Consider the following 56976-nt stretch of genomic DNA (forward strand, 5'->3'; position numbering starts at 1 on the left):
AACGGAGTGCTGGCAGAATTTGTTTCAGGATGGAGGCTCCACCAGAACCAACAATCCCAGGACCCGGGAGGAGGAGGAGTGGGAACCCGTGATTGCGGACTGTCGCCGGATCCAGATCGCACTGACTCAACAGGGCAAGGTTGATACTGCCCGCACTGCATGTCGTTATGCAGTGACCATCCCGGACTGTAGCGAAGCATTGATCTGGGCCAGGTTGCCAGCCCGTGCGTATGGACCAGAGGGCTGGGTGGTCATAGAACCGCACAGTGAGAACTCAACCCTCCAAGTGGCCCGCTCTCTTGCAACAGTACGCCGGGGCCGCGTTCCCGTGCGACTGCGGAACGCTCAACCCTACCCTGTGGCCATCCACTGGCACCAAGGCCTTGCACGAGTTACGCCCGTGTGCCCCCAACAGGTGAGAGAAGGAAAGGACATCTGCTGTACCCAAGTGAGTCTGGGAGTTGTGGAGGTTGGGGTGGTTGAGGTTGGCCAGGGAGGAGATGCACCTGCGGTAGACTTACCTGAATATCTGTCCTGTGAATCGCTGCAGGGGGAGGGCTTAGATGCAGAACAACAGCAACAACTGCGGGTGTTTTTGAGCCGGTGGCAACATGTCTTTTCTGCTCACGAGGAGGACTACGGGTGTACGGACGTAGTCAAACACCAGATCCCGACCGGTGACGCAGCCCCTCTTAGGGAACGTTACCGGCCCGTGCCCCGGAGATCCGCACTCTACTCCAGGGCATGCTAGAGGGTGGCATTATCCGTAAAAGCAGCAGCCCATGGGCCGCCCCTGTTGTGCTTGTCCAGAAGAAATCAGGAGCCTGGAGATTCTGTGTGGACTATAGGAGACTGAACAGCATTACCAGGAAGGATGCTTTCCCACTGCCAAGAATCGAGGACTCTTTGACAAGCTTAACACAAGCCGCTTGGTACTCCACCTTAGACTTAGCCAGCGGCTATTGGCAGGTGCAAGTGGAAGAGAGTGACAGAGAGAGACTGCGTTTACCACCCCTTTCGGTCTCTATGAGTGGGACCGAATGCCTTATGGCTTGTGCAACGCGCCAGCTACCTTCCAGAGGCTGATGCAGCGGTGTCTGGGAGGTCAGCTGGCGGAGTCTACACTGGTTTACCTTGATGATGTCATCTCTCTCTCAACAGACTTCCCTACCCATTTGAGCCACCTAGAAGAGATTTTCTGGGCCATGGAGAGGTATGGCCTCAAACTACGCCCCAAAAAGTGCCAGCTCTTCCGGAGGGAGGTGCAGTTCCTGGGCCACAGAGTCAGCCATCGTGGGGTAGCCCCGGACCCCGAGAAAGTCGCCGCTGTCCAAGACTGGCAGCCGCCCACCACGGTCAGGCAAGTGCGGTCTTTCTTGGGGTTCGTGGGATACTACATTCGCTTCATTAAAGACTTTTCGAAGATTGCCAAACCACTGAATGAGCTATTGGTAGGCACTGGGCGTTCTAGAGGCCGGCGTTCACCCCCAATAGCGTGGAATGCAGAGTGTGCAGCCGCTTTCAACGTCTGAAGCATGAACTAGTACAGGCACCCATTCTGGCATATGCAGATTTTAACAAACTTTTTATTGTGTATACTGATGCTAGCAACTGTGGGCTAGGAGCAGTGTTAGCGCAGCAACAGGGTGGGGTAGAACGAGTGATAGCATATGCTAGCGGAGTCTCCACCCGGCTGAGCGGAATGATGCAAACTACAGCTCCTTCAAATTAGAGTTCTTGGCAATGAAGTGGGCGCTGGCAGAAAAGTTTAAAGACTTCCTATGGGGTGCAAAAGTGACAGTCATAACCGATAACAACCCCCTGGTCCACCTCTGTACCGCAAAGCTTGGGGCGGTTGAACAACGATGGGCGGCACAGCTAGCCAACTTTGACTACCAAATCCAATATCGACCAGGCAAAGAACATACCAATGCCGACGTACTCTCCAGGCTTCCCACTACAGACGCAGTACCTTCTAGTGAGGGACCACCGACACCGCCAGAAGACGGCCTCCTTGTTGGGGTGTAGAGGCCCCAGAAGCACCCGAAGGCTCGATCCCTGCCACTTGGGGCTGGAACCCGAGCCACTGGCAGGAGAGGCAAAGGGAAGACCTAGACCTGGTGGCCACCTCCCGGTACCTAGACCAGGGGGCGATGCCCGCAGCCCCAGAAACGCTCGATCCCAGAGGGTGAGACAGTTGTTGAGCCAGTGGAAGAGGTTGAGTCTAAAAGATGGTGTGCTGTGCCGGGCAGTCCAGGACCCTCTTACCCATGCTGTCTTAACCCAAATTGTGGTGCCGTAGACACAAATCCAGGCGCTATTAGAAGCCTATCACCAGATGGGTCACCAAGGCTGAGAGAGGACCCTCTCCCTCCTGCAACGCCATTTTTACTGGCCACAAATAGAAGCTACAGTTGCAGCATTTATCCAACGCTGCCCCCACTGTATCCTGCGGAAGACGAGGCCAGACAGCCGGGCCCCCCTAGTGCCTATTGTGCCAAAAGCCCACCTTCACATATTGGCTATTGACTTCCTGACTCTGGTAAACTCTACCGAGCGACATCACAATGTGCTAGTCATTACGGACTTGTTTACAGCTGGGCAGTCCCTACAGCTGATCAGACAGCTTTGACCACGGCGCGAGTACTCTGGCGCCACGTGTTCCAGTCATTCGGGTGCCCAGAAGTGCTGCATTCCGATCAAGGACCCAACTTCGAGTCTGCCGTGATCAAAGAATTGTACCAGATGTATGGATGCAAAAAGACCCACACCACCCCCAGGGGAATGGGGGGTGTGAGCGCTTCAATCAAACCCTGCTTGGTCTCCTGGGGACGTTGGAAGCTGAACAACAAGAAAGGTGGGTTGAGTATCTCCCCTCTGTACTGCAGGCATACAATAACAGTGTACATAGTTCCACAGGGTACGCACCCACCTATCTGATGTTCGGGCATCATGTGCGCCTTCCTGTTGACCTGGTCCTTGGCACCACCAAATCGGAAGGAGTCCAGAGCACTGCAGACTGGGTGAGTGAACATCACGCACGGTTGGAGTATGCCTATAATAAAGTTTCTGACCATCTAGGAGCAGCGGCCGAGCGCTATAAGCGGCAGTACGACCTGACGTCCCGTGATGCACCTCTCTTGCCTGGCGAGCGGGTGTTGGTCCTGGACAACCGTCGGAAAAGCAAGCTCAGCAGCCGCTGGGAAACCACACCATATGTGGTGGTGCAACGCTCTGGGCCAGACATGCCAGTTTACCGAGTACGACCAGAGGGAAGATCAGGGCCGGACCGCACATTGCACCGCAACCAGCTACACCCCTGCCCAAACTACCCAAGACCATCCCAAGAGGCACAGCAGCAGGAGCCCCTTCCACCGAGGCCACTGATGGTATGGGCCTGGGCCCCTGGACGAGTGGAGCAGACAGAGGTGGAACAACACAATGAGCCAGGACCTAGCCGGCCACAGAGAGCCAACCAAGGGAAGCCCCCGGAGAGGTATGGCACCTGGGCCTCTTGACTATGTCCTCGGGACGAGTACATATAAGTGGGGGAGGATGTCACCGAGTGACGGACAGTAAGTGGAACTAATCATTAAGCCACTGCCTCCCACCCGGACGAGTTAAGGGGCAGTCTGTCATAGTTCGCAGTAAAGCCTGAAGTAATTAAGCAACAATAGCGTACAGGTGCACGCTTTTAATGATGTTAACTTTGAGTCTCAGCAGAGAAAGCAGGAGGACGAGTCGCTGGCAAGCACCGGGAGAAACAAAGGCAGAGCCGCGCCAAGGATATCCACTGAGCCGCACCGAAGGCATTTACACTGGCCGCCGGACTGTAACGAAGCAAGAAAGGAAACCATACACGGGTTCTGGCGTGTTAGGCGAAACAGACGAGGGACTGAAGACGCCACGGACTCTCCCAGCTGGGAAGCTAAGTAGCCATTCTTTCCCTGCATGATCGATTGGTTTAACTGGATGAACTAGCCGTCTTAATTGGAAACGAGAAGCTAGCCACAACAATGTGCTATTACTCAGCTTGAGTGAATTGTACGTGTGACACCCGCCTGCTTAGTTGAACTATCCCTCTGGATTTAAGCCAACGCAATCCCCTTGGAGGCGCTGGCCTGTCCATCTGCACTGGTGCGTGTTCTAGCTAACTAGCTGTCGTATGGCTAATGTTTGTTTACCTCACTAAGTTTCCCCTACCTGGATTTAAGCCAACACTATCTCCCTGGAAGCGCCGGCCTGTCCATCCCTATTGGTGCGTGCTCTAGCCAGCTAGCTTGTATAGCTAATATCTGCTTACCCCATTGAATTGCCTTACCTGGGTTTAAGCTAACGCTATCTCCCTGGAAGCGCTGGCCTGTCCATTCCCATTGGTGCGGGCTCTAGCCAGCTAGCTTGTATAGCTAATATCTGCCTACCCCATTGAATTGCCCCTACCTGAATTTAAGCTATCGCTGTCCCCCTGGAAGCGTCGGCCTGTCCATCCTCATTGGTGTCCATCCTCATTGGTGTCTGCTCTAGTCAGCTAGCTGTTCTATGACTAATATCTGTCTGCCCCATTGAATCGCCCTACCGGATTTAAGCTAACGCTGTCCCCTTGGAGTGCTGGCCTGTCCATCCCTATTGGGGTTTGCCCTAACCTGCCAATTGACTTTTGAAGAGTATCTGCTTGCTTTATTGAACTGTCTCTACCAGGATTTAAGCCAACACTGTCCCCTTGGAGTGCTGGCCTGTCCTCCCTCATCACCACCGAACCCCAGGGTGCTGTTAGTCCCAGGGCCACCACCTGGGAGACCGAAGTCCACAGCCTGCCGTAAACCAGACACGATTGAGAACCACAGTGTGCTGTGACGGAACACAGAGTGACCCCCCTTCCCCCTTCACATTTGCCGAGTGTGACCAGAGTGTGTGTGTGCAGTGACGTCCCACAACAGGGTGAATCCCTCCTACGGTTGCAGTGAGTGACCTCTAACCCGCAGGCTGTGATCAAGGCCCCCTTTGGTGAAGTGGCAGCAAGACGACAACCCCCGCTGCAACTAGAGGTAAGCTGGCCTGGAATATTGAAGGACCGGCTGCCAAGTGGTTGACCCAGCCTGATTTGTCCCTTTGCCTTCACTTCTAGTCGGGGGCGGTGTGGTTGCTGAGTTGGGGAGTGTGCCCAGAGACTCCCAGGACCGAGACAGTGCTTTTGGCCCTCACAAGGGTTCCCGCACCAGCGAGTTTACTTTTAAAAATAAAATTGTATACTTTCCTACTAAACGCTGGCCTCTGCGCGGGTTTTATTGGCGGGTGTGGTTGCTCCTTGGGGTAGATTATAACTGGGGCAAACAGCGCCCCCTAGCGGTCACACTTGTCTACATTATACATTACTCTCTTATTTGTCCATATTATTTATGCTGGTCTCTAGACCTTATTCTTGCACTGTTTAGACTACTGTTGGACTGCTTTTTGCACCTTCACCATGACACTCTCTTGAGCACCTTACCATGCACACAGAACTACAGGCCAGTCCCAGCCCTGTCACTGGAAGCGTCTCATGCTTGATCATCCTCAAGCACACTGGATTTTTTAAAATTTAATTTATATAGTATATTTGGGGCCCGTCCCATTTCTCCCCCCTTAAAACTTCCACTTGGTTTTGATTGCCCTCAACATTAAAGCCCCCTTGACAAGGGAAGTGGAGGTGAAGATCTTTCCCTATGAATTGGGACACCACTATATACAAATTAGCGTAGCAAACGTGCTCACCTACGTCACGCACAGCGCCGACATGTCTACCGGTAGTAGCCTGCTACTATTTTCATTCAGGAACATGCCCGTTCCAGCGGTCATTGTTGTGTGGGCTGTGCTGGTTTATCTACGTCTGGTTAATCAACAAAGATATACGTGTTCATGTGAATGCCAGAACACACACCTTAAATACTGACAAAACTACCCAGATCAGATATATAACGTTATTTGATGGGCAGACTCTCAAAGCACTCAGCAGATATCATGAACATCGTCAGATAGCTTCGTGAGATATTTTCTAACATTAGTGTTCAAAACTCAACAGTCCATCAGATGTGCATCAAACTAACATATTCCAACATATTTCGAAATTTTAATATGCTTATTTGCGAAAATATATGACAAATGTGGCCGGCTCGGTGAGCTCGCACGGTATCCTGGGTAATTTCATCTCCCACTTCGTTTTAAGCCTGCATCGGTCCTGGCTATATTTTGAGGGTTGATTTTAAGTCTATGATTTTAAGAAATGGCACTTCCCCTTGCTCCCTAAAGTAATGGGACACCCTAGCCCTACACGTGCACGCGCCAAAACGAGGGTTAGGGCAAAAATTTAGGGGTAGGGGAGGTATTGGGACGGGCCCTTAGTATTTAGTTTTGTTAGTTTTTCTTATCTTCTGCTTCTTCTGCTCTATTGTACAGTGGAGTTTTGTTATGTGTATATACTTATACTATATTTACCCTTTCTGCTGTAAGTGCATGTTGTGTGTGATGTCTGTTTGCTACTGAGAACTTTAATTTCCCCTTGGGGATCAATAAAGTATCTATCTATCTATCTAACAAAAAGATTTTGTTTCAGAGCTGGATCAGATCTGCCGAACGGACGGACAATGGGTTGGCGTTCTGGAGTTCGCGGACAAATGAGTCAAGTAGAGATTTTGAAAAACGATTGACAAGTGGTGTTTATTGTTATACAGACTGGTCACCTATATCCGTAAACCGGGTGTACTGGCAATGGTCTGGCTGCTCTGATAGGCCAATCATCCCGTACACGGGGACACCATTCATGTTTGTGGGGTCTAAAAGACTTCATCATCATCGACTCTGGCTCCATCTCTGACCGGCCATCCACCGGGCAGCCCACCTGATTGCTGTCCCTGTCCAGCCGTCCACCGGGCCGTCCGCCTGACCCTCCGCCTCTGACCGGCCGTCCGCCTGACCCTCCGCCTCTGTCCGGCCGTCTACCCGGCCGCCAGCCTGACCCTCCTGCCTTGGCCCCCTCCACCCACCCTGTTTGGACTTTTCCTGTTTTTGTTTTGGGTCGTCTGGAATCCTGAATGAAAAAAACATGAATTCTTTAACAATGCAATATGTTTATTGCTCTTAACTCATTGAGTGCCAAAAACGTAATATTAAGTTATTCCTTCCCATGCGTTGAGTGCCAAAAACGTAATATTACGTTTTTAGCTTTTTTTTTTTAATTACGAAACTAGACACTCTAACACACCTTATATGTGATTTTGGGAACTCTGTGATGAATGGAAATGAAATATATGACGATCGAAAACTCATGAAAACTGGACATTTTATCTGGACATTTTATCATAACTCGGTTGCCGCTTTGGGTCGAATCAGTGACGCATTGAAAGGTCAGGTCAAAACCAGGCCATTTTCATGGGTCTATCACTAGGTGGCAGTCTCGCCAGGTCTCGCTGATCACTTCCCGGAAAGTTTACACAAGCAAGTAACAGGCAACACTTCATATTTCATGAAAGACATTTCTAGAAAAAAACAGCGATTTTGATGAGAACTAGCCACTGTTTAGCTTGGAATTTCTCAGGAACAGAGGCATGTAGAAATACACGGTTTGCACCCACCGAGAGCTTAAAGGAAGGCTAAAGTCCTACATTGGCTATGTTTTAGCCTATCCCCAGAATATCAGCAGCAAACGCAGTCTCTGTCTCGCAAAACAGTCTCCAAATAAAACGCACATCGGCCTGTTGCCTAGCCTATTCTGTGTGTCAATATAGCCTATCGTCCAAAATGCTTGAATGTACCACATCAGCATTTTTGTTCAGTGAATCTTTTGTAAATTGCTTTACAATTACCGTCGGGCCTATAAGCCTATTGCCAGGCTTGCCTCAGCTTCGGTCACGTCCTTTTACAATTTTATCATTGTAATAAAAAACGCAATTTGGCACATAATTTCAACATCCTGCTGGCCTACTAATTAATGCCTATTGTACTTTATTTTTTGCAAAAAGAAAGAAATCCTTGATAAAATAACAAGTCATTCACATTTTACTTTACGCACTGGCATGTCAGGGTGACACTATGACAAGCCTGTTCTGAAGACTCCCATTCATTTTGACTGCATGGGAAGAGAGCACGTCTTTTTCAGACAGACAGCGCAATTCATGATGATCGGACAAACTAGTGCCTCGATATTAAAGAAACGCCGACTCCATTCATTCCGAAAGTCCACCGCACAACAGTGCAATGTGCATGTTCACATTATAACCGCCAAACTTGCTTGCTTGCCTTCTAAGTTTTTCGACTTTTTTTCTTAGGACTATATATTTTTTCCGCTGTGGATGTTATTGAGCTTGTAGAAGTCATACGAGTCATATCACTCTCTGTCTCTCTTTTAAATGCCTATTCCCTGAAGGCTACAATTACTATGTGTTTGATATCGAAACAAAATAACCCAGGCAGTCTCATCTAGGATATAGCACAGGTTGAAGTCAACGTTGGTTCTATTTACGGAGGTGAATGTGTGTGTGTAAACATCTTGTAGATGACTCAAAAATTACATCGGAAGAAGGAGTGAATAGTGGCAAGAGGCAAGCTGAAGGCTGCTGACAAGTTGTGGTACATGAAAATTTGGTACATTAAAATTTAGCTAAAAATTGGAGAATGCAATGCAATCAAGCATTTTGGACGACGTGGAGAGACAAGCCGGCAGCAGATTAAATGCTCGAGAGAGAAAAAGATGCTGTTTTAAAAGGACGTGCAGACCGAAGCTGCAGCAAACAGGTGATATTTAGACATTTATTTCACAAAATCCAAGACTAAGAACAGACAGACTATGTAACTGGACACATTGAGGCCAAAAATATTGAGAATTCTACAGGGAATGTTGAAGACGAAGGAGTGAATAGTGGAAAGAGGCAAACCGAAGGCTGCTGACAAGGGCCCGACGCTATTGTAAAGCAATTTACAAAAGATTCAAGGAACAAAAATGCTGATGTGGTACATGAAAATTTAGCTAAAAATGTGGAGAATGCAATCAAGCATTTTGGACGATATACTATATTGGCACACAGAATAGGCAACAGGCCGATGTGCGTTTTATTTGGAGACTGTTTTGCGAGACAGAGACTGAGTTTGCTGCTGATATTCTGGGGATATAGGCTACAACATAGCCAATGTAGGACTTTAGCCTTTTAATATATTTGCTGCATTGGATCAGTCTTTCTAGGAAGAACAGGCAAGAGCTTTCTAGCCTCACGTCAGCAGCGCCGCATCCCATATACATTAAAACACAGCGGATGGCGGGCGGGTGCGGTTTTGAAAAACTTTGCTGATGGATGGACTAAGTTTTGCTATGCAGTTATGGTTGAAATAATAGCCCATCAGCGCATCTCTAGTGTGTGTGCCTCTCTCTCGCTCAGAGGGGAGGGGGAGGCTGAGGTCAAGCATGGATTCTTAACTCTGTGGTGGATAGGATCTACAATTAGGTGTTAATTAATATTACTACCTAGGTCGAAGTACTCCCAAGTGCTATTGCGCCAGACATTGTAGTTCTCCTGTTTATTCGCTTGGAAAATCGTCACGTTTCATGTTGTGTGACCTTACACATTTTTAATCAACTACTTGTGCAACTGTATTTAAAGGAGAATTCCGGTGTGATATTGACCTAAAGTGTATCGAAACATGATACCGAGTGTGAACGTATGTCTCATAGCCCATCTCGGCTTGTCCCCTGCACTCCAAAATCTGGCGCTAGTTAGCCGATGCTACCAACATCTTTTTCAATAGTGGTGCTTCGGCATCGGGCTAGCCATGCAAATAAATCACTGTTTTACACCCATTTACGAGGCTCAATGTATCTCCACACTTCATTGGTAGACTTCCGAGGGCCCTGACATTTAAAACGAGACATTGAGAACTTTGAAAAAGCACTGGTAGTTTACTTACAAGACGATTTATACAGACAGTATCTTCACGAAGTTTAGCGTTTGCAGCCATCTTGAATTTAGTCACGACAAGTCCAGCAACGAGTAAGAATGAACAGCTATGATAAGGGATCAGATTCCAAAAATAATTCAGTGGAAATGCATGGATTCCAGTTGCTTCCAGTAGCAGCAACTGGAATCCATGCATTTCCACTGAATTATTTTTGGAATCTGATCCCTTATCATACCTGTTCATTCTTACTCGTTGCTCGACTTATCGTGACTAAATTCAAGATGGCTGCAAACGTTAAACTTCGTGAAGATACTGTCTGTATAAATCGTCTTGTAAGTAAACTACCAGTGCTTTTTCAAAGTTCTCAATGTCTCGTTTTAAATGTCAGGGCCCTAGGAAGTCTACCAATGAAGTGTGGAGATACATTGAGCCTCGTAAATGGGTGTAAAACAGTGATTTATTTGCATGGCTAGCCCGATGCCGAAGCACCACTACTGAAAAAGTTGTTGGTAGCATCGGCTAACTAGCGCCAGATTTTGGAGTGCAGGGGACAAGTCGAGATGGGCTATGAAACATACGTTCACACTCGGTATCATGTTTCAATACACTTTAGGTCAATATCACACCGGAATTCTCCTTTAAGTAGGGAAAACGTGGATGTGTTTGATTAATGCCATCTTACTCCCTCTACGGCTACGGCAGAGCCCGCTAGCATAGCAACATGCTGACACATCCACGCCGCGCGCCAGAGCGTTTGAGTGCACATACCGACGCAGGAGAGGTATGACTCAACTCGTGAAAGTTAAGGTAATAACATATATTACTACTGATTTTGGGTGGCGTGTTCCTTTAAAGTCTCACCTTTTAATCGAGCCATTGTATGTGTTCATAGCTATAACACAGAATATGCTGTGGCTGTACAAAAATCATCAACAATGGTCTAGATTGCTGGCACTCTAGGACAAAGTTCCCGAAAACAGCTTGGCATTCAATGAGTTAAGATTCCAAAATAAAAGACTATACAAGTGCAAAGTAATGCATTCTTAGTCAGAGGTAGCATTCAATAAAGTTCAGTAGTGTATGTCTAATTGAGTGCCTGTCATTTTAAGACGTTCGTGTGGGAATCCTTGCAATTAACATTAACAGATGTGTGGATGCAATTGATAACATAGTTCAAATAACAGTTCATACTTCTCCTTTGGACAAGCACTTTTGAGTCTTGAAAACACTTTTCCATTTACATCGGGATTTTGCAAACATTCAGAGTCAATAAAATGAGCTCTGCATGAGTAACAAATACAAGCAGCTGCAAGTAAGCATGCTAAACTTGACATCCACACAATATTCTAACGTTAGCTTTGAGATACTGCTTGATTGCATACTGTAACTTAACTTAGTTTAGTCTCCTCAATGTACTATGTTGTGATAAGACCTTAGCAGAGTTTACTTTAATTTTAATGCAGCAGTTTTTAACAAATTTGCGCAGCATGGTCATGATGCTAAGCGGATTTAATAACAATTTAGCCCACGGTGTTCTATGCAGTGCTTCTATGTGGCAACAACAATCCTTCAACAATCGTGAATATTTTGTTAAATGCACAGGCAGAGAAGGAGCAGCGGGCTCGTTACGAGAGAGAGAGCGGGCGGGGCGAGGAAAGGCTGTGTGAGTAAAAAGTGCAGCTCAATGAAATTATTTTCTCTTATCTTTAATTTAAATAGTAGGCCTACAACATAGAACATCAATGTGTGGTAGCCGGTTTTGATTTCGTGGTGCCCAGCCACAGATTAGTCAACGTATGGAAAACACTGAAGGTATAAAATTAAAAATATTTAGCAGCACACGTTATGCTTGACGAATCGACGCTCATATTTTGCGTCAACGTATTTTTTGCGTCGACGTCATCGATTACGTCGACGCGTTGTCCCAGCCCTAGCCATGTGTCTCTGTTCCATGTGCCTGTGTCTCTCTGCCCCTCACCTGATCCTTGTTTAAATGCCCCCCGTGTAAGAAATTCTCCCATCTAGTGGTTAGGAGTTATATTGCAACCAACCTCTCAAGCGCTGCCTCGTTTACAACTACGAGAGCCGTCACACATCAAAACTGACACTAGTTCTGGACTCCTAGCAGGTCGAAGCATAAACTTCTCTCTGAAAGCTAAACTCTCGCCAAAATGCATCCTAGGGTGTTTTTGTGAATGTACACGAGTCAAACTTTCGTTTAAAAGTATAATTACGTCTGAAAAGCGCCACTTTTAAGCTTGTCTGTGTTGTCGTTTTTGGGTCAAATGGAGTTTTGAATGGCAACTATTTTTTGATACATGATGGCGTCAAAATGTATCATGATGGTGCAAAAGTGGCGAGCACATTTAACTGTAGATTTTGCATGCACGCACTAAAGTCATGTGTAACAGTAAAGTTGAAGTTGTACATATTTTTTTTATATCTTGTTAACACAAAATAGGGGCTACGGGTTCACAAATCCTTGTTACAGGTACACAAATCCTATCCTGTGAGTCACAACTTTCAAGAGTCATGCACTTTTGCACCAAATATACCTTCATATACTACTAGCTAGCAAACATAACTAGCGTTAGCCCATTCACTTTCCGTTTACTGTGCTAACGACAGCTAGCTAGCTAGCTCGGTCCAAAAGAGTTTCATTGGCATCACACACAAGCACTGGCCATAAAATAGTACACAACATTTTATTAATATGTTGTTATTGCTTATTCAAGCGTAACTCTCGCCAAAATGCAGGGTGTTTTTGTGAATGTACCCAAGTTCTTTTAGTAAACACTGTGTACACGAACAATGTTCTCAATGCTCGAGTTCCTGTGTAGAGACACTGATGATACTTCGATCAAAGTTTCATGTTGTGTCGAGCCTTCTTAGTGTTTTAAAAATAAAAATTTTGACGCCATCATGTATCAAAAAATAGTTCCCATTCAAAACTCCATTTGACCCAAAAACGACAACACGGACAAGCTTAAAGGACAATTCTGGCGCAAAATGAACCTAGGGGTTAATAACAAATGTGTACCGAGTTCGACCCGGGGTTCGACTGGGATTTATTTTCATGCTAGTCGAATGTGACCAGTTTTATTGCAAATCGCTAATTAGCGTTTAACGCTAGCCTTCGGGGCACATGTACAGTAAAAAGAAATCGCTATTTCTATACCACTAACAAGGCTCAAAATAGCACCACACTTACACAGTAGCACAATGAGGGTCTCTACATGTAAACCGAAGTATTGAGAACTTGTAAGTGTACAGGCAGTTTATTAAAAAGAAACACATTACCGTTCACGTCTGGTTCACATATACAGGCAGGCGATGTGAACTAAAATCAAACGTAATTTGCTCAATATAGGCCTATCAGAAATAACAGCTCCGATGTAACATAACTTGTATAGTGTACTTACTTAGTGGATATCCATCTGGTCCCTCTGGTATGGATCGCCGTCTCCAATTTCTTTTCGGGACATGGAAAAAAGGGGAAATCTTCAGACTCTACAAAACACTGCGTCTCTTGGGGGTCGCGACGCAACAGGTCCCACTCCATGCAACACAGACACTCCTCTTCGGTGGCCATAGCTTCACAATGTCCGCAGGTAGCCTACAGTTTCCAGAAGTGTGAGGCTGTGTGCGGCATAGACTACAGGTAGCTCTCTCTCATAGCCCTTTCACGGAGCTCCCGCAGCTCTTCGTTGGTATAACCCGACGTCCAATAAGGGTTCATCCTCGATGTCTTCAAATTCATTCAAATAACCTGCCATCTCTTATGTGTCCTGTTGCGTTCAGTGCTTCTCTTTTGCACAGTCCTTTCTTTCGGCAACAACGTTTCACGCGAGATTCACTTCACATCCCAGAGTTCTGTTTTCCCAAGGCGCCTGCCTGTATGTGAACCAGACATGAACGGCAATGTGTTTCTTTTTAATAAACTGCCTGTACACTTACAAAGTTCTCAATGCTTCGCTTTACATGTAGAGACCCTCATTGTGCTACTGTGTAAGTGTGTGGTGCTATTCTGAGCCTTGTTAGTGGTATAGAGATAGCGATTTCTTTATACTGTACGTGTGCCCCGAAGGCTAACTTCAACTTTACTGTTACACATTTATGACTTTAGTGTGCGCATGCAAAATCTGCAGTTAAATGTGCTCGCCACTTTTGCACCAAATATACCTTCATAGTAGTAGGGCCTACTGCAGCTAATGACTTTGGTTAAACTTATATACGTAACATATATTGTTGCAAACTAACCTGGAATAACACGTTCAGCAACTGTGGTAGTCTACTAGTCCTACAAAACTATGTTAGGTTAGGTTGTCAACTGTCTCTGGGTCTAGAAACTAGAGATCAAGTGAGCCGGTGACAGATCACGAACAACATTATTTATTTCGTTGGAAAATACAATTTCTATGTCGGATTGTTAGGAAGACATATGACTTGTAGAAATTGGGCTCGTAACTTACATTGCTGAATGTAGGGAAATTCCGCAGATGAATCCAAGCTAATGTTTTTCTATGCATGCAGACGCCAAAGACTGGCCACCGGTATTTTAACAAGGCGCACATACACGGCGAGTCGACACGGCGCTATGTAAATGTAAATGAGGATTTCTAAGCCAATAGGTATGCTTCGAGTTGTTGGTGGTGGTAATTAAACATGAATGGGGCCACATTTATGTATGGGAAATGTTGATTTTGTTAGCAAACAACTGAAAACATTACACAGGGGACCTTTAAGTTTAATAAAGCATCACAGTCCCGCCCACAGCCACTTTAAAGCCACTTTAAATCGGGTCACATTATTGACTGTTTGTGTCCGAGAGTCAGCTTGTGGGTTTTGTAAGGGCCAGCATGATGGACAAGACCTACAAAGTTGTGGTGAGTTAAGCAGGGAGGTTGGTAACGTTAATGCTGCTAGTTAACATTAGCTAGGCTACTGTAGCCTTCATACTGTATGATTCATATCAATCATTAACCTAGGAATACTTCTTCGTGCATTCAATGAACATTTTGTGTAATAATTCACGGCAAATTAATAAACTGAATATGGTAGTCCAAGAGCAGACCATGCACCGGTCCATGCATCAGCCCGACTGAGCAGTGATGACAGCATAGGATGACAGTCAGGTACGAAGCACTGCACCATGTTGCTAACGTTAACGTTAACCACTTTCACACACACACGATATAAAATACACGATGATAAATATAAAATTCAATATCAAAACACTATTATTTACACGATTACTCCTGAAATAACTGCTATTAAGTGCACTTTCACTATATAAAAATCACTGTTTGGAAGGGTTCGCGTGCTGTCGCCGGTTGGAAATGGTTTAAATGGCAAAATAAATCACGCCGATTTTGCCTATATTATTCAGTGAGGCGCGGTGGTTTATGGGATGAGTAGTTCCTTCGCTCGGAAATGAAATTATTAGTGCCGTCAAACGTTTAAAATTTTTAATCACGATTAATCGCTGAATTCCTATAGTTAATCACGATTAATCACATATTTTATCATATGATTAAAATTCTATTATTTTGCATTTCTGAACTTTCCAGGAGTCCATATTAACAATGAAGCAATTGTGTATCTTGATTGGGATTCAAATGAAAGCAAAGCAAGTTACTTTATTAACTTAACTTTAAGACGTAGTAGGTCTATTTGATTATTTCAAATCCAATTTCAAAAGATGTGCAGCAGACCTGAGGCAACACAATATATTCTTCAGAAATATAGCTGATATACACTGAAATAAATGCTACCGCAGAAGTGCATGCACAAAATGTAGGCCTACACACATTATAAAGGCATAACAAACAGAAAATATTATATTCATACTATATTCATTATCTTTGAGTTCAGTTGAAAATAAGGAACTTTTCAACATGAGTGCATTGCCATTTTATAGGCCTACAGTCTATGGTACACTGTCACTTGCCACACACATCAACGCCAAAGTTTTTACAGGCAAACACTGGATGAACAATGGATTTTATGGAGCAGCGTCGACCAAATATAACTGAATCGTGATTTACACGGCGGCAAAGTGCGATGCTGGTGTACGGAGTTGTATTGAAAAGAATGGAATCTAATGTAAATGAATGTCGAAAGCAGAGTGCATCGCAAATAGTAGCAGCCAAAGAGGAATGTTGATAACAGAACAAGTGACGGTGATAAAATGTTTGGCGGCACACAACTAATGCGTCAGCCTAGGCTACTACTCTTTGGCCGGCTCGTAAGCCCAACCAAGTGTGTGCAGCATGCCTTTACGTAGCCTACTAACAGCGCATCATCATAAAGATACATTTAATCTGCATCACGCCCCATTTTAGCGGAAAACATGTTAACATTATATCATTGATCCAATGGGAAAGATAGCTAGTAATCACACGTTGACGTTACATCTAGTTATAAATTCACAGGACATTCAATCATTTTACTAACACGGCAGTTATGAAGAATTATGGTTATGTAACTTGCTCATGTCGAAACGATGTACATTACCAACCTAATTCATTTGCAATACCCCATGCATGTATTTAGCATACACATTTAGCATGTAGCCACACTTACCATAACCAGAGAATGTCTAATAAGGGGAGAACTGCCACTCTCGGAAAACTTCCGGTTTCTGAACTGGTTGCAGTTCCTTCTGTGGTTCCACATGAGGGCGCTCGTCCACGAGTGCAGAATGCATGGGGGTCTATGGAGCTGTACCCCTCGAAATCCACTTTTTTCGGGATATATATTTTTTTCAAGTCATTTGAATATTGTATTCGAAAGGGGAGGCAAAGAAAATACACTTGGTTGAGTATTATATTTTTTAAAGTCACTTAATTGTTGAAGCCTTTCAAACGTGTCAATGACGTCACTCATTAGCACAATGCTAGCGTGTTATGGGCAACAATGACCCAACCTGTAAGAAAACAAAAGGACATAAGTACTCGTTCATTCAACTTTTGACCTATAACCCATGTTGAAGTTATACAAACTACAATCAAATCTGAGATTTGTCAACGACAATCAGGTGAAAGAGACAAATTTAGCCGTCTAGCTCCATTGACTCCCATTCATTCTGCACTCATGGCGATCGCCCCCAGTGGAAATCTGGTGGAACTGCAACCAAAAATCGGTACAATGGGACTTAAAGGAGAATTCCGGTGTGATATTGACCTAAAGTGTATTGAAACATGATACCGAGTGTGAACGTATGTCTCATAGCCCATCTCGGCTTGTCCCCTGCACTCCAAAATCTGGCGCTAGTTAGCCGATTGCTACCAACAGCTTTTTCAATAGTGGTGCTTCAGCATCGGGCTAGCCATGCCAATAAATCACTGTTTTACACCCATTTACGAGGCTCAATGTATCTCCACACTTCATTGGTAGACTTCCGAGGGCCCTGACATTTAAAACGAGACATTGAGAACTTTGAAAAAGCACTGGTAGTTTACTTACAAGACAATTTATACAGACAGTATCTTCACTAAGTTTAGCGTTTGCAGCCATCTTGAATTTAGTCACGATAAGTCGAGCAACGAGTAAGAATGAACAGGTATGATAAGGGATCAGATTCCAAAAATAATTCAGTGGAAATGCATGGATTCCAGTTTCTTCCAGTAGCAGCAACTGGAATCCATGCATTTCCACCGAAAGAACAGCGACTTTGCTAACATTACACCAAGCATCACATCAGCTAACATTTTGATAAAATCCCTTCCCTAGTTTGTAACGTTAAACATTAACGTTAAACGTTAACGTGTGCGCTACATGTAATTATGTAGGACATATATTTTGAGTTTAACGTTAACCCTTTTCCCAGTTTATGAAGTGCGTCTATGAGCAAAGTAGACATATGGTTCTACTTTGCTCATAGACGCACAACTTCATAAACTGATATGTTGCCTTAGACTACGGTAGGCTAATGCAGCTACTGCTAGAGACTAGATAGAAAGATACTTTAGTCATCCACAGACGTGTAACGTGAAGTCGTGCATGGATGTGATGTCTCTGTCCTGCAGGCAGTAGCCAGAGCGCTCTCAACTCCGCTGCCATGTGTGAATAAACAAACGTCCCCCCCATGTCCCCGGTATAACGTTATTGTTGGGTCCTATTGTTGGGAGGTATTTGAAATGACCAAATGCAAATGTCATCCGAGGGACCTGACGGTGACGTCCCCAGAAAGTCCTGCACCGGACGTTGCGCAATAACCAAACGATAACTTGCTCCGGACGTCAATAAGGTCACCGGAACGTCCGCTAGAGAACATGACGTTCGGGACCAATCGGGGACGTTGTGAATGTCGGCATGAGGTCCGGGGGACGTCCCGTGTTTGTCGGGGCCTACCCTATGATAAACGGCTTATGGCCAAATATGTGACTCAGCTAATGTTATAGGCTATACAATTTCCCCTCTTAAAAACAAGCTGGTGTAGCCTAGCCTACTATTAAAATGCACCGACAGTAGCACGTATTGTGAAAAGGGCCTCGCACCTGTTAAGTTCGCACAGGGCCTCGCACCCCCTTGCGATGGCCCTGCAGCTCCTCCTAACACAGCGGGAAAAAAGTTAAAATACGTGATAAACCTGGAAAAAGTTGACAGGTATGTTTCGGTCCCGGTGATTATTTGTGAAATTGTGCAAACGACAGCCTTTTCAAGGCATTTCAAGGAATGAGTGGTAGCATGCAAACTCCAAAATGTACCCAGTACAGAAGGCATCAATAAATTGTTGGGGAGGGTCGTTTTTTCTCAATCACTTTGGAGGGTCATAGAAAAATGTCTTGCTGGCGAAGGGAAGGTCACGTCTTTTTTGACTAATGCTCCCAAAACTCCTCCGGTAGCCCCATAAATAAATAACGAACAGTCCCTAAGTTGGTATAAATAGCTAGCTAGACATTTTCTGTTTGCAATTAAAAGTGATATATGAGCCTGGTAGCCACCTATCTGAGTGGAATGTAAAGGCTTAGTTTAAGGGAAACAAATTATTGAAGACTTCAAGACTCACCAGTCCCATTACTCAAAGGCAAAGACCATTATATTTTTGTCCATTTTCCAAATCATAGTGAGTGCAGCCAAAATGTCAAAATGCCCTGGCTCTCACAGTTGCGGGCCAGTAGGCTAGAGAGAACCGGATAACTGTGCAATCTCCTCCAGCCTTGTCTTTGTTGCTTCATGATTTCCTTAAAAAGTTTAAAAGTCCTTTAAAAGTTTCTTATATTAAAAAGTAACTATCAATTATCAAAAATGACAAGCCAGCCAGAACCTGCCACTCTCTCATGAGTGCTCAGACACGTTCCCAATTAATGAAGTATAACGTTCAAGTTAGATCTTAATGGAGATTGAGAGAGAACCCAAAAGGTATAATTGTTATGTAGCATGCTGTTGGTGTATATTGCCATTGTACCCTATTCTCTAAACAGATTAAAAATCAGTTCACAATAAAGCTATTTGCTACATTTTGGTGCCCCCTCTGTCCCTTGGTGCCCTACACACTGTGCGTGATGCGTGTGGTGGTAGCGGCGGCACTGACAAGCAGCATCAATATTTTGGTCATTAATGACCAAAAGCATAAGCCTCTTTCATTAACCCACGACCCACCTGCAATGAATATTTTAGTCATTTTTCTTTACCCGACCTGCCTAATCCACGGTTTATCCTCAGCTAGTTACAAGTCATCCATGCAATAGTCAAATAGTCCAGTGTAGGAAATTATTTGTCCAGGGGGATTATGAGTTGTCATAGGGCAAGTAGCGGGTCGCTAGGCTGCGCAGGTATGGTCAGTGAATTTCTCAGCGTCTGGTAAGGATAAGGACTTCCTTATCTTTGAAATATTCCTTAAATGGTAAAATTAAGTTTTGGTGATCTGTTTTATGTTATTATTTAGTGATAGGCCTAGGTCCTGGTCAATCATACAGTAACTAGGTTATCTACCTTATCTACCTTACCTTATTTACCGTATCCTTACCAGACGAATACAACTTACCTGATGTGTTTAATCCTCTGATTCATGGTATTTTCATCGGCAAGGAAAGCCCAATTAAGACCTGTTGCTGGTATGCTCGTACAATCTAGTGTGGCTGTGAATGAGCTAACGTCACTAGCGCGACTGATTGGTTTGAAACAAACTGCAAATGTCTTTACATGAAAAATTGTCTTTAAAATTGACAAACATCAATTCAAGGCACAAGTCAACCGGGACCAGAAAATAATTTCTTTTTCTCCATAGACTGGCGTTCAAAATTTTTTGAAAGATAGGTCCCATGGAGGCAAACGTAAGTGGCGTCACTGGGACACTCTATAGACCGGTTTCCCTAACAACCGTAGTCAAGAACGAACTCTGAGGACCAGCACTACATTGTTTACACGGACAGCGCATAGAAAGCAAGCTGGCTGAACTTGATATAAGATGAAGAATAAAAGCATATTGCCTAAATATTTCGATATAGCCAAATCTGGATTGTTTTCATCTTGAGGTGTAGCGGGTTTACCTATGAAAAAGAAACTGATGTTTTAGGGAAGGTAGGCTAAGCATTTGGCCAGTCACTGTGAAAGTTGATTAGGCTTAGGCTAGGGCTTCGACTGCACAAACATTAGTTTAGATTTAGATTCAATTGAGAACATTACCTACTCAAAGGCTACATAATAACAGGGGTGGGCAATCATTTCCCCCAGAGGTCAGAGAATAATTAATTTGATAAAGTAGCCTATGCCGCTGGTCACGCATTGAACAATTGACTGAAATACACTGTATGTAAAATGCATTGTGCTGGAAATTAACTGACAGGAAAGTAGCATATAGATACATGATTAGCTAAGCAAGTCTGCAACCTTATTGCTATAGTATGCAATAATGTTACTTGCAAGCCCATGTCTACTTTCCTAAAACAGTTTACTCAAATGGAGTGTCAATTTTAACTTTAGTCTACCCTGCATCTTGTCATTTGTGTGAAATGTAGGCTAAAGTTAGCCTCCGTAATCATGGATCAAGTCTCTTATATATTATATAAATGATATGCTGAGAAATATGATTAACGTTACTACCCTATTTTACTTAGCCTACATATAATTTCAGTTTTTCCTCTTGAGCATGAAGATAACATTTGTGGCATAACTTCGTAACTTCATAATGCATGCTTCATATACAAATGTCTAGCCTATTAATACTTAGTGCTAGGCCTATTTCAAGACAGAGCAATAGCCTACTTTATTGGCGTTTTAAATATTTTTAGCTTTGAACTGACACATCACAAAAAAAAATAGATGTCTCATGTACTGCACACAGGAAATTGTCTGCTTTTCTCTGCCAAAAGTTAACCATTTTCAAGCACCTTCTGTCTTCTCTGAAGGAGAACACAAGGCGTTAACCAATGGGAATACATTCCACGATCACGTGATTGCACTGAAGTCCTCTTAAAGGTCCTGCTAAGGTTCTGTTGGCGCGAAACGGCTCGGCTATAATAAGCCGCCGCGGCCAACAACAATCACTCTAGCCATTCTGAAGCGACGTAAACACAAGTCACACGCTCCAAGACTAAGCGGATAGAAGGGTTAACGCCCAGGACGGGACGCCGCCACCCCTCTGGTGGAGTGTGCCCTTAGGTCGCCCGGCTGCCCGGCTCTTGCCACCTCATAAGCCGCTGCTATAGCCTGCACGATCCAATGGGAGAGCCTCTGTTCAGAGAGGGGTTTCCCTAGCGGTTGTGCACAAAACAGACAAACAGCTGCTCAGTCTCACGCAGCGTGCTCCTTTCCGTGTAGACTCTCAGAGCACCGGACACAGGCTACAAAGCTACGGCTCTTTCTGCTGGGCCTCTTGGCAAAAAGCAGGCAGCTCGATAACCCTCGAGCTCGCCAAGGAGAACAGAATCTTGGGCTGATAAAAGGGGTTAGGGTGAAGAACGAGCAATAGCGGCGTCTTGTAGGACAGCCATTTCAGCTCAGTCCACACCAATGGCTCAAACGGCGCACCTGCCAGAGCCTTCAGCAGGCCAGGTCCCAAGGTGAAACTGTGACCGAGCGCGGAGGTCTGATGCGCTGTGCACCTCTGAGAAATCGAGACGCAAGGGGGTGAGCCCCAGGCGACATCCCTGCCTAACCCACATGACAAGCCGATATGGCTGCCAAGTAAACTTTTAGCATGGACGGAGCTCGCCCCAGGTCAAAAAGATGCTGCAGAAACATTAGAATCTCCTCGATCGGGCATGTAAAAGCATGGAGCGCTCTCTCTCGACACCAGTCCGCAAACACTTTCCATTTTAGGGAGTATAACGAGCGAGTTGACAAGGCTCTGGCACAGTATGTTTTCCACCACCGAGAGTGGCAACCCCGTGCTGAGTAGCCTCAGCCTCTCAGGGTCCAAGCTGCCAGCTGCCATCTCTCCGGCGCCGGGTGCCTAATTGCCATGTCCGCCTGGGACAACAGATCTTTGCGACCTGGGAGCTTTCATGGTTTGCTGTGCATTAGAGCCATTAGCTCCGGAAACCGTATCTGATCTGGCCAATGAGGGGCTGTCAGGATAGTCTCGTGCCAGCCTCTCCTCACCCTCTCTAAGACCGCCGGTATCAAGGCCTTCGGGGGAAACGCATATAACAGACTTCTCGGCCATTCGTGGGCCAGAGCGTCTACCCCCAGCGGAGCACCGCTATCCGTCAGCGCAAACCACTTCGGGCAGTGCGTCGTCTCGCGTGAAGCAAAAAGATTGACCTGCGCTCTCCCGAAGCGCTGCCACATTGCAGTGTCTGCGGTCCTCGGGCTGATGCTCCCTGGGTGCAAAGGTACGCTGTCAGCGTCTCCTCCACCTCAGGGAGGTGAGCCAGCTCCTGGTCCTCCAGGGCCGAAGCCCTGCACCGGGCCGAATATGGCTTTCCCCAAGACTTCTGAACCTCCACCAGGGAAGGCTGGGAGGGGGTGGGACCTCTTTTCTGGCCGATGCTCATAGAAAGAGCTGTCCATTAAGGAGCCCTGGTGCTCCAGCCACTGAATGCCGGACAACTTTGTGGCATGCTCAAGAACGGCGGCCAGCTCCCGGGAGAAAGGGGGCAGACTCTGGTGGAGCACCATCCCCTGTGTTCTCGACCGGGCCCTGCTGCTCAAGCAAACAGCTCTCTGAGGCGACGAGGGACACTCTGTCATCGTCGTCAGACTCAAGAGAGCTGCCTGCAGAGGTCTCAGCAAAAATGCTGGCGGGGGACCCTGCAGCCATCCCGGGAAAAGTTGCCTCTCCCTGCTCAATCAGCAGCTCCGGGAGCGCAAGCCCATCACCAGGGGCAAGCTGGGAGCTAGGCCGTTGGCTGCCATTTTTTCGGGCACACGCGCCCGGTATATGACAGCTTTCGGCCCCAACCTCTCGCAGTGCGGGCAGGATTTGGGGACCACCAACGCTGCCCGGGTCAATGCCCAGGCAGCTTATGCAGACCGGGTGTGGGTCCAGAGCGGGGATCCACATCCCACAGCTCTGACTACACCTCCGCATCTTGGCGGCCACTGACTTTTTAAAAAACATTTTTAAGAACCTTTATTGAAAAAACAAGACAGAAAAGCGAGAAAATAGAGAGAGGTATAGAAAAAAAAGAGGAGAGTTGGCGGCAGTCGTCTTCCTCCCCGGCAAAGGCTGAAGCCAATGACACCTGTCTCCCCTGTTCCGTCTACTCCTCTCCGATATCTGCGCCTTTCTTCTTGCTCGCAAGACCGATTTTCTTGTGGGAAACTTCTAGCGACGTCGCTGAAGAATGAAAGAGTGATTGTTGTTTGCCGCCGCGGCTTATAATAGCCGAGCCATTTCGCGCCAACAGAACCTTAGCAGGACCTGTAAGAGGACTTCAGTGTGATCACGTGATCGTGGAATGTATTATCATTGATTAACGGCGAGTAGTTTGACTGAAAGAGAACCGGTCTATACATGTGTCAAGTTTGGCTAACGGGGTTAACCCTCTAGGCACCACGGTCGAGTTTTCTCGACAAGATGCAGCACTGAATAAAACGGCCGATTTTGTCAAATAAGGTGTCATATTTCGTATGACCTCCACTCCACTAGATGGCAGACATGTCATACGTCATCCCCGACTCAGAAAACGCCATGCTTCTAAACAAAATCTTTGAGCTAGAGCACGTTGAATCAGTGCGAGCAATAGCGGAGCTAGTGTACGTGTGAGCCATTATCAGGCCTTATCAAAGCGATATTATCAACGTCAGCGAGTATTTGCATTAGATTATCGTCTAATGGCATCAAAATCTGCCTTCAGAAAATGACGGTGATTCGTTTAGTGACCAGGCTTCAGATGCGTCCCTGCCTTGCAATGGTGCAGCTGGACAAAGTGAGAGTTTAGCCCTACACCAAGCACAAACGTTGAATCCTTTGCCCAATGTAGATGATCCTTTGCCCAATGTCAGTGGTGGGAACAATGTTTCACATGGTCGGAGTGTTCATCGTGAAGTTAGAGTTTTTATTTCTTTTAGACCTGTTCTACAAGATCATGCCCCGTGTAGATGTGCTCTATGCACAGCTGCAAAAAAGAGCAATGCAGTGGAGGCACACAGTGTTACAGACGTTACTGTAACACACTCTATGCTGGTCTAACAAAACAGATGTTAAACAAACTTCAACTTATCCAAAATGCAGCTGCTAGAATACTCACTAGAACATCTAAATTTAATCATATCACCCCTATTCTTAAATCACTTAACTGACTCCCAGTAAAACAAAGAATTGAGTTGAAAATACTTCTCGTCTTTAAATGATTAAACGGCCTCGCCCCACCCTATATTTCCGATATGATCTCTTTTTATGATCCAACCTGTTACTTAAGGTCCTCCAGTAAATGTCTCCTCACGACCCCCAGAATAAATACTAATGCACCACATGGTGCCTTTAGTTACTGTTCCCCAATCCTCTGGAATAGCATACCTCTGGAATTAAGGTCATCGCAATCAATGTTCTCTTTTAAAAAGGGACTTAAAACTAAATTATTTTCTTTAGCTTTTAATTCATGACTACAGGTATTTGCTTTTAAAACACTCAATTTTATTATTATTATTTTTATTTATTTATTTTCTTTTTGTTTCCTGTTTTCTTTTGCTAAGTGTGTTTGTTTATTTTAGATAATGTAATGACATCTCTCCACTCAAAGCACATTGTGTTTATGTATACCATATGAAATGTGCTATATAAATAAGCCTGACTTGACTTTAAATAATGGTGGCCACACAATAGATTGACTCTTTGGGCACAATTTGGACATTTTCACTTAGGGGGTGTACTCACTTTTGTTGCCAGCAGTTTAGACATTAATGGCTGTGTGTTGATTTATTTTGAGGGGACAACAAATTTACACTGTTATGCAAGCTGTACACTCACTACTTTACATTGTAGCAAAGTGTTATTTCTTCAGTGCTGTCCCATGAAAATATATAATAAAATATTTACAAAAATGTGAGGGGTGTACTCAGTTTTGTGAGATACTGTATGTTGTCCTCATGAGTTTTACATTTTGTTGCTCACCATCCACCCTCCATGCTGGACTTGCTCTCTCTTTTTCAAACATACACACACACACACACAAAGAAAGGCAGAAAAGAACAGATCTCAGCTTGTCAAGTTTTGCTTGCGTGTAACACACTGGTGCTATAATCACATACCTGACATCATACCTGCTAACCGTTTTTCCCGGGTTTCTCCCGTATTTCAAGGTCATCTCCTGGCATCCTGCTGTTTTGTTATTTCTCTCGGAAAATTCCTGTAATTTGCATGACCATCAAACTTAATTTTAAAATCACTGATTCATTATTTTTTTCTGTTAGTCTGACATTTCCTAGGTTGCCAGATTGTGTATGAAATACACCTTACACATACACAATCACTTACTTTCAATTTAAACCTTTTTGTCATAAAACCTGGCAACCCAAAACTCAAATAAGGAAGCAGGTGCGCACTGCGCAGCCACTGAGACTTGTACGCAAGTGGGCTGTTGTAAAATTGTTAGGTAAAGTGTGTATGTAACATGTTAAATATGCAAACACTGATCCAGTGCTCAGTGGTTGTGAATGTGTTTGTGAGAGAGTCAATGTGCATAGATGAATGTGTGTGTGTGTGTGTGTGTGTGTTGACGGTGAGCAACAAAATGTAAAACTCATGAGGACCACATAACTACTATCAAGCCTGAGAAACTGCCTCCGACTACAGGAGCTGCAGCACAGCACTCTCTGCGGGCATATCTCCAGACCAGAGATTGGCTACTGCTACAAAGTCCATCACTGGATGTCCCTGAGTATGGATAGAAACAAGAAGAACAAGATTATGCACCAGTCCCTCCAACAGATCCCATTGCACCAGACTACCTTCTGAAGTCTGTCAGCTACTGTGCAGGGTACTGTGACACTCTCAAAGCAAATAGTCAAGTGTATTTCTACTTGTGGGAACTGTCATGGTAACTCTTGCCAAAACATCAACCAGCCAGATGATAACAGGGAGATGCAGGGGAGTTGGATGAGGTTTGTTCAATTTTAAACTGATTAATAAATTGGAGTCATTTTTACTCAAAACTATTGGCTGGGATAGATTCAGCACCCCTAAAAAACATAGTTAGACATCCCAAAAGCTAATATTGGTTAAAAAATGATTTTCTCCCAGACCCTCTGGGCACCCCAAACTTGATTGGTTCTCCAGGTGTTTCCCAGAGGATTTGACCATGGATAAAATGGAGGTGGTACTAGACACCTATAGAAACACGTAGTAAAAAAGTTATTGATAAGATTTTTTTTGCAAAACTTTCCCTAACTAACAGTACTTCCTTTTTGAAAATAGCAGTAAATAGCAGTTTGACTCGGTATTAGCATTTCATGTGTTAAACATACTTCCATAACTTATTCCTTATGACTCATGTACTGTATATTAATCTTACATCAGTTAAAGCATTAATGAGTGATGATTCATGCACCAGTTTTGTACAGTAAAGTGTTACACCAAATGTCTTCAAATTCTGCCCATAGGTACAGCTGCCATGTGTCAATATCTCATGAACCATTAAAATCACCCATAAACACATGAAATTTGGTACACCTGCATGATTTCATCACATTTCCTCATTTGTCTTTTGATTCAATCTTCAAAATGGCCGCCAACGGCCAATCAAATATCAGTTGTCATTATATGCCATTGTAAATAGCCACTACTCCAAACCATAAATCTTATGGTTTCTTCATAATAACACAGAGAAGCAGTTCATCAAATATGACACAAAAGGGCGCAATAACATGCACACTTACATTTTAGCTCATATTTAAGGAACTGCAGGATATAGCACAAAAATAGTTTCCTGCTTCATTTCCTATTCTTAACTTCTAAATCTAACACATTTTTTTCCATTGGCATTGCAATTTTGCACATACTGTAGGGGTGGAAAAACTGCCACATGTCAATATCTCATGACCCAATTCACGTAGACATACAGATTGGTGTGCTTATACCTTTTCCCATTTCCTCAGTGACCTTCAGCCTGCTTAAGGGCACTTCTTTCCATTTTAAGTCGCTTTGGACAAAAGCATCTGCTTAATCCAATAACCATAAAATGTGTTGCATCGCACTGCTTCGTGTTGCATGCAGTTAGAGGACATTCTAATTGAAAACAATATAAAGCTCATAGGGTATTAGAAGATAAGACACTTTGAGGTGTACCCCCGCTTCGAGGTGTACCCCCGCTTCGCATTAACTTCTAATATCCAAAAGCCATGTCTTCCATTATCTTTTACATAAATTACCATTTATTAAATTCTTAGTAATTAAGAGAATGTCAGAGGAAGGGTTAACCAATTGTTTTCTTCTTACTAATAGTGTAAAATAGGCCATTTTGTCTTTGTGGAGCTCGGTGCTCTCGATTGGCCTCCTAGTTAGCATTTTGAAATGTAATTGAGGGAGAAGAGATGGTAGAGTGTATGGCATGTGTGCTTCATTTTACATTAACTGGGAAGTATAAATAAAAGCTGTGTGAAATGCTGTCTGCACACAGTTTAATGTGTTTGTTCACTACTTATCATGTTTGTATGTATGCAAGGTTTTCATATGAATTCCACGCAGTGTAAATACGCAAATACAACGCAGCAAGTATTTGTATGTGAAACCAGAAAGGTGGTGGATGGGTAAATGTTTAGTCACTCTACCACAGTCACATGTCAAATGGTTGCTACTTTCTATTCATTTTGTGGATTTGGTGCATAAAAATATGGTTTTCCTTGAAAAAAATGTCTGATCTTATCCACATTTTTAGGTTGTTATCTCCAGTCTTGTCTTTTAGGGTAGGCCTAACAATATTTGTAAATGTGAAGTCATGTTTAGGATTTTAAAGTCATCTTTATTATCCTGACTTTTTGTTCAACTTTCTGAGGTTCTGTTTTAAATATTAATCTAATATTGGCCATGAGGAGGTGTAGTAGGGTACAACATAAAACAGTAAAGTAAGAATCAGCAAGGGGACAGGGAACAGGCAAAAAATCTGTCAAGGAAAATGTATGTAAGGACACTTTACTCGTCGCATGCATCAGAGTGAACATGACTTGATGTGAAATAAAACAGTAGTCATCTTGATTTAACATATATATATATATATATATATATATATATATATATATATATATATATATATATATATAGTGTGTGTGTGTGTGTGTATATATATATATATAGTTGTGTTTGTGTGTATCTTTTGTATACATGAACATGAAGCTCTGCCATCAGTCAGTACAATTTGAACAAAGGGAGTGTGATTAGCATATCACATTGTACACTTTTCATATGAATACAGACACATTGAGAAGACAGCTGTGAGTCATTTATGTGTGCAAGCAATCATTCAAGGAATAACACAAGATGGGACTCTGGTGTGGAAAGGCTGGTGGTATTGCTATGAATCTCTGTAGTTAACTAGTCCTGGGAACCCTGTGAGTCATTCTCCTCAAACTCCCACTGGAAATTCTGCCCTGTCATTTGGTAGAACATCATGTTAAAGGGCTTGTAGAATTTGTGCAGTCTGTGAATGACATCAGGATCTATTCTTGGGTGAATTCTGCCTTTTGACTTTCCAAGACAACGTGGGGCACTGCTGTCTTCTGGCTTCTTCAAGCAAGGAAATCCCTTGGTTTTATTGAAATAGAAGTGTTTGTCTGAAACAATGCGCTTTAGTCCCAAGAAGTCTTGTACTTTTGTCATCTCACCAGCTGGATCAACAATAAGTCTCTCTCCACTAACAAAGTGCATCTGAGAGAGGGGAAAGTACTGCATCCAACTCTCTAAGTGCAATGCATAGATACCAATCCGCAGGGCACTCCATGAGGCATCAACAAGTCCTAGTGTTCGGTTCTTGAAAGCTAAAACCTCAAATGTTGGGATCTCTGGCTTTTTGGACAGGGTCTGGGTGTAGTCTGAAATGGCTCTGGTGACAGGATTACGCACAACAATGATCAATTTGATGTCTTTTGCCATTGAGTATATCCTCTTAGGTGCATTACTTGTTACAAAGTAGCTTGGCGTCTTTTCCATTGTCAGCTGGCCATCCAATGTAGAGGGCATTAAGTCTCTGTAAAACACAAGTAAATAATGTTGAAAACACCATACAACAATGCAACAATGTATAATTGCAAACAATAAATTACTTCTTTCAGCCACTCAATGAGTCAACAGTAAAATTAAAACATTGCATACAATTATGTTTATATTGTGGTAGTGAATAAATTGTGAAAAGACAAAAGATTTTATGATCTTTTGATGATTTTACTAAATGACTTTACTCGCTTCACTGACTTCATTGTGAGGACCATGTATAATTACAAGGCTAATTTTAAGGCACTTTTTGAGTATCAAGTCGGTATAAAATACTTTGGTGTAACTCGAATTGTGTTGATGGCACCGTTCAGCGCCAGGTTTGCACCTGTGACCTTGCCAACCCTGGTGGGCTGTGGCACATAAGGAGGCTAAAACACAGGGGTGCAAACATCTATCGCTAGCTTCTTTCTTAATGTCTTGGGAGGAAGCTTTACTCACTCCACACCTAAAATGATAAAGGGAAGAGACTCCAGGCATTGATGTTGGCCAGACCAAATCAATGTGATTTACTTTAAGGTAGATGAGTAGATGTATAATGATAGATGTATTATAGTATATTATGTTTATGACCCAGTTATCAACCAGAAATCAGTTATCAGTTTATGACCCAGTTATCAATCAGAAAGGTTTCACATATTAGAATATTCTTAATACAGCTACATGACGCCCCACAGACCGTAACAACGCTGTCAACATTTCAACCCTCTAGGTCACTTATTCTACCTTTGAAACACAACTGAGGCCTAGAATCAGGTCTTGTGGAGCTGTAACTAAAAGTAGATCACTGTAGAGTAAAAGACAAATTCTTTACACATTTATTTATGTGGAAATACCCATGTATTTTGGTCATTGGAAAAAATGTTAGGAACAGTAACAGAAATAGAGATTCATTTGAAATAATGCTTATTTGATTCTATGACAGTCACTGCTATACAATCTAGATACAAACGAGAAATTCCAGAGGGTTAGCTATCATTTGACACCAAGGTTATACTTCTACCCAGTGTTATACTTTCTACTTCTACTATACTTCTGATCGTCCAATTGCGTAGGGTGATTTGTAGGATTTGTACGGTAAAATTGTCATTGGAAATGTCTCTTCGTTGGCTACAAGGATATCTGGGTGTCATTTTCCAGGCTTGCTGTAGGATCGAGTTATTGTCAATCAAAGCTAGGATGCCTGATTGACAGCTTGCTTGCCTAATTTGCTGTGAGAGCATCTCAAAAACCATAAGTCGCTCAGACACATGATAGTTAAGTTGATTTTGAAAGATGTCAGGCCGAAACCAAACTTGGTAAATTAGGAGGAGCCTCAATACATCTGGAGATCATTGACCTTGCTGCGTTTAGCAAAATTACATTTTGACTTGGTACTGTTGATCTGTTTGGAATTACTCTGTTAATACTGTGGGAGGTCCTAAAGCCTACACATGCCAACTTGTGAGGTCAACATAATCAATCTGGCCACCATATTTGATTCCATCCAAAACACAAAAAGGTTTTCACAGGTCCCAATTTTTCTTCTTCAGACCAAGCATCACAAATGCATTGCTTTTTGGAGCAATATTCAAAACGGTCACAGCCAATCGAAATCGGTGGCGAAGGCACCAAACAGGAAGTGAACTCATATCTCAGCAAGGCTTTCATGTATCGAAACTAAACTTATTGTCAGACTTTTTTTGCTTAAAGCTTGTTGTGAGCTAGCATAACAGCCTACTGTAATATAGCCTATGCTGCAATGGCTAATTGTTTCATACAATTAATGAGCTTTAACAATGTCACATTTTGACATTCTGGTTGATTATATATCCATGGAGATTGAGCCATAAGTGTTTTGTGTTATAATATGTTACAGGATTCATGACACTTTACATGATGCTGACTGACGCTGGTTATAACTGTAGCCTACTAACATTTAAGAGTCTACTGCATCAAAGCTGTACCAAACCTGTCCCTGTTCAGTTAAATTCTTAACAAACTATAACTTATTGTTTAATTCTGTGTCAACATTCAGAGAGAAGACATGTATGACTCCTTTCTTGCCAAATTTCACAGCTCATACCGATCACCACTCAAAATCAGGGCAATTCTAGCTAAATAACGTTCCTGTGACAAGTTATCAAATACTGAACAATGGGATAATGTTTCATCATTACCTTTGTTGGTACCTAATATGTTGATATTGTTAAAATACAGAGATGTAGCCTACCGAGAGGCAACTGCAGACAACAACATTCATATAGGTACAACGCATCCCTACCTATAGAACCTAATACATCACATGGAAAACCTTAATAGGCGTTTCGATATTCAAAAGCGTTCACTCAGTAAGCCAATCAAATTCAGTGGCAAAGCCGCCAAACAGTAAGTGAGCTCATATCCCAGTCTTTGATGTACGAAATCCAAACTTGCAGTGTTGCACCTGATGTGTGGCGAGCAAAACACCAGAGTGCTGTGCTCCTCTTGAAAGCAACTTCATTCCTAGAATTGATCTGTATTGATTTTTGGACCACAGAGGATGCAAAGAGCAGAACCGTCGACGTCTTAGTGGTGACTGATCACGACACAAAGCTGTCCCACGCATTCTACTGCCCAGACCAGACAGTGAAACAAATCGCTCGGAGCTATGGGATCTTTTTTTTTTCTTCTACGGTATGAGCGCATACTCTCAGATCAGGATGCAAACTTCGACAGTGATCTAATTCCTGCCTTTCTCGGGTGTGAAAATATCCCACACGGCTGCCTATCACCCTATGGGTAATGGCCTCGCTGAGTGGTTCAACCGTACCCTTGGTAATATGATCAGGGTGCTTCCACCCAGAGAGAAAAAGTCTTGGCCTCAGATGCTACACACACTGGTGTTTATGTACAACAGTACTGTCTATGAAACAGCCAGTTTTCCCCCATTCTATCTAATATTTGGCCACATCCCATGGCAATCCGGTGGATGTGTTGTTTAAGTCTGTACTGAGGGAAGATGATGATGCTGTTTACTCTAAGTTTGTGGATTCCCTCTAAAAAGATCTCAGGGAGGCAATGCTTCGTCAAAAAGAATACAATCATAGGGCAGAAACATCAAGCTTAAGTCTACAACCGGCGGGTAAAAGGTGGTCAGATTGTTAGTGGGGACAGGGTGTTGCTCACTAACAAGGGTGAGAGAGGCCAAAAGAAATTGGCAGACAAATGGGAGACTGTCATTTATACCATGACTGAATGTGATTCTAAGACCCACATTTTCAAATTTCTCAATTCAGTCACTGGACAGACTAAAGTTGTTTATCGTAACATGCAAAATATGTCAATTTTCTTCCTGTCATGAGTATCTCTTTGTATTCCTCCTGCGGTGTTGAAGGTGATGGTAAAACCAATGCTTCTTCTAACCAATACTCATAGTGCGTAGACAAAAGCTGTCCACACTAATGACTGGGTTTCTCAGATCCCAGTTGAGGAAGGAGCTTAAACGATTGTATGTACTGTAAGCCCTGATGGTGAAACCTGTTGACATTGCTATGCAGGATCAGGAGACCTGTGCTTCTGATACAAATACTGGACAGGCAGTTTGGGTGACATATGTTTGGGCCAAACCACCACACACACACACTGAGCCCTTACATTCCCTTGATTCCACACAGGCCCAGGCCCGCCTTTCTGACGCTTCTATACACAGGTCCAGGGTAGGTCGTATTATTATACCTGTAAATAGGCTTATTTACAATTGTGTCAGCCCAGAACATTTCACCAGCACATACTTAGGAAATGGGCTAGTTCAGTTCTCAGTGTAAGAACTATTGGTTAGAGTAAACTCTGTTTTTTGTTTGTTTATTTGTTTATTTCCTTATGTTTTGTTTGGATACAGTGGCTTGGTGCTTTTGAGGCACTGATATGGCACATGTAATGTGCATACTGATGAGTTGAATATGTGAAGTGTAAGTAGTACTTTATAGGTCTTCATTGAAGCGCTACACTATCCCCCATGAGTTCTTTGGTGAGCAGCCTATTGGTTGACAGAGGTATGCAAGAGATACCTATTTCAATTCAAAACTGCCCTGTGACAGTCATTTATGATCTATATTAGGTGTCGCCACCTGACGTCAAACTGGGCGGTGGCCATGTTGGGAATATGCAAAAGAGAACTTTTCAAAACTTAGAAACTCATCACATATACACTACATTGCCAAAAGTATTGGGTCGCCTGCCTTGACTCACATATGAACTTAAGTGACATAGGGTTTAATATGACGTCAGTCCACCCTTAAGTGACATACAGTAGGGTTTATTATGACGTCGGTCCACCTATGACGTCGGCCCACCCTTAAGTGACATAGGGTTTAATATGACGTCGGTCCACCCTTTGCAGCTATAGCAGCTTCAACTCTTCTGGGAAGGCTTTCCACAAGATTAAAGAGTGTGTTTATGGGATGCTATGGTAAGCAGATGCATGGAACTACATTCTCATTCAGGCAAAGCACAAAACACAGGAGCTTGTCAGGTGCTGCGTGCAAATCACTCAACCCAAGTAGCAGTGCTTTGCCTCAATGCAAACTTTGTTTAAGGTTATAAAATCACTGTGCATTTTACATTAGTATATGTAAATGTAAATGAGAAAATGTTGGAGTTCTTTTGTGACTGGGTGCTATTGGCTAGTTAGAGCTGCCTACCTCAATGAGCTATGCTAAGATGTGTGGTGTGTGCTTCAGACTGAGTTACTGCATGCACAGAGATGTGAAGGGTATGCATAATCTTATCTAACTGGGGGAGACGGTGAATAAGCTAATTTCCCAAAGTGTTGGTGTGTTCCTGCTATTGGGTCTTTCAGATATGGGCCCACACAAATCAAGCTTATCTTCTCTTGATATCAACGAGATGAAGCCATAAGGCGTGCTGTGCTTAGCAGCATGAGGATGTCATGTCAACAGTATGGTCGCGGTTAGCTACTTCCGGCGTTTGACAATAAGCCCTATATAAATTTGCATTAATTTTGCTCAGTGAAATTAACCTTGGTTTTCGTTCACCCATCAACACAGTTGCCTTGGGTAAAAGCAAGCTGAACCGGTGGTTTGGTTCATAATTACTCTGTGATGTTTATTGGTCAACATCTGGCATAAACAGGCAGCTAAGAGTGCAGTGGTCATGTTTAGAGAGTCTAATCTGTTCCATTAAGGTCTAAGCCTATCCATCATTGCAACCTTTACTAATCCAAATGGTGCTTTTACTTCACTGGCACAGATTACTCAGATCAACTCTGTCTCTGCCCTTGCTGTGTATTGCAGCACTTCATAATAGTTGCTCCACTTACATTTCACTGACAATGATATGCAATGAAAAACAGCAGATTCTTAATAGTGATAAAAGATTGATCATTAGCCATATGATCAAGGGCAAGTGGAATGGGGAATTCCATATAACCACAAAGGCTACATAGGTGAATGGTATGTATGATAGTAGTAAGTGAGCAGAAGACAAGGCCAGAGTCCTGTTAGCAATGGGGTAAAAGCTGTTTAAAGGGAGTTTAGTTCTTTTTAAAAAAATCAGGTTTCTAGGCCAAGTATACTTGCGTATACAAGGAATTTGGTCTCTGCATTTATCCCATCCGTAAATTAGTGAACACACAGAGCACACAGTGAACACACAGTGAGGTGAAGCACACACTAACCCGGAGCAGTAAGCTGCCTGCTACAGCGGCACTCGGGGAGCAGTGAAGGGTTAGGTGCCTTGCTCAGGGGCACTTCAGCCGTACCCACTGGTCGGGGATCGAACCGGCAACCCTTCGGTTCCAAGCCCGAAGCCCTAACCAGAAGGTCACGACTGCCCCAGTCACCAGTGAATCTAGTCACCAGTGGCCTTATGGCACCTCCCTAATGGAAGGAGAGATGATGAGCAGGAAGTGAGGGGTCAGAGGAGATCTTCTTTGCTCGCTTTACAGTCCAGTGAATGTACAGAGATTAGACTGAAGGAAGTGGAACGCCTATAATTTAGGATGACTTGTTGAAAATCCACTGTAACTTTTCCCATTATTGCTGCTGTACTATAATACTGTAATAGAAGATATGATGATGGACTCAATGATCCTCAATAATCGATCCAGTAATTTTTAAGCTGTCTAAGGAAGTGAAATGACTGATAATCTTTTGCAATGATGTTTTCAGTGTTAAAGAACATTAAAAGTGATTACTTGGGTACTCAGAACAGTTACCTGTGCAAAGTGTATTTTGAATTTTAGGAATTCAACAATGTCTCTCCGCAGAGACAAAAAAGGAAGTATAAATACAATATTTCCACATTTCTGCATTTGACCAACTAACCTGAACAGGTCAGATGGAGCTTATTGCACATTGGCCATTTAATAATTTTTAAGTCGTAGTGGTAGTGGTAGAAGATCCAAAGGATCAGTATTTTGTAACTGATAATGAAGGTATTCTTGGCCACACTGCTTTGGCTTGATCTATGTTTGTTGTATCTGTACTCAAATGAAATTGTGTTGAGATACACATCAAGGTATCAAGGTACATATTCCTAGAATCTCAGCACAACTCTTAGAGGCTGTGAGCAAATGAACAGCTTGTTTAAGCACATCCAGTAAATCACATTGCACAATGTTAATCTCCTAAACAGAGCTAGATTGACACCGTGACAGAATCTGACACAAACACACATTGCCAATGTAGGATAATGTTTTACAGATCTAAAGATTAACTCTTGTAATCCTCACTACCAACGGGAAGGCTTAAAAATAACATGTCAACATTCATAGATGAAATAAATCCCAGATATTAAATCTTTATCTCCAGCGGGTTGTCTCTTGCGTTACTATAATCTCAAAGATTGCTCTTTTCTATGAGTTTCTTCCCCATACGGGTGAAAGACCCTATTTCCCAAAAGTACTCAAAATCATTCTAAAATCCAAAGTTTCATTCAAATGCGTTTTCCACACAGCGGGACTAGTTAAAATGTGTATAAGAAAATATTTGTACGTATTTGCTAGTTGATTAATTCATTAGTACAATTCATCTCTTGTAAATTAAGCTGGCAGAAGATTGTCATTGCCCTTGGACAAGGAAAGGATCACTTCTTAACTTCTTAGACTACTGAGTATGCTCTTAAACTTCTTTAGGTTTACATGTGACAAGTTGTACATAGGATGAGGTTTATTGAACAGTTTTCTGTATGTATAGGTTATGACCCTCACTATTTCATTATTGTATGTCCTGAGAGAAGAATCAGAATTTTTAGAGCATTGTCTGTCGATAATAGAACAGTTACTAAAAGGTAAAATGGTAGACATTTATGGAACCAGCTCTGTTCATTTTATGGAGGATTTTGTGTCTCCTTGAAATGCAAACATACGTTTAGGATGAGAGGAAAAACTACAGCCACAATTTATTTTTTAATTTAGTTTACCTGTTATTTACCCTGGTCAGTCCCATTGTAGGTACTGCTGTCACTCTCTTTTTTAAGAGAGTGACAACAGTACAATTTCAGACTCAACATTAAATCACAGCCTGTAGACAATAGTCACTTCAGAGTCCAAAGTGAAAAAATATGACATCATCAATTAGAATATTGCAATGACTTCAGTGACTTTAAATTCACTGAGTGAGACTATGTCTTGTATCTTGACCTTTTTCTGCATGCTAATCCAAACAGATTGTGCAGAAAACATAAATGTCTTCCTGCTCAACTCCGTTTGAGTTTCAGGAAATCATAAGGATAACATCCCGGGACATTAACCTACTGTATGTGCTATGTTTTTGAGTCAGAAAAACAGTTTAGTAATAGCCTTTAACATAAAACTAGTTGTTGACTAGATGAATTGACAAAGGCCAGTTGACTTTGGAACACAATGTACAGTTTTTATTTATTTTTGTATTTGACCTTTTTTTTAACCAGGGAAAAGATTGAGATTGCAATGTCTTTTTCAAGTGGGCCCTAGCTAAGAAGGCAGCACACAATAAGACAAGACAACATTGAGACAGCAGTGACAACAACGACATCAGTAACAACAAAGTGACAACACAGACATACAAAAATAAAACTCAATAATAACAAATTTAAAAACAAGAACAGATAGATTGATAGAACTGATTAAAAAATGCTTTGAAATCCAGCTCATTTTAGCTCCAGTCGCCAATTTTGTTTGGCTGTGACTGGCAAACGCTTTTGAAAATCAAAAATCCTTCTGGTAATTTCTGCTATGACAAATTGGGTGTGATTGTATTGTACTGTTTTACTGGCTTATTTGACAAATAATCTATATGGACCTGGGGCCGTATTCACAAAGCATTTTATCTTACCACTAGGAGTACTCCTAAATCGCAATAAAAGTTTTTAGATGGGAGTTTTCTCTTAAAACCTATTTACAAAGCCGCTCAGACCTACTCTTAGGGCCCGTCCCAATACCTCCTCTTCTCCTAGATTTTTGCCCTAACCCTCGTTTTTGCGCATGCACGTGTAGGGGTAGGGTGTCCCATTACTTTAGGGAACAAGGGGAAGTGCTATTTTCCCCTTAAAATCAACCCTCAAAATATAGCCAGGACCGATGCAGGCTTAAAACAAAGTGGGAGATGAAATTACCCAGGATACCGTGCAAGCTCAGCGAGCCGGACAAATTTTTCAACCAAGATGGCTGACACCGCTGGAAAGGAACAATTACATTGCTCATATATTTTCTCAAATAAGCATATTAAAATTTCGAAATATGTTGGAATATGTTAGTTTGATGCACATCCAATGGATTGTTGAGTTTTGAACACTAATGTTAGAAAATATCTCACAAAGCTATCTGACGATGTTCATGATATCTGCTGAGTGCTTTGAGAGAGTCTGCCCCCTGTAAAATGTTTAAAACGTTATATATCTGATCTGGGTAGTTTCGGCAATATTTAGGATGTGTGTTCCGGCGTTCACATGAACACGAATATCTTTGTTGATTAACCAGACAATAAACCAGCACAGCCCACACAACAGTCAACATGACCGCTGGAACCGGCATGTTCCTGAATGAAAATAGTAGCAGGCTACTACCGGTAGACACTGACGGTACGCGTGACGTAGGTGAGCACGTTCGCTAAGCTAATTTGCATATAGTGGTGTCCCAATTCATAGGGAAAGATCTTCACCCCCACTTCCCTTGTCGAGGGAATTTAATGTTGAGGGTAATCAAAACCAAGTGGAAGTTTTAAGGGGGGAGAAATGGGAGGGGCCCTTAGTATGGAAAAATGACAACTCCTAAGATAAGAACTCGGTTGCTATGGTTGACGTCATTACTCATGCACAAGCTTGATTGAAGTGACCACCTTGATTGGCTGATGATTGATGCCAAAAACCTCCCCTAAGATGATGAGTGACAGGTGACAGGTCTTTTCTGGTGAGAATGTGTGTGCTACTGCGTACTGCAAAGGATGGAGGATGATGAATAAATAGCCTAAATGAATACGTAACACAAAGCAAATAGTCTAGTAGCCTAATGAAATACATGAGGGATTGATTCAGTATCTTACAAATGAATCTGTATGAAGACAAGTTTGCAAAGAGGAGAAACATTTTAATTTGATTTACAATGAAACGTTACATATAGTTTACATGCTGACAATAAATGGTTTTGATTGTTGTTGGTGGCGTTATTGCATCACTTAGCTACAATGCACAATTATTCCCTCGTTATTGGGAGCTCTTGTAGCTACATTCACATTTCAAAACATTGTAATGTGAAATGCCACAAAAGTGGCTTAGGATTGTTTGTGAATAGGTCTTAGTGAGTTAGGAGTCATATTGACTTCTTCTAAGCTGTCCCAGACTTTTAGGGCTAAAATGCTTTGTGAATTACTCTTAGTTAAAAAAAAATCCTATGAGTCCTAAAGTTACGCCCATTATTTTTAGGAGTTTCTCCTAAATTCCCCAGTTAGGAGCTACTTTTAGCCTTAAGATTCTTTGTGAATACGGCCCCTGCTCTATAAGCCTTATGTCTGCTTGGAATTGTTTTGATAGCCTATTGATGCATCTCAGAATAAAGGAATGTCCACCACATCCAGTGTTTTTTTGTGAATATATTTTACTGAAGTCATTAACTGTAGCTGGATACTCATGAACACATGTCTCTTATAGCAACAATAGAAGCAATTTTAGCAACACCGTATTTTGAATAGCCCAGCTCTAGGAGCAGGTAATTTTTGGAGAGAAATTGTTATGACCTCTAAATTTGAGGTTGCAGTTAACGCTGGTCAGATGCATTTTATCTACACATTGAGCTGTCATTTACACAACATTCCCAAGTGATTTTAATCCATTTCAAGGACATGGTTTTAACTTTGTATGTGTAGGCCTACATGAGGATGTATCCTATCTGCATAACATTAAATATAGCCTACTAGAAACTGGAAGACTTTTAATTGTGAACTGTCATAGAAAAAATCAGGGTTTGAGGATTTGACCATTCACAAACACAATGAATCTCAATCTCATAAGGTAAGACAGGATACAGAACCTATACTCTCGCTGTTAAATGGGTAAAGCATTAGGAATAATGTATGATGGGTGTCGATTAGAACACAAACAGTAAATGAAAACCAATCTGGAACTTTACTTGAGGTATTTGGAGGTACACGTAAGGTCACACTATTTTGTATGCAACCTACAGTATTTAGGTATAAATGTGTATACATATGTATGATAACAAATGGATGTGTGTGGTTTGAAATAAGAATAAACAAGAAATAACATTTCCATTAATTTCCCATTAAAAATTACATAATATTTGCACCTTCCTTACAGTAGTACTTATGAAGCTCACATTTCTATAGGCTACCATACAATCTCCTAACGATTTAACCATATTTAAATATGAAATGTAATACAACAGTGCCACCTAGTGTCCACATGCATTAACATTAAAAGTGCTAGGGGAAATATTTTCAACAACGTGACATCTAGGCTAATTATGAACATGCCACGTCTTTGCACATGGTATAAATCGCCAGAATCATGTGTAATAAAGCCAAACAATATTAAGCTTGCCAAACCCACAAGCAGCTCGACTGGGACTTCATTCCTGACACTCCTGTTAGTAAACTTGAAGAGCTAAAAATAGAAACGTAATGGTCGCCTAAATCACACAGATAACTCTCACACCAACCTTATTTTGTGCCTTTTATTTACATTTGCTTAAAGATTTCATCTCATGGACTCATGGAGGGTGTCATTGAGTCTTTTGGACTACTGTCAAGTCAGCAGTCTTTCCTATGATTGGGGTTGTGTGTACTAAACCATATTGAGATATTAAAGGCTCAAAACATTTCTGTGTTATAAATATACTGCTCAAATACACTGGATCGGTACTCTGACACTGTTTGGTTCTGAGCACAAGTAAAATTTTTGAGGCGAGTGTTTTATTTTGCAAGAACTGTCAGACATTCTGTGAATGTAGTTTGAGAATGGAGAAAAGGGTGGAAGGTTTCAAAAATGTGTTTTAACAATTGTGGAAAACTGTTAGTGTTCCCTTAATTTTTTTGAGCAGTATAGCTTATTCTAATATGTTGTAATGCTGGACCTCTGTATGCTTATGTAGACATTACATTAAAATGTAGCCATTTCCTACTAAAATAGTAATTTACATTATTTATAATGTCTACACTGGATTTCTGATAACTTTTTCAACAAAAACAAGGACATTTCTAAGTGACCGCAAAACTTTTGAATGCAAGTCTAGGTTTATCTTTTTAGTAAATTTTGGAAAAAGTTGCCTTTAAGTCATGACTCATCAGTAGGCAAATCAGCTTTATTCATCCTCCTATGTGCTCTAGGGCATTAATTAAGCTGGGCTGACAGTGATGGAAGATTGGACATCTCTTGCCATCTGAAGCTGACTCTGCAAACAGAAAGGTCATACTTGCTGTGTGGATAGATTAACATTCACCCCTGTTTGCTTTTCACATATCTCTGAGATTTTATTCTGTTTCCTTATGGACCAAACACTTGCACAAGCAACAATAACTAGAAACGCATTTCCTGAATGACATACCAGTGCATGCAAAGTGGTTGCTAGAAATTTGCTCAGATGGTTTGCTAGGGCAGTCATTGTTGCTATAGCTATAGCTGGGTTGACCTTATGGTAGTGGTTGCTAGGGTAGACATGGTGGTTGCTATGCTAAATAAATTTGTTGCTATGCTGGTAATCATGTTGGTTTCTAGGGTGCTTAGGATCAATATTCCTAGTTCAAGTAACAAGTTTACATGTTAAACGGTTCTTTTGTAACTGAATACAGAAAAACCCTGGAAGAGAGTGAGGAGAGATGAGTAGAGGGACGTTTTGCCCTTTTCCACTGACAAAACCTTGCCAACTAGAGTGAGCGTGTCATTCTACCATTCAGAGAGTTCAGTTTTCTCTCCATATCAGCTGTTGCCATGAATAAACAAACTAGTCAACCAGCATCACATTGCAGGCATTAACTAACATTAAACAGCCAATTTCTGCAGTTTTTTTTTATGGGACAACTGTCAGATTATCTCATGAGTGTCAGAAAGAAGAAAAAAGGGAATAGAGAGAAGAAGCTAAAGGGAAGTGGACAGAGTGTGAAAACAGATAAGAGGTACACTGTTACACTCTGTGGGGCATATGTGAGCCCCCTGTACATGCCCTAAGAGTGTAGCGCTGTAGCTGCCTGGCTGCGCTAGGTAAAACCGATTGTTTTCATTTTTTCCGTACCGACAGTACTCTGTGAACTCGAGAAACAATAACGTTAGGTCTTCAATTTATTTTTGTTGGTTGTTGAAACTTACTGTAGATAGACATTGTTATAATATTGATTTCACATTTCACAATCATTTTGGATGAGATGGACATCATAATGGTAGATAGACATTGTTTATGTTTTCATGGACACCATATTCCGGTTTTATTCGGAATAATGACAAAATGTTCAGCTTGTGCATGTAAACATGAGTCAGGAGTCATGTAAACACCATATTCCAACTGCCAAAACCTGATTAAACTCATATTCTGAACACTAAAAACTGGAGTAACACCCCTAGCATATGTCTCTTTTAACCAGAATATTGTGGCATGTAAACATTAATATTATTATAATATTTAATATTATTTTATAATATTAAATTCCGTCTGCACATGTTCATGCAAGGATTTTGGTAGTTTGGTTTGTAACACCCACCAATGTAATAACTTTCCACCAACTTAATAAACCACCAACCACCATAATAAAAATCTCCACAAAATCTGCACATTTTAAAAGTAATAATCCTGCCAACGTAATAATTTCCCACCAACGTAATAACCCAATTTCCCACCAATGTAATAATTATTACATTTGCAGGAAGTTATTATGTTGGTGGGAAGGTTAAAAATGTGGGGGCCAAGTAGATTACTGCATAGGATATCATTGTCTTTCTACCTTTAGTTATTTTCATCACCAGGTGTCCCAATATACAGAATTAATGGACAAGGCGGAGGCAGAGCTCCACGACGCCCAGAGGAGTGGAGTTTCCTCCACCAAGTCCATTCATTCCGTATATGTACTGTGGCTGTGGCTTCGCTGTGCAGCGGTCATAATAAGCTGACTTGTTGCTGACAGCTGACTGTGCCAGTGATAATGATAGGTAGCTTGTTTAGGGTTGATTCCATTGTTGCGAAGCCTGCTTCCAGGTTAAACCTTTGTTTACTGTGGTTGTTATATAGTTATAAAACAGCATTGATATGGAATGGTGATTAACTTTTTTACCAGAGTGTTAAACTTCTCAAAGATATTTTGCTTTAGTTTCCAGCAGAATCAAGAAGGCATCTATCATAAAAATATGTATGTTTTAAAGTATGTTTTTTATTCTTACAGCCACGGACTTGTGAAAATAATGCCTGCAGTGTTCAACCATAGATTTTCTGATGAGGAGACACGGCACTCAAATAATCTCCCATAGAAATGTATGGGGTTAGTTCGAAATGCAAACATGGCAGTCGTCTACCCATATCCCGTCCCTTCCGCCGCCAAAAGTTGGCATGTGAATACATCGTGCCAATCATGTGCTATGTTGTGAAAACGTCGTGCCAATCATGTGTTGTGATCTCGCAGCTGGAGCGAGGTTGGTGTGTCGTGATTCGTGAATCCTTGCGCACACGCAGTTATACCCGATATAGATGTAATAGATGATATAGATAAGTGCTCAAAAAGCATTACAATATGGTAGTGTTGCACGGTGCACCGATACTAAAAAAATATCGCAATACCCTGAAATTAAAAATGTCACGATGCCTAATTTTATTAGTATCAATACTTTTGAGAATGACCGTGTTCTTTTGAAGTAACATGCGTGTGCACTAGCGCCTCCTCCCCTAACCTGTGGCTGTGCGTCTTTTCTCCTCACACACACATACTGTAAGCGCAGTTGTGCTATAAACAGCGAGACATGGCTATTAGTTCAAACGATGCTATGGTAACACATAATAATAGGCTTATATCAAGTTGATTTGCTCACTTGCTAACCTACCTAGGCTGTGGGATTTTGGTCATTTAGGCCTACTATTTGGGTTCAATGTAATTTAGAAATAGGCTAAGCAACCATCGCAAACTTTTACATCTGAAAAGAGATCCTTGCTAACTATCCCGCTAGCTCAGGTCACGTTTGACAATAGTGCTTGCTAAAATCATTAATGAACATTGCAAGACACTTATCTCTTCTATGATCCCAGAAAGATTTCCTTCGACTTGTACATTTTTTTAACATTTATTTTATCTAATGACATACAAAACATAATTAATTGCATCCACATATCCTTATGCGCTATGTGCAACTTTTATTCACTAGACTAAAACGTGAGTCAAGGTCAATTACTCTCGCGTATCTCTTAAAGTGACAGGCACTCAATTACACCTACACATCACCAATGTGCACTCAATTAGACCTACACACCACATTAAAGATAATTATGCCTAAGTGTAATAGTTTAAAAATAGTTATAGTTTTAGAATAGTTTTCAAATTGCTAAATATATTTACTAGTAATTATGCAGAATATATGAAATATGACATAAGCCATCATTTTCCATATGTGTTTGTGTGGAGAGTCAAGCAGAATCTGGGATGGCCACTGGTGTGAATGATCACACTACAGTATATTCAATATTACTGATGATGATGTCAAGGTGGTGGGGCCCCCAAATCAAATACATTTTTTAAAAAGTATCGAAGAAGTATCGAAATCGCAATTCTTGACTTGGTATCGGTATCGAAACATTAATTTTTGTATCGTGACAACACTACAATATGGCCGCCCTGTGGAGGGACTAGTTCAACACAATGCAAAAGTTTTAAAATGTTGTGTGTTCATTTTACATTAAAAGTGTTGAAAGAAATTTGCATTTCTGTTTGTCTCAATTCACTATATTAAAATTAGGCAACATAACATATTGCACACTGCCCTCTCCCCGCATACACAGCACACTATCCCATCTCCCCTGTCATCCCCCCAACACACACACCAAGACCCCTGGCAGTTGGGTTAGCCCCTTGAGCCGTGGATCTGCCCAAGGTTTCTTCCTTGGTAAGGGAGTTTTTCCTTGCCCCTGTTGCTCTTGGGTGCTCCTTGTTGGTGCCCCCCGCCCAATCCAAATCCTCCCCCACCTTTCTTATGCAGCCCTTGCCACTTAATCTACTAAACCCCTTCTACTGCACTTTTTACCCCCACCCCCCATAAATGCAGAAATAGGCTGACACCAGACATAATTTCACTGCATTTCTTACTTCCAGTAACTATATGCATGTGACAATAAACTTCCTTGTATCCTTAATTCCTTCACTCTTTTACACTTTATGACATGGCGCTTTGCATTTTGTGGCAGCGTGAACTGATGTGTTTTTTCAGTTGATGGTCCAAACGGTCTCCCATCCACTTACTGACCGCAATAGACACTGCTTAGCATCTGAAATAGGACAGAGTCAATCAAGCTCAACACACTATGGCCAAGAATGAAAAGTGAATGGCCAGGCGCCTAATTAAACCACTGCCTTTTGCTGGACATTGACAATTCATAAATCTATTGTATCAATTCGCCCGAGTTCAGCCCGAGCCCGAATGAAACATTGTATCAAGGAAAAACATTAAAGAAACACCGCTGCACTGAATATGTCTGATTACGGCCTACCAGAAATTAGCATGTTTTTGGAAAATATGTCGATTTCGACACCTGGGCCAAGGCAGAGTTATGGGGAGGGCAGGAGACTCCAGAAAGCCAAAAGCCGTCCATTAAGAGGAAAAGTTGGCCTACAACAACCCCAAATGACAGCAAGAGGCACAAACTTATCAGCGAGGACAATCTGGACTTAATTCTGAGCCAAAAGCATGAGAAAAACACCACAAAATCCACGGCTTGGGCAGTAAGTCCCAAGTTTGGCACGTAGAGGAAGAGAGGGGAACCGACATCTTCGCCAAGACTCTTTCCAGGTAAAGACAGACGAGGCTGGGGTTGAATATGTTTGCCTGTCATACAACGCCGACACCAAGAACCACAAGAAGGCGACTGATCCGCAAAAGCAACTGTACAGTATTGGGGGTTCATGTTTGCGCAGCCTGGCGAGCCGCTTTGCCCAGTTGCGAGCTTCAAGAAATATGTTTTGAAATGCCCACCTGGTGCAAAAGCATTTTGTCTGCACCCACTGTGTACACCGCAGGAAATTTCAGAAAGAAAAAACTGTTGGTACTCCAAAGAGCCGCTGGGAGTTAATCATCTTGGACTGATGCTGCCACGCAAACAGTGAGGCTGTTGGGCTTGAGAAGCGTTTCACCACTCTTTGCGCGCTACCGCCGTTCAGCTGCTGTCCGAGGCTGGACTGGGGAGCCGGCAGATCATGGCAGTGACTGGACAGACGCGAGACTAGTCTCAACAGCTACTGGGCACCCACGACAGTCGAAAGAAAGCAGTGGAGTGGGATACTGTCCGGGAAAAAAGTTGCAAAAGTCGCAACTCCAAATGACCAAAGGAGTGCGCTTAGCTCAACATCTTTTGATATGCCGTTCTCCATGTCAAACTTCACCATCAATGGGAACGTGCAGTTCAATTTACAAAAAAGAAATTGATTCCATCAATGTTTTGACTGTTTTATATGTAGCCTAGCTGGTAGACCCGCTGGTTAGTGTTCCAGCGTAGCAACCATTCATGCAGGACTATAGTAACAGTTTGAAATAAATACTTATTTAACAGCTATCCAATTAACTAACTATCCAAATGAGTAAAAATTTAAAATTAACTTAATATTTAACATGTTGTTAACAGTAGAATAAGCGGGATAATGGACTTCACTCCATTAGATTATCCGAAAAATAAACGCACTATGAGGTTGAACGACCACAGCCTCGAATGTGCATTTATTTTCGGATAATCTAATGGAGTGTCGTCGTCCATTATCCCTTACTTGTTGTGCAAGGCATTGTGAATTAGGGACATTTCAGAAAATAAAGTAAATTCACGAAAAAGACAAAGCATCCTATATAAAACAAGGTTATAGAGACACAATCAAACACTACATGTGTGCCCTGTTTTGCGCAATTCAAAGCCTTTGGCTGAATCCCAATCTCATTTCTAAGGTCTAAGCCAGGGGTCTCCAACCTTTTTGGGAATGAGGGCTACCTGAAAACCCGAAATCATATGGAGGGCTACTCATTTGAAACAAACAGACCCTCACCCTTTTTTTGCGAGGGTAGTCCTCCTAAATAATAGGCCTATGTGATTTTTACTTTTAAATTATCAATATTGTGTAGGCCTATAAGTCTTTACATATTAAGCAACTGTATTTTCATCTGATTCTTCAATACTTTAATATCAATATGCTACCGACACTACCGGCATTTTTGTTCAGTTTGTTCATTTCAAAGTTTGTATGGGGAATCTAATCTTAATTTTTTCACACAAAAAAAAAAACAATCTTTTTGTGCAATTAATAATTTCACAATGGAGCGTGTTTTTAGAGCGTGATCTGCAGGCGATCTGTTGGCTATTTTTAGAAGGTGCGCTGGGGGCGCCTCATAGCCGTTCCGCGGGCTACCTGATGCCCGCGGGCACCATGTTTGAGACCACTGGTCTAAGCCCTTAATCCTCACACACTTAACTGACATCTGTTGTAAGTGATCAAGTTTGCAAGGGTGTAAGGGTTCAAAACTCTAATAACAGGAATGGGACAACACCTGTGACCTATAGAAGCCCTATGCAACAATTTTAGCAAAAATGACCTTAATTATGCAGGTTGAGAGGTCTCTGGTCTGGTCTGATGATTCTACAACACTTTTTGGGTCGTTTGGTGGGTGCAAAGCTGCAGGGGGAGCTATGTCATGAAAAATGCTAGCCCAAAATCAGGCGAAAACCCAGAAACAGCGAAGGAATAACCAGACCTGATAGGGCTTTTTAAATTGACAGCACAAAAATGACTCAAAACAATTAGGAGTCCTAAAGTTATGAGTGTCATGCCCAATCTTCTTAGGAGTTGCTCCTAAATTCGCCAGGAGTTACTTTTAGCCGTAAAATTATTTGTGAATATGGGCCCTGATCAGTACACAAAAAGTAAGCTATATATATACTTTTTAAGTTTAAAATAAGTATACTAACAGTACACTTCCATAAACTTCCCCCGCTCCAGTAGGTAGACCAGAGGCCTCATTTAAAGGCTAATAAGGCTGCTATGCACAAAAAAGTTGTGTGAACGGGGCTGTACGTATCTTTCACCGCCAATGTTGGGATTTATAGAAGAAATCTAAGCGGAAAAAAAAATTGCATTTACATATCCTTTCACCCATCCGTAAAGCCTGCACAAAGTATTTCAGACATGTAAATCAGCAACATCTAATGGTGAAATAACAAAATAAAGCTCAGTCCCTAACAAAGTGCACAAAATATATCCCTGAACATGTATTTCAGACATGTAAATCAGCAACATCTAATGGTGAAATAACAAAATAAAGCTCAGTCCCTAACAAAGTGCACAAAATATATCCCTGAACAACATTTCATAGTGTTACTACCTTTGTTTGTTAGTATTGATAAGCAGCCGGCTGCGTAAAGGTGTGCACCGCATGGTTTTATAAGTCAGAATATTTTTGTGTGTACACAGGTTGCAAGGTTTGGCCGTATGCACTATTTTAGGATGGAATCTATGCTGAGTTTTATAAATAAGGGCCGCTGAGGCCCAGAGGTGAACCTACCGACCCCTCCTCATTCCCCTCCTCAACAACCACAGTGTGTGAGACCTTCTTGGCAGCTAGTACACGTGCCTGCATAGAATACTGTATATAGCGCCCTCTCGCCACACATATGATATGATTGACTTGACGTACAAATGAGCGATAGAAAACCGGTTGGCGCAAATGAAAGCTAACAAATACTGTACTCGCGAATGTTCATGCCGCCCTATAAGAAGATGCCCATATAGCCCATATGAAGATCTGCCACTGATTGACACACACACATGCAGCAGACACTAATACAGCAATGCAGTTACTTAATTTAGGCTTAATTCAAACTTAATTTAGGCTACGTTTACACCATTAGTTAAATGTGACCCAATTCCAAGTTTTGCTTATATGTGGCATAGTTTCGATGTGCAGCATGAATGTGTAAACAGGAAAAAAGCACATGGATTCTGATATTATTAGATTGGTTTCAGGCCTCTTTCATATGTAGAAATAAATCAAATATGAATCGGATATGTGCTAATGCTGACCTGACAGTTGGTGAAACTACACTTTAATGATCCTCATGGGTTTGTGTCCAGGAACTGCTTTAGCGCAAAGCAAACTTTACGCATTGTCGATAGCTTGCCGATATGCTCTGCATCTCCAACACTACAACAATTCCCAGTCGGAGAGCAATTGTCGATGCACATAATTTTGAGTGTAGCCTATTGAAAAACTATTTTATTCAAAATGCCATCAGCATTCTTAACCAAACTTATCGACAACATGCATACCTGGCTGAGCTGTTATGTAGTCTATATATAAACTTATTTATTAGTTTTCTATATTTTCCCTTTTTTGTACTGTACTTGTTTTAATTATATCTTCAATGTGTCTGAGATGTTGTTTGTCCATCTGTCTATGTCTGGTGAGTCGTGAGCCAAAGACAAATGTCCACTATGGTGTAGGCTAGCTAGCCAACATTAAAGATTTATTTTATTCTATTCTAATCCACCATGCGTAATGTAGAAATGGAGATTGCTTTTCAAGTAGCCTATATTTAGGATTCAGCTGAAAAACTCGCTCTTAATAATAATAATAATAATAATAATAATAATAATAATAATAATAATAAGCTTTATTTGTATAGCACCTTTCATACACAGAATGCAGCTCAAAGTGCTTTACATTTGAAGCATGTAACACAATAATAGTCAGTCAGTCATCATCAATCACTTTTCTTCATTGCTGGGGCCGTTTATGATCCACTCAGCAACATATCAAAAATATAGAAAATAACATGTCATTAGCCTGACAGAAAGTAAGTTGATGTACAGAGGCAGGGTGTTCCATAGTTTTGGGGCATAATGGATAAAAGCAGCTTCTCTACTTTGTTTGTGGAGCACTTTGGGTACGATTAAAAAATTAGAATTGGATGATCTAAGTTTCCTTTGTGGTTGATAAGATATTAAAAGCTCAGAGATATATGAAGGTGCTATGCCTTTGAGCTTTGTAAGTAATTAACATAACCTTAAAATCAATTCTATTGGAAATAGGGAGCCAGTGCAGTTCAGCCAACACAGAGGTGATGTGTTCTCTCTTCTTGGTCTTAGTTAAAAGTCTAGCCGCAGAGTTCTGTATGAATGCCTCTTGAAAAACTCGTTTGGAAAAGAAAGGATAGGCTATCATGTGATGTCGTGGTTACTGCTACACTGTTTGCTATATTAGCACATATGCACAACCCCTCCCTCCCTCCCACAGCCTGGATTGTGGTACTTAATTCTTAATACCTTATACTTAATACTTGACCAATGGCTGTAACCCTATTACCTCAATCTATTCTTGCACTGATATTCTCTTATATGTCCATATTTATTTTATGCTGGTCTCTAGACTTTATTCTTGCACTGTTGCACTGTTGGACTTACTTATTTGCACCATCACCATGACACTCACTCTCATAGAGCACCCTACCATGCACACAGAATTACAGGCTCAGTCCCTGCCCTGTCACTGCAAGCGCCTCATGCTTGCTTGATCATCCTTAAGCACACTATGTGGATATTTGATTTAGTTTATATAGTATATTTAGTATTTTAGTATTTTTTTTATCTTCTACTGTCTCTATACAGTTGAGTTTTTTATATGTATATACTTATATTATTACTTTTTCTGCTGTAGGTGCATGTTGTGTGTGATGTCTATATGCTACTGAGACCTTGAATTTCCCCTTGGGGATCAATAAAGTAAGTATCTATCTATCTATCTATCTATCTATCTATCTATCTTATCACCCTCTCACGGTGAATTGCACGGATGAATATTACATGATTTTGTGCTTCTTTGTCAATCAGACCTTCGTCAAAATGAAACGCCATTGTGTGGCATTGAACATAACCTTGGCCCTGGCCGTGGCGCGACTGGCTGGGGCCCCTGCACTGTACACCGGCGACCCGGGTTCGATATCCCGCCCCGTGGTCCTTTCTGGTTCCCACCCCGACTCTCTCTCCCACTCGCTTCCTGTCATTCTTCACTGTCCTGTCATTAAAAGGCATAAAAAGGCCCCCAAAAAAATAAAAAAACAATAATTAAACATAACCTGAACAAAACCTACCCCCTACCAGGCTAAGTTCAGAGCCTATGTTACCATAGTTACTTACATAGCCTGATCATTTTTAACGTTTTGGAACTGAAATCCCAGGTTTACCTCTTGAGTTAACATACCCAGTTAAGCCTGCTTTCTGGAATACCCCCCTGATCTGATATGGACAAAGATGGTAGCTTTTTTGTAGGCAAACTTCAGAAGTCTATTTGCATGTGGCTTCTCTCCTCGGTCCTCAGTCTTCTAGCTTATGCCCCTGAAATAGTTCAAAGCTCAACGTCATTTGTCCAATTGTAGCCAGAGGAGGTGATAACGAGGGGAGAGATGGAAGGGCCGATATGCAAGGAAACACAAGAGTAGGGCTGGGCGATATGGCTGAAAACTATATCACGATTTAAGTGTTTCATATCAGTTGATATAGATAATTATTGATTTTTTTTTAACCTATTTCAGATAATGACCAGAAGGGGAAAAAAAAGTTCAATTTTAGCACTTTTATTTTAAACTTAACCTTCTTGATTTTAATCACTTCAGTTATCAATCAAAGCATTGGTATGTCCTCAGTAAGTGAAAAAAAGCCCTGAAGAATCCCAATAGGGGAAAGTTTAGAAAAATACAGTATTTTTCTCATGCAAATAGGGAAAAAAAATTAACCTTCACATATCACCATGAAAATTACTGAGTTGATTACTACATCAAGACAAACAAAAAATGTATTATACGTTTTTTGAAATTGTTTGTTAACATGGGCAAACAGGGCATAATGTAATTACGGATACAAAATCAGTTAAGTTTTCTTCTGTTGCAATTTGTTCAACCTTTTTTCATAAAATGACTGGACTAATAGTTTCTTTTAGATATGTGCCCAGTTGGCTGGGGCCAGTTGCACAAACATCTTCAGTTCACATTTTCGTCAAACTCTGATTCACTGACAATATTGCTGATGTTTGAAAAGGTGTCAAATATCAAATTTAGTAAACTGATATATGGTCCACCACCATGTTTGCGTGGGAACTTGAATTTGAAACATAGTAATATTCTAATAAATTATCTGAAAGTAAAATTGGTCAAATTTCTTAGACCCATTCTGTGTGTGGTGTACAATGAAATGAAAAAGATAGATGAAGATAGTATATTACTGATACTTTCAAAATAGTTAAGTATTGTTTAATTTTGGCCGGTAAATAATATGCCTGGTCTGACAATGTTTTCATCTACCAGCCACATTGACTAGGCCAAAAAGTTCATTTCGATCCCTGGTCATATGGTTTGTAAAAGGTGCTAATACTAAATACAATGGGAATTAATGTAAGAAACCCTAGAAAACTAGTCATACTTTACAACTGTGGAAAGCTGTGCATTACACACATATATGTAATGGAACACTAAAACACACATTACTACACTCTTTCACCACCAAACACCAAAACAATGCTGTATGAATGCACATCCCTGCCTATTCCATATAGGAGAAGTTCATGATGGAATGTGGCTGCTTTGAAGACAATGTAGCAATCTAACGCGGCAAGGTAATGTTTCGCTAGCAACAATAGCCACCACAGAAGAAACAAACCAACAAGGCCAAAACAAAAACAGACTTTGAGCCCTCTATTTAGCGATCTAAACGCATAGTCTGAAGTGTGATACGCATGAATGTTTAGGTAGTGTCTGAACCCACTTTCACTATTTTGACAACAAGAAAATTGGTCTCCACTATGCATGGTTAAAAATGGTTGTTCTTGGGTTTCTTAATTAATCATGGGTGTGTTTTGGATCCATTAAACCAATGAGAGTAACATTTGCCATTCCCTTTAAGAGCAAGGAGTGCCAAATCAAACAGCGTGTTGATATTTTGGATGACGAGTGAGTACATCTCTGAAGAAGGAATCTGCTTGGACGTGAATCCATGTATGCAAAAGCAGGATTTGTGTGTGTGTGTGACAAGCATAGACACGTCTGCACTCGCCTAGTATCTGAGCTCGTAGGCAACAACAAAGTCTTGCACTGACCACATTATGCTTCTGAAAAGCCATACCTTTGGTCAAAATCTTACATTTATTGTTGTACCAATAAGATAACATAACTGAAACGTGTCCAGGGACCCTACAACATATAATCAAGTGGGGGATTGTCATCTGTACTGCATATATGAGCATAATGTATCGTTAGTGGTGAAGCAGTGCTTAAAAAAAGAGGGACAAGGTTAGTCAACATATAAAAAGAGATTGCATACATACAGTGATGTGTATACTGTGTGACAATACATTTCGAACTAAAAAATGTACTCAATCTTTTCCATGTGAGTGTTCCATTACAACTGCTATCACAACTGCTATAGCATCTAGCACTGGCATGATTGACAACATGGCAATTCTCAACCCCTTCTCTCTAGAAGCTGTACATTGTCTTGTGTGCAGCATCATGTGGTCTTAAAATATGACCCCTTCTGTCATAGTTAAGAAGAGTGGGTGTTTACATATGTTACTTTTATTTCAGCAAACAGCATAAGTACTTCCACACTCTTGCTACCCAGTATAATAACAATGTATTAATTTAACACCACATTCATAAGCAAACCGCATCTTAATGGTTAACAGTATAAACATCTCTATTTTTAAAGGCAACACCATGAGCTAAGCACCATCATTAGCGCTAAGATGGTACCCAAAAAATGACAAAGGGTCATAATCCTACCCAATCAACAACGTTACAGTGCAATATTAAGCGTTTCAGGCATACATTGGCAATGTCAGGGACTTTATTCTCTGTATTATAGGCTAAGCTATTGTAGTATGTATTAGTTTGAAGCCTTTTGTGTTGATTTTGTGTGTAATCAAAATCAAATATGGGGTTGTCAGGAAATCAAAAAGTAAAAGCAGGTGAGATATACTGATGGCTACTGACAAAATCACTGTTTTGTGCAGACAAATGGCTAGAAGCATTTTCAGTTGGCCTACACAATGGCCAAACTTTAGTTGGGCATCTTTCGTAATTAGTAAGGCATTGAGAAAAAAAATGCTGCTACAGTTTATGCCTCTAAAAGTGATGGAGAACCACCAAAGAATGTGTGGTTATAGAGGTAGGCTATAGACAGAAGGCCATTCAAAACTTGACAGTCTCATCATCTGTCAATGTTTTCAAGCTTGTGGCGGAACATCTCACTGAAATGTTAATCTAACTCACAGTATCAGATATAATAGCCTACAAAAGACAAAAGACACATACCTGTACCAGTCCAGCCCTTTCTCATAATTCCGATCAAAGAAATGGGGCTCATTGCCCACAGCTCGAACGTCAGGGTGAACTCTTAAAGCCTCAAGTAAAGCTCGAGTACCTCCTTTTTTCACCCCTATTATAATAGCTTGAGGCAGTTTTTTTTCCCCATACTCAGGGGTACTGTTCATAGAGGTCCTGAAGACGCTGTCCGTAGTGCTGAATCCTTGGTGCTGCTGGTCCATAATTGCCGTATGTACCATCGCGATGGTGTTAGTAGGAGCCGTGTCAGTTCTAACCCATTCTGCTGTCCGCCCTTCGATTTTAACATCGTTTGGATTTGTCGAAAAAATAGTTGGTTCGCTGCTTGTGCGTTCTATTAATTCGCCCTGGAGTGACGTGGAATAAAGTTTCCCCCTTAATGTCATAAAAGTCGTTTCGTCAGTCACCGGCCTGCCTTGATATACATAATTTTCTTGCGCTGGGAATTGTAGTGAGGTATAACAGTTAACCAAGCTGTAGAAAAGGTAGGTGACAGAGAGGGATAGGGTAAACATGAATATGATCTTCCGGGATACTTTAGAGGTAAAAACCGTTGTACTGGACCAAAATGCCATCTCTGATAGCAGTGATCCGTTTAGAGAAGTAGCCACACATGTTTCCACTGCAAGTATTGCATGGACCCTCGACAACAACGTTCTGTCACAACCAACACAGAGCTACAGCTTCGTGGAGCTAGTCAATTCTAAGCAATATCAAATACACATTTTAACAAATCGTTCAAATTCGACACGAATATCGCTTCGTTTTCTTCAATAGACTATAGATTCCTTAGGCTATTTCGACGCTGACATCATATGTGACAATATATGCCCTGATTCTGCAGGCTGCGGTCTGGCGTGATTCCAAATGAGAAGCTCCGTCAAATAAAAGAAGGGTGCGATGGACGCCGTCTTGGCGATGTATGGAAAAAAAGAAAGCCTTTGAAGTAGTCTGGGAGACACGTCTTCATCCACTAGATCAGTTAGCTGTTTGAATGCAGCACGGCTACGTGGCTTCGCTGTCCTTCACGCCGTTGGTTTCTATCATTGCTATAATAATGTATCGTAGCCTAATTCGTGTTATTTTACAATAAAATAGCTTACATTTACCCTCCCAATACACTGAACTCTGTTCCGGAGGATGAAAAAATATAGAGGCCCATTTCAATTCTTAACTCCTCGGCAGCTATAACGGTTCCATGCAGTCTCGACGCTTTTTCTTGATTGGTGGACTCGTTGTGCGCATCGGCATATGAGCTCACACCGGGGTAGCCTGGCTACTAGGCTACTTTAAATGAAGCGCAAATGTTTGAATAGCCTACACCATTTCTCTACCAAATGCTAAGTTATACCTAGAAGAGGCGTAGTAGGCTATGATATTAAAATTCTTCCCCTGCTACTTCACCTTCCTCTTCTTTGTTGTTGTTGTGACTAATATTATTTAGTGTAGCCTAGGCCTAATTGTGGACCATCACAGGGTCCAGAATAAAATATAGATTTTGTAGGAGGTTGTAAGGCTTTACCCATACAGAAAAATAACATATCCACATGCAGCTTGAACATATTCCAGTATAAGCACATCTAGGCTATGTTAAATAAGTAGGCTAGGCTATATTTCCATGTATTTAGCAATAGGCTATAGGTCTATTTCAAAATATAAGTAAATATTCAATATTGGCCACTTTCTTATATTTTCTGCATACAATTAAATATATTTAAATATATTACACTAAGAAGCATGATCACATAACCCTTGATAAAAATTCTGATTACATGATCTATATCAGACATGTATTTCATATTCTACTATGGTTTGATATTTTCAGCATTGATCAATACTACACTATTGTATTTACTTAAAATCAACCATAGTATCAGTATAAAGAGGAAGAAACACACAACACGTCTGTTATCTTTTATTCTATTTAATTGAAAATCTCAATTTTTGTTTTTGTTATGGGACCTCAGTTCTGTCACTTTGGCATTTATTGCCTGGCCCAGCAATTCGGGAACTACTTCAGGGTGGCCTCTGAATAAGACAGAACATATACAAATAAAACATGCAAAATATTAGTGACACAAATACAGATGCTAAAGTGCAGAAACACTGTTGTACATCACAATAATGGGAGATTAATACAAAGGGAATTGGTCAGAAAAACATACAATTAAAATAAACTCACCAATGGCCAAGTCCTCTCAGGGTCCAGGCATTCCCTCTACTTGCCTCCCAACAAATAGCACAATCAACTAGAAAATGTAATTTCGAGGAAATACCAGTGCATGAAAATATAAACATACAGTATATTAACATAAAATGCCAAACAAACTTTTATTTGGAAACAGTTGGCAGGAGTCATAGTTGATAACAACTGACAGTTGAAATGGCTGAACAGTTAAATACTTGAGTAGTTTAAATAGTTAAATTATTTAATAGTGAAGTA

At 41.8% G+C, this 56976-nt stretch overlaps 1 protein-coding gene and 1 long non-coding RNA gene across 2 annotated transcripts; one reads left to right on the forward strand and one right to left on the reverse strand.

The window, feature by feature from the left end:
* The first annotated feature begins 4386 nt into the window (after positions 1–4386).
* LOC121706187 lies at positions 4387–5262 on the forward strand. Its single transcript, XR_006030983.1, has 2 exons — positions 4387–5045; positions 5126–5262. It is a non-coding gene; the product is annotated as an uncharacterized LOC121706187 (long non-coding RNA).
* Positions 5263–28586: 23324 nt separating this feature from the next.
* hs3st4 (heparan sulfate (glucosamine) 3-O-sulfotransferase 4) lies at positions 28587–55748 on the reverse strand. Its single transcript, XM_042087553.1, has 2 exons — positions 54504–55748; positions 28587–29492 (listed from the first exon to the last, which is right to left on the reverse strand). Exons 1-2 carry the CDS (start codon positions 55106–55108, stop codon positions 28841–28843), a joined length of 1257 nt encoding a protein of 418 aa, XP_041943487.1. The 5' UTR covers positions 55109–55748; the 3' UTR covers positions 28587–28840.
* Positions 55749–56976: the final 1228 nt, after the last annotated feature.

This window comes from Alosa sapidissima, chromosome 3 (genome assembly GCF_018492685.1).
Source record: "Alosa sapidissima isolate fAloSap1 chromosome 3, fAloSap1.pri, whole genome shotgun sequence".
Taxonomy (NCBI): Eukaryota; Metazoa; Chordata; class Actinopteri; order Clupeiformes; family Clupeidae; genus Alosa; species Alosa sapidissima.

What these genes read in the sequence shown, in the direction of transcription:
- hs3st4 (XM_042087553.1), bottom strand. Translation starts at nt 55,108, where the DNA reads ATGGCATTTTGGTCCAGTACAACGGTTTTTACCTCTAAAGTATCCCGG. An exon ending in AAAGGGCTGGACTGGTACAG is followed by an intron (nt 29,493 to 54,503) that starts GTATGTGTCTTT and finishes TGTGTTTTACAG; the next exon opens with AGACTTAATGCCCTCTACAT.